General features: G+C 45.6%; 11 protein-coding genes across 13 annotated transcripts in view; 6 read left to right on the top strand and 5 right to left on the bottom strand.

The window, feature by feature from the left end:
- Positions 1-3,872, bottom strand: part of LOC101762964 (cationic amino acid transporter 3, mitochondrial) — an 18,148-nt gene extending 14,276 nt beyond the window's left edge. For 2 of the 3 annotated variants that reach the window (XM_004982988.3, XM_014805859.2), the window contains exons 1-8: positions 3,543-3,871; positions 2,835-3,036; positions 2,626-2,710; positions 2,416-2,556; positions 2,011-2,129; positions 1,829-1,925; positions 1,544-1,716; positions 1,358-1,424 (exon numbers count right to left, since the gene is read on the bottom strand). In XM_004982988.3, the coding sequence (XP_004983045.1) occupies positions 1,358-1,424; positions 1,544-1,716; positions 1,829-1,925; positions 2,011-2,129; positions 2,416-2,556; positions 2,626-2,710; positions 2,835-3,036; positions 3,543-3,690 (1,032 nt within the window). In that variant the 5' untranslated portion in view covers positions 3,691-3,871. Of the gene's footprint in view, positions 1-1,357; positions 1,425-1,543; positions 1,717-1,828; positions 1,926-2,010; positions 2,130-2,415; positions 2,557-2,625; positions 2,711-2,834; positions 3,037-3,542 lie in introns of all 3 variants that reach the window. The other variant, XR_002675632.1, reaches the window with a different exon arrangement.
- A 975-nt stretch (positions 3,873-4,847) lies between these two features.
- On the bottom strand, positions 4,848-11,351 carry LOC101762561 (protein RRP6-like 2). Its single transcript, XM_014805721.2, is given in 15 exon segments — positions 4,848-5,642; positions 6,242-6,355; positions 6,427-6,702; positions 6,799-6,962; positions 7,042-7,129; positions 7,479-7,524; positions 7,608-7,690; positions 8,112-8,211; positions 8,345-8,395; positions 8,494-8,573; positions 8,716-8,799; positions 8,882-9,040; positions 9,812-9,967; positions 10,546-10,652; positions 10,655-11,351. Coding segments are annotated over 15 exon segments (2,697 nt in total). The 5' UTR covers positions 11,250-11,351; the 3' UTR covers positions 4,848-5,048.
- A 5,124-nt stretch (positions 11,352-16,475) lies between these two features.
- LOC101762155 (universal stress protein YxiE) lies at positions 16,476-17,787 on the top strand. Its single transcript, XM_022822986.1, has 4 exons — positions 16,476-16,744; positions 16,894-17,003; positions 17,113-17,231; positions 17,319-17,787. The coding sequence occupies exons 1-4, from the start codon at positions 16,561-16,563 to the stop codon at positions 17,431-17,433; spliced, it is 528 nt and encodes a 175-aa protein (XP_022678721.1). The 5' UTR covers positions 16,476-16,560; the 3' UTR covers positions 17,434-17,787.
- A 5,320-nt stretch (positions 17,788-23,107) lies between these two features.
- LOC101761472 (soluble starch synthase 2-1, chloroplastic/amyloplastic) lies at positions 23,108-31,869 on the top strand. The gene is made up of 9 exons (XM_004982986.2): positions 23,108-23,514; positions 23,829-24,053; positions 24,841-25,348; positions 26,493-26,557; positions 27,470-27,547; positions 27,638-27,748; positions 27,877-27,921; positions 28,266-28,439; positions 30,352-31,869. Exons 1-9 carry the CDS (start codon positions 23,344-23,346, stop codon positions 31,306-31,308), a joined length of 2,334 nt encoding a protein of 777 aa, XP_004983043.1. The 5' UTR covers positions 23,108-23,343; the 3' UTR covers positions 31,309-31,869.
- Positions 31,870-36,988: 5,119 nt separating this feature from the next.
- On the top strand, positions 36,989-38,140 carry LOC101761086 (inactive protein RESTRICTED TEV MOVEMENT 2). Its single transcript, XM_004982984.2, has 2 exons — positions 36,989-37,197; positions 37,292-38,140. Exons 1-2 carry the CDS (start codon positions 37,098-37,100, stop codon positions 37,915-37,917), a joined length of 726 nt encoding a protein of 241 aa, XP_004983041.1. The 5' UTR covers positions 36,989-37,097; the 3' UTR covers positions 37,918-38,140.
- A 1,788-nt stretch (positions 38,141-39,928) lies between these two features.
- LOC101760682 (23.2 kDa heat shock protein) lies at positions 39,929-41,038 on the top strand. The gene is made up of 2 exons (XM_004982983.2): positions 39,929-40,122; positions 40,252-41,038. Exons 1-2 carry the CDS (start codon positions 40,023-40,025, stop codon positions 40,737-40,739), a joined length of 588 nt encoding a protein of 195 aa, XP_004983040.1. The 5' UTR covers positions 39,929-40,022; the 3' UTR covers positions 40,740-41,038.
- Positions 41,039-44,293: 3,255 nt separating this feature from the next.
- On the top strand, positions 44,294-45,460 carry LOC101763393 (SKP1-like protein 13). The gene is made up of 2 exons (XM_004986506.2): positions 44,294-44,873; positions 45,027-45,460. Exons 1-2 carry the CDS (start codon positions 44,343-44,345, stop codon positions 45,201-45,203), a joined length of 708 nt encoding a protein of 235 aa, XP_004986563.1. The 5' UTR covers positions 44,294-44,342; the 3' UTR covers positions 45,204-45,460.
- A 466-nt stretch (positions 45,461-45,926) lies between these two features.
- LOC101760277 lies at positions 45,927-48,594 on the bottom strand. Its single transcript, XM_004982982.2, has 3 exons — positions 48,142-48,594; positions 46,965-47,432; positions 45,927-46,856 (listed from the first exon to the last, which is right to left on the bottom strand). The coding sequence occupies exons 1-3, from the start codon at positions 48,439-48,441 to the stop codon at positions 46,092-46,094; spliced, it is 1,533 nt and encodes a 510-aa protein (XP_004983039.1). The 5' UTR covers positions 48,442-48,594; the 3' UTR covers positions 45,927-46,091.
- An 8,668-nt stretch (positions 48,595-57,262) lies between these two features.
- Positions 57,263-60,665, top strand: LOC101759863 (F-box protein At4g35930). The gene is made up of 5 exons (XM_004982981.3): positions 57,263-57,534; positions 58,883-59,301; positions 59,385-59,459; positions 59,937-60,046; positions 60,131-60,665. The coding sequence occupies exons 2-5, from the start codon at positions 58,960-58,962 to the stop codon at positions 60,396-60,398; spliced, it is 795 nt and encodes a 264-aa protein (XP_004983038.1). The 5' UTR covers positions 57,263-57,534; positions 58,883-58,959; the 3' UTR covers positions 60,399-60,665.
- A 369-nt stretch (positions 60,666-61,034) lies between these two features.
- On the bottom strand, positions 61,035-62,781 carry LOC101759457 (GDSL esterase/lipase EXL3). The gene is made up of 4 exons (XM_004982980.3): positions 62,327-62,781; positions 62,124-62,254; positions 61,533-62,025; positions 61,035-61,422 (listed from the first exon to the last, which is right to left on the bottom strand). Exons 1-4 carry the CDS (start codon positions 62,610-62,612, stop codon positions 61,238-61,240), a joined length of 1,095 nt encoding a protein of 364 aa, XP_004983037.1. The 5' UTR covers positions 62,613-62,781; the 3' UTR covers positions 61,035-61,237.
- Positions 62,782-65,691: 2,910 nt separating this feature from the next.
- LOC101759053 (flavonoid 3'-monooxygenase CYP75B3) lies at positions 65,692-67,672 on the bottom strand. The gene is made up of 2 exons (XM_004982979.2): positions 66,703-67,672; positions 65,692-66,598 (listed from the first exon to the last, which is right to left on the bottom strand). The coding sequence occupies exons 1-2, from the start codon at positions 67,600-67,602 to the stop codon at positions 65,951-65,953; spliced, it is 1,548 nt and encodes a 515-aa protein (XP_004983036.1). The 5' UTR covers positions 67,603-67,672; the 3' UTR covers positions 65,692-65,950.
- Positions 67,673-67,748: the final 76 nt, after the last annotated feature.

Raw genomic sequence — 67,748 nt, 5'->3', positions numbered from 1 at the left:
TGCCCAAAGTTGCTGCAACTCACTAGCATACTCCTGAACAGTCCTCCCCTCCTGCTTCAACTGCTCCGCCTTCCATTGAGTCTCCACCATCATCACACTGCATACCCCTATATACGTGTCGCGCAGTCTCTTCCACATCTCTGCAGCAGTAGAGGTCAACTCCACCATCCGACAAACTGATGGAGACATTGAATTCATCAGCCACAGCATCACCGTAGCATTGGTCATGTCCCACACCCTCCACTCCATGCTAGACTTGTCAGCAGGTTCAACACACGTTTCCTCCAGATAGTGCTCGACCCCCTTCATCCTCAGCAATAGCCTTGCTCTCCTGGACCAACAAGGATAGCTTTTGCTACCCTCCAACCTCAAATCATTTGGTATTGGCTCCAAATTCAATTCAAATGACCCCATTCCACTCTGAGGACCCATAGTCCCCACAGCCTCCAGTAGTTCCTGCAACAAACTTTTCCAATCGCCTGTGGTGATCAGCGAGGACTCTCCGGCCACAATTTGCTCCTGCTCAGTTGCCTTCAATTCAGCTTTCTCCTCAGACTTGTTTGTCACCTCCATTTCCTTCACCAGAACTTATCCGTGTCTAGATACAAAATCTGGCAAATCTGGCAGCACAGAACTGCCACTGAACCTTTTCTTCCAAGTTACAAACACCGCGATCAATCGAATCAGGCCTCCTCCACTAGCAGCAACTCAACAGCACCTTCTCTTCCCCTTTTCCCTAACCTAAACCTCAGCAACAAATCAACAGTCCGCTCTTCCCCCACTTCAAATCAGGAGCTTGCTCCTTCTCCACATCCTTATCCACTGAAAACCAGCGGCAAGCAGCCCGCTGCCCGCCCTCTGTGCGACTGTGCCACTATCTCCCTCACGCAGTCCGCGCAGCAGCTCCCTGCGCGATCTTGGTGCGCTCAGCCGGGCCCACGCGACAGAGGCGGCGGCACGCCCTCGAGGGTGCGCGCTTAGCAGGGTGGCGACTGACGACGGCTTGGACTGATTGGACGGCGACGACTGTGGGACGGAACGGCGGCAGGCGGTGACTAGACTAGTTTTTGGGTGGTGTAATGGTACCAGGCTGTCTGCTACTCAGCTCTGATGCTTCTTCATTCTTCGTGAGAAGGCAGCTATCATCTTGCCCTTTCTTTGTGATTTTCCAGAGGGGCCTTTTGAACCTCATATATTTACGTTTAACTCCAACATGTTTCGAAACAGTGGTTTTTTTTTTCTTTTTTGGAATTTCTACTCAAGTCACTGAGTCATATATCATCCTATATAGAAGTAGGATATTACTGAAACGAAAAGGTAACTCAACAATACTCAAGTTCTCAATTATCAGACATACCTGAGGAAGAATGCCGCCTATCAGGGATGCGATGAGGGCAAGAACAGCCCCACTGGCAACAACGTACCTACATTTCAATGAAGTAAAAATGCTCAATAGCTGACATATACTTGAGAAATGGTGCAAATAATCTCCATCACAGCTGGATCATTCAGCATTTCAGCTGGAAGAGAACCTGGAACTTACTCTGCCCACTGCATCCCGTATTGTGCAAAAGCAGAAGAAATTGGGGTGTCAGGATCGATGGCGTGATACGGCACCAGACCGACCACAACAGCAGAAACCATCATGTAGAGGAAGCAGCACAGGGACAGGGTCAGGCCCATCCCCAGTGGAAGATCGCGCTGAGGATTCTTCACCTGGAAATCACTTTGATAAACCAAATTAAAGGTGATCGTATCGCTGCACAAAAACTTTAGTGACATTTAGGGGAACATAATAAAATTCTGTACATGAGGAATGTAAGCTGACCTCCTCGGCCGTGCTAGCAACTGTATCGAAGCCAATGAACGCGAAGAAGAGGGTTGCTGATCCGGAAAGGACTCCACCAACACCGTTAGGGAAGTAACTGTGTACCAGCCAAGCAAGTTTCAAAATCCAATTGGGAGTCAACGCATCAATTCGGTTATATGAAGCAAGAAATTTAACTTTACCCATCTGGCCCTTTATAACCGGCCCAGCCATTCCTGAATCCCAACCATCCACCAACGCAGATGACAAAGAGCATGACTATGATATTTGCAGTGGTGATGATGCCTTCCACAAATGAGCTCTGGTCAGGACATAACTCATACTTTAAGACTGAAATTGTAAGATAAATCTTGAAAGTAGCCACAATTTTTGAACTCAGAAAACCAAGCGTAAGAACATAAATAATGATGGAAGAGAAAGGCATTAATGCAAAATAAAACGGTGCAGATTCTATAATTCGCACCATGATATCTTTTTAGCATACAAGAACTTTCGACATCATTGAGTCTATAATATCCTAAAGCAAATTAAAGGGAAATAAGAGAGAGTAGAGTTTCTGAAACAAGTTGCAGCCTCAGTGCTAGTACCTCTTTAATGCCCAGACAGAGTAATGCAGTAACTATCAAGACAAGAATAGCAGCACAAGGGTCAACTGGGGTGTGAAGCCCTTTGATGTGCACTTGTGCTAGAAAGAATGGCAGCTTGTCGTGGCCACCAAAAAATAGAGCCTAAAAAAAATGAGACCTGGTTATGAAGAGTTCACTTATGTAAAGAGAGAGCTTAATAGACAACATTACCAAGTTTGGCGATATGCCACGTGCCACCGATGATCCCCCGATCGTGTACTCAAGGATCAAGGCCCACCCAACCAACCAAGCAACGCTGGCCATAATTTTCCACAATTGGGAAGACGAAGAACAAAACAAAGGAGAGCAGCTAGGTAAGGCAAACATGTACAGAGAGAGGAAAATAATAGGGACCGGATGCGAAAGCATTTGTAATGTACCTCTCTCCAATGCAGATGTAGGAGTAGTGGTAGGCACTCCCTGCCGAAGGGAAACGGCAGGAGAGCTCAGCATAGCACAAAGCTGAAAGGGCCGCAGTGACGCCGGCTATCAGAAAGGACACGGTCAGGCCTGGCCCTGTGTGCTCACGAGCCACAGTTCCAACGAGGACGTAGATGCCAGCGCCAATCGTCGAACCAACACCTAATCACAAGCGAGACAGCGAAATTGGCATATGGTGCAATGCCTGGAACTGAAAGTAGATTCACTGGAGGACTCTGAACCCCAAAAACCTAAGTCAGAGTTGGGTTGGACACTAGGAACATGCTGGCGTTCTTGCTAGTTCTGCTATAGCCCAAGTTTTGTATTACATATCAGGTTCTTCCATGTCATGGTGAAAATTGCAGAGTCTCATGTTGTTCAGAAATGAATGGCATGATCTGTAACAGCAACCACCGTTTGATGCCAATGCCATTATGCAACACTTTGTCAGTTACCCCAATTGTAGCTTTGCAAGAAAGGCAGCAGCAGTCAGCTAATTACTGAGGTGGCAAATTAAACTTAAAACATTCAGATTGTGATCCTCTTAAGTCAATGCAAGGAAACTGAATAGCATTCCACTGATGGCTAAAATGTAACGAAATAAGGTTGGATTAGCTAATCTACTACTAATTAGCCATGGGAAGGCCAGGTGAGAATGGGGCAGGTACCGATGGCGGTGAGGTGGGGAATGGTGAGCGTCTTGGCGAGGCGCTGTCCGCCGCCCCCGTCGGCGGCCTCGGCGCGGCCGGTGGAGCTCGCGGCCGCCGGCTTCCGCCGCACCAGGCACTGCAAGTCCGGCCAGGAGGGGCCTCCCATGCCTTGATCATCCAAGGGCCGAAGCGAACGGGTTCGGGGTTCGGTGGGGAGAAAAGGAGATCAACTCGAGAGATTGTCAGGTTGAAGTCCTAGCGAGATCGCGCTCGCGTGAAGAGCAACACCTGCTCCCCATGGGGAAGTACGGCATTGACTTTCTCCTCTCTCGACCGGCTCGGCTGCTACTTTTCGCTTACGGCTAGTTTTCTTTTCCAACGAGAGAAAACGTACTATACAACAGAGCAGAGCCCCACACACACGCACAGTTCATGCAATTTTTTTGAAAAAAACTTTCAAAAAGATACACACGCGTCAGATAGTACATGTCTTTGGACTTGTACCAATCTCGTTGGAGCAAACATAAAGCAAATGGTCTTTGGAGACAAGCTGCGTGTACGCTCTTTGAATTTCCAGGGTTTGCACCCCCTATTGTTGCAAGCCTCGATTATAGAGTGAAGACAGTATGCCCGGCACAAATGAAAGCACAGGGGATTTGTCCTGGTGGAAAATAAATCAAACCTGTTTACAAATTTAGGCATGTTTGCAAAGGAGTTTAGGATCCAAATACTTGTAATTTGTTGTCCACCTGAAATATTCCATAGCTAAACCACGACCAGAATTCTACGGATAACGGAAAACAATGCAATTCCTACTAAAATAATACTCCCTCCGTTTATTTTATAAAGCATGGTATGACACTGCATGGTCTCCCAAATTACACTTGACTATTAATTTATCTTATATTATATTATTTATGGTTATAAACTTATCATCATTGAAGAGTACATTTGATTACAAATCCAACAATTTTAAGTTTACATCATAAAAATAAAAAAAATTGATTAAATTATTGATTAAAGGTAGCAAAGTTTGAATCTTAATATGCACGTATGCCTTGCCTTGTAAATATAAACGGTATGCCTTGTAAATATAAACGGAGGGAGTAGGGAATTCACATGTCCCAAACATAAAAATTCCACATTACCTAAAACTGGTCTCGAAGTCATCCATCAAGTTCGGGTTAGCAACAAGGACACTACTCCCTCCGTCCTTGTAGGTTATTTTAACTTTTCTAGGTATATAATTTTTTTGACTTTTCTAGGTATATAATTTTTGCTATGAATCTAGATATAGTGTATATCTAGATGCATAATAATATCTATGAACAACGAAAAGCCAAAATGACATACAATTTGAAATGGAGGGAGTACAATGCAAGAGCAGCCTCTTCTCGTGAATGGAAGTTCAAGAATTGTCTCTACCCACACAATATTCCCACATACAATGTGTGTTCCCTTTGTCCTAACTCTTTTACCTATAATCTTGGAACATCACATTTGATCAGTTATACATCTTGACTATTAGTGATAAGTAAAATTTCTATTGCCAGAAGGTGGGAAAGCCTGCCGTCTTCGTGGATGCTGGAAATTCCCCTCCTCTCCAGCACCTGGTTTGTTTGAAGTTCGCCGCTTATCTCCAGAATCCGTATTTATGGGCCTGGCAACTGCATTGTCTTTTTTTGTCTCAGCTTTAGGCTCGCCACACACAAGATTCTCTCTGGCTTCGGCATAATCAAAAGGCACCACTGGGAATCTAAATTCGGGTTCTTGAGGTATCTTTTGATTCTGATGAACGTTTCTCTCTTCATTGAGTGACCGGAACCGTTGCTCAGTATCAGAGGGGGCATCTGAAGGGGACTTGGACATTTCCATGACTTTGGGTTCCTGATGCTCATCATCAAGTAGACTTTCTGGTGGTTGCGGATCATCTGTTTCAGTGTCCAACTGTATCACGTCTTCCATTTGGCAGGCTGGATCACTGTGTTGGACGCTTTCTGGTTCAGAATGCACTTGTTCTTTCAATGGAAGGCTACCTGATGGAGGTTTCACACTGCCAGAGAAGTTATGGAAAGGAAGTACCACAGAAGACGTTATCTTGTCCACCTTACTCTTACCCTGCAATTGTCACGCATACAACAGAGTCACGATAGTTCTGTGGCCACTAAGCATTCATATCGAAAGCTAGCAGGAAAAGCTAACCTCTACTAGAACACATCAAGACATAAATTTCATAAAGCCAGTGTATCACTGATTGTGCAGATGCATGCTCATCAAAGGATTGGAAATACTAAGTATGTCAAAACTCTAGCAATGCACTTCAAATACTCCCTTTGTTTCATAATAGTTGCCATTCTAACTTTGCCTTGAGCCAAACTTTTGTATCTTTGACCATTAAATTTCTAAAAAGTTGTATAATTTAACATTATAAGATTTATGTTTATAGATTCACCATGAGAAATACTTTCATAATATATAATTAATAATTTACATGTTAAACTATATGAATTTATAGGAATTGGTTGTCAAAGATAGAAATGTTTGACTTAGGACAAAGCTACAACAACTATTGTGAAACGGATGGAGTGTTTAAGTAGTATTTCAATGGCAGGCAGCAAACCAGTTCATGGAAAATGCATCTTCCTATATACAAGACTGCAAAATATCGTAACTACTCAATTCTACAGTCCGGATAGAGAAGATGCAACAGGAACTACCTGATCACTTGAAAGCCCTGGGAAAAGATTCGGCCTTCTTCCAGCAGCTGGTTTTCCAAACAGAGCACCAAAGGCTGTAGTCCTCTTCGATACTTGAACAGTGGCCTTTGCTACCTGGACAACGAAGATGTTTAAATACAAGGCCAGACTATACGGCAGGCACATATGTAAATGATTTTCCTTACTTGCTGCTGGCCATTGCTCAATATTTCCTTATCTGCCAGTCCAGTAAACCCTGACGAAGTCCCCAAGTTCTTTTCTGGTGTGAAGTCCTCTAAATGCATATTACCGAATGAAGCTTCACTTGTAACAGTTCCCATACAGGGAGAAGCAGTACCAACATTTGTAATCACTGTGGAAACTACAGCAGATTCATCACTCGGATCTTCATTGTTATCAACATCAACAGCAGGGATCATTTCAGTGTCTTCACTGCTGTTCTTCACATTTGCCATTGTTAACTGCAGAAAACCATATGTTCACTTCAAATGATGTCCAGAAGACTGAATCTCATAGTGAATTGGAAGATAAGTTGAAATAAAATCAGGATAACAAACCTCTTCCAGCTTTCCCTTCTTTAGTTGTTCCGCTACACTCTCAAAAGCACCAGAAGCTGATATGGCATCCCTTATAGTGTTAATGACAGTGCTGAGATGGCGGTCAAAGTTTTTTGATTTAACAATTCTTTTTAACTTCCCACTTGTCACAGGCATTTCCTTTGCTTTAAAATCAAAAATTGAAGAAAGAAAGTTAGCCAACGCATGCAAAGCCATACACCTAAGTTGAGATTAGCAATAAACCTATCTCAAGTAGACTCTTATTCGGTAATATATAGCCAGTGCTCTCATCCTCAGCACGGGCAATGCCATCTCTCCATCGATATAGACTCTGCACGGAAAAATGAAAAGAAATTACATAAGGAGCAATAGAATTATTTGTTAACTTCTATTGCAAGTGTTTAAACTGGCAGTCTTGAGCCTGGTAATCAAAGACATATAGAAGAAAATATGGAATTGCTTTAATAAAAACTCCGATTATGACCTTTCAGTTAGCATATCTAAGATCTATAAAAACTAGGCATAGCCTCAAATAGTGGGGTATCAATAAGAAATAATTCACCAGGACAACTAAGGATTCATTTCTAACAAACTACATATGTTGGTATCTTTTAACTGCAAAAAAAATGATCAAGGGTCGAAACACCAGTATAGTCCTCAAAGAGGAATTATGTACTTACAGAAAGAACTGACAGCTGTCTTGCATCCAGCTCATTTTCTTTCAATCTGTAATTGAGCAAACTGAGATTAGGAAAGCTTGAATAGATTTTTGTTGAACAAAGCTGCATTAAAGCAAGCATAATACAAACCCATGTAAATGTAGATACGATGAATCAGTCAGCTGCTCCTTCTCATATAGTTGCAAGCAAATTTCATTGCTGCGCTTGCAAACCTGCAGTGATGAAAGAAACAGCAGTTTAGTTCCTCCAGCTAGTATGCTGTAATCAATAGGAGTGGAACCAGAGAATATGCATATGCTCTAGTGTTCCAAATCAGATAAAAAGTTAAAAACACACATTCAAGTACCTGGATGGCAACAATTCAGGTAAATAAGACATGAACCTTAACTCAATAGACCCTCAATGAAGGGCCTACTACACTTGTCTCAGATATTAATAAACAGTGAAATTTACATAAGAATAAGAATAAAATAGAAATGTTCACCCTACTAATATCAGCAATTGATTGTGAAGCTGCATGCTCTACGTTAATCTAGGGTAGAATACCAGCGTAAGAGAACACTAAACAGTGCAGTCAAGTTAAATCAAACATTACACAAAGAAGAAGGGAAATGCATTAAAGAAAAGATTTACCTCTAAAAGCATATCACTGTCAGCTGATGACTCCTTCACTAGTCTCAATCTCATCAGGTCATATATATATAACAGATAGTGTGTATCTTCTCTAGCATATCTACACACAGCAACCGCTATCAGACACACTTGGTGGAAACTATTCTCCGCAGTGGGGTCAAAAAATAATAAAAAGAAATATTGAAATAAATCATGATGATCAAAGGAGCTCAAGGAGTATAAAGGCACAGTACTTGATCATTTCATCAGGAAGGGGTCTCAACCTCCAATCTGCAGCCTGGTACCTGTTGCAAGAAAATGTATGTCTTAGTCACGCTTTACAGCTCCCATGACATGGAACCGGTAAAGTGGAAGCATTAAGGAGGTTCACAAAATCACGCACTCTTTATTTGCGGTCACTCCACAGAAATGGTGCAAAAGATGCTCCAGGCTGTTGCGGTCCATCTGTAAGACCTTTGAAGCCTGTTTTAAGTTGGGAGGGAGAGATCAAGCTTCAGTTAACAGAACATCAAAATGATGAGTATGTACGACGAAAAATGCAAAGTATAATAAACAGAAGCGAGATGTATGAATCGTGCAGATAATCATGCTATGTGCACCATACCTGGCCTGTGTCAAAAAGGTTGCACACATATATGCTGAAGTCTCGTTGAAGCCATATTATATCACGACCTGCGCCATGCATTACCTATTTGTCACAAGAGCAATGAGAAACTACAATTTCAGACATATCGTAAAATATAAACATACAGAAAGAGAGCATACCGTACCTTTCTCTTGGTTGGATCTCTGAAAAATTCTCTCAAGTAATCACCAAGATATCTACGAAGCTTAAGAGTGTCAACAATAAAGTCCTCTGTTCTTGTTGAAATCTGCATCAAGCATGTCAGACCCTGAAATGTCCTATAATGGTTGTGTTCCAGATCAACCTGAAATGGTAGGATAAAAGACCAAAATGTTTCAGTTAATAAATAATGCACAATAACCCAAAGAAACAGTTTTACAACAATGCAATGCAACACCGAGAAATATCGGGTGCAGATAATTTGCAACCATTATGTTTAACATATAGGGTAGAAATCGCTTCTAGGAAACATGATACAGCAATAAATGGAAAATTTCATCCAAAGCATCTTGGGCGATAAGAAGGTAGAACTCATACGACTAAGGAATCCAGCATAGGAAGATAACAGAAAGTTAACCACTTTGTGCACATTAAAATAAAAGTAAGGCTTGTATTGGCAGCAAATATGACATAGCTGTAATAGGATCTACCATGTTCATCACAAAGACCTGATGATTAAGGAAAATAGTTTGAATTTGATGGCTGATATGGAAATATTGAACATAACATAACTTGCATGCTGAATCCATCCATATAGTTCATATGTGTGAAATCTCAATTTACAATGTTTGCAGTGAGTTGGAATGAGCCTTAATTCTCAATGTACACAATAGCACCAGTACGGAAATTAATGCTCAATAGCCAGAACTTATAAGTATGTTGACACACAATACTAATCTTGAAATTCCTAATCTCAGTTGATACTTGATACAACCAAAGTAAAGAGGCTGCTGAATACTCGTAGTAAACAGTATGAACTGAAGCATACTGACAGTTATGTCTAAGTAAACTGCTTATCATGCAGTTATCGCAGTCACATGTATTTGTGGCATCGACAAGAAACAAGCACACTTACAGCAAACTCAGTTGCATTCTTCAGCTTTGTGGCTAGCACCTCCAAGGTTTTCAGGTCTTCAACAAATGTAAAAGGGGTATCATCTAAAGCAGGTGGCTTTACAGGCTCACTATCAGGAACGTTTCTGTTGATTAGTTGTTCAATTGGGAGTTTTTCCTGCAAATACAGAATACACATGCAAATCAATTGTTTTTTACATTTGACAATAGAAAATGAAGAACACAGACAGCAGCATATTTCCATAATGCTGACGTTATATTTTTACACAATGCTAAAGAGGCTTTCTGCCCTTCTTATTTTCTGCATGTACGGTGGTTTTGTTCGCTTCATCCACTGCACCGATTTTGCATCACATCAAGTCTACAGGAGTGAATTGAGTGATTTCCCCCAGTAATATCTTTTAGTTCATTAAGCCCCCACGAAACCAAAGGTAATAAATTCAGAATAATGTTGTTTTGCTTCTAAACTATATGCATGTTGTGCCATTTCGCATAATCCATCATCAGCTGCATATAACACCTGTTGATCCTACATACCATGTACGCGCTACCAAACCAAAAAAAAAACAACTGGTTCTCTACATCTTTTGTGTCTTCAAATTAATCATATCAATCACAATTTACAGGCAGTAAGGCTGTGGTTTATTTTTATGACCTCAGTGGTGAGATTGGACATCAAGAAAGTGGACTTGCTGCAATTTGAGATTCACAAAAATTATGTGGAGAAACACTAACCAATGGGTGCACGGGTCGGGTGCCATCCTCGCTCCGCTCAAGCAAAGCATGCTCAAAAGGCTTGGTCGAGTTGTCCACCACAATGCGGTACACCCCCTGCGGCCGCGGATGGTGCGGATGTGGAAGGGCACCTTCGCCTTCATCCCCGGCGCAGCCGCCTTGTCCTTGGCCATCTTCACTGAGCTGGAGGCCCCGAAGGCCTCCGCTCTTTCAACGCCTTCCTCCCCATCGCCCACCTTCTTCTTCTTCTTCCCATACACCACCTGGAACCCGTCCCCGTCCCCGGCCTCCGAGGCCGCCCTCCGCCCTGACGCCTCCTCCTTCTCCCTCAGCGCCTTGAACTCGTCCACGGAGGCGCCGAACCGCTCGAGCAGGTCGTCGTTGAGGGCGACGAGCCAGTCGTGCGCGTCGTCGAGGTCGCCGCCCCCCGGGAACGGCTGCTGCCGCGCCGGGAGGAGCGGGGCCGCGCCCAGCACGCCGAGGGAGGCGTCGGCCTTGGCTGCCGCGGCGCCGACGGGGGATTTGAAGGCCGGGAAGTTGTTGTAGAAGTGGAAGTCGCGGGACGAGGGGAGCGCGCGGGAGCGGGCCGAGAGGCGGGCGGCCGCGGCGGCGAGAGGGGCCGACGAGGAATCTATGGCCGCGGCCGACTTGTTCTGCGCCCACGGCGGGGGCTGCGGCGGCGGCGAGGCCTCCTCCGCGTCCATGGCGAAATTGGGTGGGGAATGAGGCGGTTTAGGGTTTATGAGGGGGGGTTGGGTTTCCGCCGCCACCGCCGGCTTGTACCGCGTGCGAATTGTGAGTGAATTGAGCGATTTGTTTTTTCTCGGCTTCGCTCGGTGTTACCCTTGGGTGTTTTCCTTTCGTTGAACGGCCATGAAGTTTGCGTGTCTGCCCATGCTTTCGGATGCTTTTTACAGGGCGAAGCTCACGCAAATGTGGATCGCAAAACAGAGTGTTCAAATTCAATTGAGCGATGATTACTCAAGTAGGTGATCGTGCTATGCTCGTGGCCCTCGTGCCTACTGTACTCGTCCAGCACATGCGATGCTTTACTTTGATTTCTGCCCATGTTGGCACTTGGAGAGGTTGTGAGGATTTTTCAGGATCTTGGAAAGTGATCGTGTATATTGATCGGAGTATGATAGAGCTTTAAATTGGTGTTAAGAAGCTAGTAGATTTACATGAGTATAGCAGCATCATGTGAAAAGGATTTATGCATACTTTCAATCACTAGGTTGATTGAATGGATAACCGAACACTTGTTGGTTTTGAAGAATGTCACTGGAAAAGGAATATGCAACAAACCATTTAAACAGTAAATTTGACTATAATTTAGATCATGTCACCGTTGTAATTGGATTTTTCCACTATGATCTTGGAATGTTATGAACATTCCTTTATCGGGCTGGTGAAGATAAATTGGGAATTCCCAATGAATGTCAGCGATCACAACATTCACACTGCCATAAAACATCTAAATTCAAAAAAAAATGTTTTTGGGCCTGCCCGAGTGATATAGCTTCTGTTTGGGGTTATTAGGATCGTTAAAATGATTGCGCCAGCATATTGTTTGATTTGGAGTTGTAGTTCCAGCTTTCTCCATCGCGTACCCAATTCAGCTACACGGCATTAGATTGAGATAAAAATGGTAAAAAAAAATCTGGAGAAAAAAGAGTAGGAATAACGTGTGTGCCGGTAAAAGGTACGGGAAGATTCATATTTCAGAGAAAAAAGAAATTGCTAGATCTGTATGAAAATTTCAAGTTGGTCCAACCGAATGGACTCTCGCTTTGCCAGGAAATCTCTACAGCTAAAAAAATACTAGGATCATGTCTGTGCGTTGCTACGGCAACAAAATATTTATATTATTACATAAAACGTACGCATGACAGTTCTTCGTATAATTATGGGAAAATATAAAATCAAATCACAAGCTGGTGGAGATTAAGTACTCTATAGTAGCCAAAATCTATTTGCATCTACATCACGGGCTTGCCTTTTTAATCTAGCTCACACTTTCACCGGTGCTTCTCAACTTGTCAGCATGAATCATCTAGGATAAGGACTATCACTAATAATTTTGTTTACAGAATTGTAAATCAAATTAGGATTAGAATTCTAACTAGTACAGAGCATCACTGAGTAGGCTACCAGCTAGTAAATCATGGAGCATGATTGAGTAACCTTCCATTAAATTAAATAACTAATCGAATTCTTATCCAAAAATAATAATCAAATTCTTGATTTGCACAAGCCTGATGTGTGTTTGACTAATTGAATTCATACTCAACTAAGAGGTGCCTTTACAATAATGACATCTACATTCTGGCTTATACCATTTGATTTTATGGTCCTCCATTCCATTATCAGATCGCTTAGTCTATTGGAGCCAGTCATCAATGAGATTCAGGCATCACCAGTCACCACCACACCCTGCTGGCCACTACATGAATGAATCTTATCAGCATCGGTTAAACAAAATCACAAAAGGTCACTCCTTTCCACAATGTGCCCCTCAATGAATGTGTACAGCATATGCACAATTGAGTATGGAAGCTGGTGAGCTACTTACAACTCTTCCATACTTTCTGTTAATTAAGCTACGTGTAGCCTATATACATGGCGACATGGACAAGCATGATTACAAGTAAGCTATGCAACTGCTCCTGGATATAGTTCACTTACCAGTGTAAGTGAGCTTTATCTGCATCGGCAGCAGCAGCTCCCCCTAGGATTCCCATTGGTGCATCAAGCATCCCAGTTAAACTCGAACGGCAAGTCAGAACTGAAAAACAAGCAATGACATGATTTCCAGAGCAAGGTTAGGGGCAATGACAAACCGAATTCAGAGTTGGCAAACAGCCCGCACAGTAGACAGTACGGCACTAACCTTCATGATCTCAGCATGGATGAAGCAGACAAGTTCAACAAGTAGCTAATCACCCTTGAGCTCCCACCCCAGCCTGAACAGTAACATTGTTGCTCATGCAATTCAAGATTAACTGACCAAACTGAACATTTCAATTGCAACAGCTTCTCATCTTTAAGTGGTATACGTGAGCCCAGCGATTCCAAGCAGTAGCGACGAGCTCACTGTGAGCTCGAACCAGCAATTGTTCCCGACAGCACAATTGCAACCTCGTCAACTCACCCACAAGCCAAACTGAACAACAAGACATAAGATCAATGCAGGAAGCAGTACACTCTCATCAGTCTCCGTGGACCTCCATGCTAAACCTCCAGCCACATCAAATACTCTGCCAAAGGAAGATCTGAATTAGAACTTGGCATTGCATTAACAATGACTTCCAGTGTAGGCATTCAATCTGATATATAGGCACTATAGTCAACAAAATGTAGAAGCTAAAAAACTGAAGACTGTGCAGAAGGAGCTAGCACGAATGTCCGAGGGTTAGGCTTCAGAAATAGCTATTGGACATAACTTAATTTAAATTCTAAAACAGAGCCGCTGAATGGTCTTTACCTTGATAAATTATACGAACTACTCCTGAAGAAGGGCTCAAGAGGCTAGAGGAGTACACCAGGAATCACTATGCCACTGAGGTGCACTACCATCATGAGCAAGGTGATTAGAACACAACAGAATACTTCTTGCTAGCGTAAAACTGTACGTAAAATACTTGCTGCTAGCGTAAAGATCTAAAATAGAATTTGTTGGACTAGGATGATCAGATTGTACCTAGATTTATTTACTTAAAAAAACTATATTCTTGAATTAACTATGTTTTCGTGTGCTAGGTTCATGTAATGATCTTGAATCCAGGTGAAGTTTGATCTGCAATTGGGTTACGTGTAATTGCGTTTTCCATGAAATCTGTGTCATGGTTTCCGGATTAAAACTACCTGTAGAGGGAGGGGATAATTGTAAGGAAGAGAATCTCTATCTTAGGACAATCTATGAAGCATGGATCTCATTGGGCCATTAAGTATGGTCTGTAGCATTTTTTTTCTTTTCAAAATTGCATGCCTGGTGACTATAACTTCTAAGTTGTATTCCTTTTGTTTCTTCTCAGTGATTCAGAGGATGAATAAGATGGCCAGGTTGAAGCATAACACTTAATGGAGAATCAAGAAAAGAGATAGAAGACTAGAATGTATGTACCTTTGTAAATGGCTCTTGCATTTCTTGAAGTATGCAATTTCCATGTTTTTACAAATACTAGAGAAAAATTCTATATGTTTTAATGAGATATAAAGCATTTGTAGTAATATTCCAATGTCTGTATCCAAAATAGGAGCAGGTTCTCTCAGCAATGAGCTAATCGCTTACTGCATTGTTTAGCAATGCTAATTTCTCTGTTAAATTATTCTGCCTTCATTTATTCTATATTCCAAAGTGAAAAGTGTACTTCTTTATATAATCTGAAGATAAGCCGTACTTGGCTGCACAACTCATCGTTATTAGATTGATTGAAGGATTCGCACCGACAACATTTCTAAATTTTTGAGTTCAATGTTGAATGCTCTGTATTCTTCTATTACTGTACTGTATCCCTCATAGTCAGGTGATGTGTGTTACAAGGACAAGTGCCATTTGTTTTTTTCAAGTACACTATGTGCTAGATGCTTGGATACAAATCGGGTTCTTTTGCAGATGTGTATAGTAGAATGGTTGTTTGTATCTGTATCTCTGTTATGCTTGTGAACGTTTGTTTTATTCAACTTTACATGCTTGTGAACGTTTGTTTTATTCAACAATGTATCACCGAGATACCAAGACCCTGTATCTATTATGTGACCTTGCACTTATTTGTATGAACTAAGAGCAGATATATTATCTATATTATTTTCTATTACAAGTGTGTGTTGACACAAGTAAGCAATCACTTTCCTTCCGTCATGGCTGTTGGTTATAGACTGTTGTTCACGATCATTTCATTACTTCAACAATCTCACACCATGTTGGCTATAAACCTAATAAAATTGATTCTTATATATCTAAATAAAATCATATTTCCCATGCTCTATGTATGTACTCCCTCCGTATAAAAGTCGTTTTGAACAAGGTTTAGGTCAAACATTGGGAATATAAATCATGAATAAATTTTAAGTTGTTGAGTTTGGAAATGTGAAAGTCATATAAATAGATTTATCTTGAAAAATACTTTCATAAAAATATACATATATCAATTTTTGATAAATATTTTTATAAAAATAAGGAGACAAAATAATCTTCGGAGATCGGGTTGCTGTCCAAAACGACTTCTTAGTATGTATTTGCGCTGGAAATCTTTTATGCCCACGCACGGGCACGAGTTCAGGGTAAAAGTGCGTAACAGGGCATAGGTCAGTCAGTAGTGCGTAACAGAGCAGGCGAGCAAAATGCAGAGCTGGTCAGTTGGACATGACATGAGAGAGTGCATGCTCGCCTGCTCTGCTGCTCAGGCGCCGCGCGCCGCAGGCAAAACCGCGTGCCGGTTCGGCGCCTGGGCCCCACGCTCGGGGTTCGCGTTTTCGGAAACCGCGGGGGAGCGCGGCCGTTCGCCACTTCGGCCCCTGGCATCACTGCATGGCAGCCACGCGCGCACACGGCTCTGGGCCCTCTCCGTTCTCATCCAAACACACTTTGCCCTTGTTTACTTCCCACAAAACTTCCAACTTTGACACTATGCAAAAAGAAGATTCCCCATCACATTAAACTTGCGGTACATGTATGGAGTACTAAATGTAGATGAAATTAAAAACTAATTGCACAGTTTTGTTGTACTTTGCGAGACGAATCTTTTGAGCCTAATTAGTCAATGTTTGGATAATAATTCACAAATACAAATGAAACGCTACAGTGTTGCTACAGTAATTTGGCACCTCCCAAATTCGCCAAGTAAACGAGGGCTTTGCTACCGCCACGCTGCCACGCAATATATCACGACGGCGACGCCGCTCGGCAGGCTTCAGAACCGCGTCACGAGCCCGCCGAACTTGGGGGGGGTCTGTGTGTTGAGAGAGAGAGAGAGAGAGAGAGAGAGAGAGCAGAGCAGAGCAGGAGCAGGAGCGATGAAGGTGCTGGTGGCGGTGGACGACAGCGACTTCAGCCGCCACGCGCTGGCCTGGGTGCTCGACCACCTCTTCCCGTTCCCGGCCGCCGCCGCCGATCAGCCGGCGGAGGAGCCCCGCCCCGCGCTGGTGCTCGTCCACGCCCTGGAGCCGCTCCGGCACATCATGTACCCCATCGGGCCAGGTGATCGATCATTTTCATTCCCCACCGCGCGCCACCCCGCTGCTCTCTAGCTAGTATCGTCACTTGGTGCCCTCAGTCACCGGCGCGTGTCTCTGTTCTGTGTTGTTCAACGCGTATATGTAAGCTTGCCACTGCCACCGCGCGCGCAGGGTCGGCGGTGTACGGCGCGCCGTCGATGATGCAGTCGGTGTGGGCGGCGCAGGCGGAGAACGCGCGCAGCCTGCTCGACAGGGCCAAGCGGACCTGCCACCAACGAGGGGTAACTTTTTTTCTTTGTTTACCATCAGTTCCTACCTCCTACCGTGTACTAGTTCAGAGCAAGTGCAGAGCACTGGCCATGACTACATTCTGTGCGTCATCGTCTGCAGGTGAGCGCGGAGGTGGTGGTGGTGGAAGGGGAGCCCAGGGAGGCGCTGTGCCGCGCCGCGGCCGACATGGGCGCCGGGCTGCTCGTCGTCGGTAGCCGCGGTCTCGGGGCCATCAAGAGGCACGTGACGTGGCGCTCGTTTCGCAACACGTGGAATCTGGATGATGCACGGCTGCTTATGTAACACCTGGCTGTCTCTGGACGCAGGGCGTTCCTGGGGAGCGTGAGCGACTACTGCGCGCACCACGCGAGCTGCCCGATCATGGTGGTCAAGCCGCCTCGCGACGACGACGACCACGCCCACCGGACGGAGGCGAGCTGATCGCCGGCCAGAGGAAAGAACACGGGCAGGAGAAAGAATCACTCACGCAAGCAGTATTACTTCTCGATCCGTTACGGTTGTTCAGTTATTCCCTTGGCCGTTGTGTCGGCACCTCACCTGTTCCTGGTGGATCCGTCGTCCGTGTAGCGATCCTTCTGATGTCGATGTATTCAGGAATTCGCCACGCTGAGCACCTTACTGTATATGTTGCGGATATCTTCGATCGACGATGTAAAAACCATGCGCTTGGGTCATTGGGTGAGAAATAATTTGTGTAAATAATTATCACTGCTTTTTTTTCGCCTGTGTAAACATCAAGGAAGGCAACACTGACAGAGGAGGTCATTTTGCACTGATCATGTGTACTAGCACGTACTCCAAGGAAAGCAAATTGCCTTTTCTTTTTTTCTTTTTTTTTGAGGGGGGGGGGGGGGGGGGGGGGGGGTGTCCCGGGAAGAGAACTGTCTTGTGTCTTCCTCAAAGCATCTCAAGTTTTTTCCCCTCACCAGGTCACAGTGTCACATGAACAATCTCGGGCTCCCGGCTGTTGAATTCGTTTTCATTCCGAGAGTAGGAAGAGACCGGAGCACCGACGGATTAGTGGTACCAACGGTACTTGGTGAGTCGGATACAAACGGCCACGTCTGTGTTTTTCTTCTTAAATGATTCCAGTAGGCAGCATTTTAGAAAAAAAAGTACAAAGAACTATAGGATTTCTACAAAATTGAATCAGAGCACCGCCGCAAGAGTCCTGTTGCCATTGCACCTAGTGTTGAAGTGAATCCCCACCTAAGATAGGAGTATCATTAATTGTTTTTCAAAAAAAGTAAAAGTTAGAAGTATCAAACAATGCTCACCCTTCCTGTTTGCATCCACCCAACTAAAATTTAGCTAGCTAAACAAACTTTCTCTTAGCTAGCTACAGTTTGGCTAAACTTTCTTTTAGCTAGCTACAGTTTAGCTAAATGATAGTTGAAATAGCTAAATGATAGTTGTAAACAAACTTTCTTTTAGCTAGCTAAATAAACTTTTTTTTAGCTAGCTACAGTTTAGCTAAATGATAGTTGAAAAGATATTTGTCTATTCTACCCCTCTTGCTTTAGAAACTTTTCCCGAGGAAGGTGGAGGGGCTACTTAATCTTTAGCAATTTAACTAAGTTTAGCTGGGTTCAATCAGCTAAAGGAATCTTTAGCCAGCTAAACTTTAGTTGGATCTGATGGATCTAAAGCAGCTAAATTTAGCAAGTTAAAATTTAGCTAGTGGATCTCTTTGAAACTAATGTAACATGGAAGTTCACCTGAATATACTTCCAAATTCCTAGATGCATGTACGTGTACCAGGTTTTTTAAAACTTTTTTCTTTGTTAAAATGTAATCAGCATCAGGGTCTGTTTGGTAGAGTTTTATGGTTTTTTCTTTGTTGAAATGTAATCAGCATCAGCGTCTGTTTGGTAGAGTTTTATGGCTGAGAAGTGATTCTGTGGCTGAAAGTGATTTTCTTTAATTTTCTAGCATAAACTTTTAAAATCAGGATGGAGAATCACTTCACATAATCAGGAGAAGCTACTTTTTTCAGCTCCCAACCTCTTAGTTCATTTCATAGAATCACTTCACAGAATCAGCAGAGAATCAATTCTCTCTGAAAAACTGTTTGGCAGAGCTCCTGCTGGAATTATTAGAGAATCAGCTCTGGGAGCTCTGCCAAATACACTCTCAAACTGCATTGCACAAGAGAACTAAACATGACAGACGAAGTACTAAAGTTGTTTTCATCATTCATATGATTGCTTTATTTCCTATGTTTTGAATTTCCAGACACATTTTCTATCTCTCTGGATATATATCCGTAAATTTGTCACGTGGATATGTAACTTGCTCACTAGGATTATAAACTTCTCAAGTGTGCTGTTTGAACTCTAAATCACCCCGAGCAACACAAAGTTGGTTATGTGGCACATAAATACAACACCTAACATGCATTACGCATGATATCAACAACAAACTTGAACACATATTAGGACCCTTTAGTAGTGCTTCTCAAAGAACTTCTCTACCGATTTTTGGTGAAGTCCTACCAAAGGGGTTACTTCAAAATGGCTCCACCATCGAAGCTAAGAAGAAGCCACAAAACGGCTTACACTAAAGAGAAGGAGGAAAAAAAGTGGCTTCGTCAGCTTCTCCTTCCTCTTCAAGTATTAATTGACCATAAAATTACCCAAATTGCCATTGAGCTAAACTTTTTTCAAACGGCTTCAGCTCCACTAGAGAAGCCACTCCACCAAGGAGCCGGAACCATTTTAGCAGGAGCTAGAGCTCTATCAAACGGAACCTTAGAGCATGAGGACATCTCAAGCTCCCTGCTAGACTGCCGCTTACGTAATTATTCATATGCCAGGATGTTTGGACCTTAAATGGCACACCTGACAAGTCTCGGAATTTATATGCGCAATTTTAAAAATTTAGAGGTTTGGATAACATCACATGACAAGTTTCAAGTTTAAATTCGGTGAACCTTATTTCTTTCGTTCCTCCTTATTTTTGTTTCTATATTTCTAGCAACTTTTGAGATATTATTTATTGGTACGATGGTAGTCCCCCTTGGTGTAAAAAGGAGCTAACCTTGTATAGTCCAATAATGTGACACATCAGAGTTCAATTTCACTTGGACTTTGAGGTTCAATTTCATCAGCACGCTGATGTATCTTTTCATCGCGACTCCATGACTGAAAATCACTTTGTAGACTAATATTGTCACAAACAGGTATAGTTACTATCACTCAAAGACGTGGAGGGTATAACTATGCGGTTTTGGGTATAGCCCCCGCGAGCGACACGGGTGGTGCCATCACCGCCGCCGCCAACCCCCACGTCTCTGCCCCTCGAGTCCACCTCGCTGCTGCCAGAGGGGGTCGCCAGAAGCCCGTGCGGCCAACAAGGACGGTGGCGGTGGGGCAATCTGCCTAGTGCAAGCCCAATTTGCCGGAGCGGGATGGCGCACCGAAACGACAGTAGCCCAGATTCGGCCCCGCCGTGGGCGGATCTGGCTTCCCCGCCCCCGAATCCGCCACTCCCGCCACACTCCGGCAAGCGACGGGCGGAGCAGGGTGGCAACACGATGGCGGCGGCGTACCAGGTTTTGGACGACGGGCGCATGGTGAGGAGCTGGGCGTGGACCTGCAGGATCTGCTGGCGGTTGTGAGGGAGCTCTACGGCGAGCTCTGCGGGGAGCGGGCGAGGAGGCGGCAGGCGCTCGGGGCACGCGGTGTTGGGTGAAGGAGGAGGCCGCCGCCAAGGTGAAGAGGGAGGTGGTGAAGGCGCATGAGAAGGAGCCTGCGTCGGAGGAGAAGGACGTGGTCCGTGGCTGGCGTGGGAAGGAGGAGGAGGAGGAGGGAGGAGGAAGAGGAGATGGAGGAGGAGTAGGAGGAGGAGGGAAGCGGAGACGCTCAAAGCCTGGAGGAGTGCGCACGCTCGCAGCAGCAGCGGCAACAAGAGCGGCGTCCGGCAGAGCGGGAAGGTGCGGTGGCCGTGCGTGGCCCAACGGTGAAAGGGCCGCCGGGGAGAAGGAAGAAGCAGCGCGCTAAAGAAGGAAGGGGAGGAGGATGAGGAAGACGGCGTGACCGCAATGGTGGCCGGCGAGAGTGGAGGAGCGCCAGCGCTGGTGGAGAGGAGGTCGGCACGCTGCGGTGCCGCCAAGGCTTGAGGCGAAACGTGGTGTTTGGCGGCGGCGTGGTGCCGCGGCTGGGGGTGGCTTGCGCGGGGCCTCGCTGGCGGTGCCATGGTGGTGCGGCTAGCGGCGGCCTACACAGGGGGAGTCGGCTGCGCCATGGAGGTGTGGCTGGCGACTTCGGGTCACCTGATCGCGACGACAAGGGTAGCTTGCCGGCTACGCGGACGACGACGCCCGACTGGATCCTGGCGGCGACCTGTGGAGTGTGGAGGTGGAGGCATGACGACGGGGCGTGTGGAGGTATGGTGGCGGCGCCACCCTGGCTAAGTGGCTCGGGGTGTGGTCCGCAAGTGCCAAGCTGAGAGCATGCATCGACGGATTGGAATGCTTCGGGCGAAAGCCCTCGCTGGCCTTCGTGCCAGTGCAGATGACGGCGGCGTCCTCGAGCGTCTTTTCCCTATTGGGGGCGTCATCTTGGAGATACAATCCTCCTACATGGGGTTTCTCCGGGGAAAACCCTGTCTAGATCCTGGACAAGCGACGGCGGCGCCACTGGCATCATGCCCTCCTTGGATGCGTCGTCTCCGGAGACCCAACTCGACTTGGCATCGCGGATCCATTGGGCAGCAACAACCGGTGGCGGCAATCTCGCCGTGTGGCAAGCTAGAAGGGGGCTGCTGAGCTCACTAGCAATCACAGTCATGGTGGCGGCCAGGGGTTGTTATACGGTTGTCGGTTGGTTGCTTGCAGCGGACCACGGCGGTAGTGCGACGTGGGACTGCGTCCGAAGATGGCGCTTGCGGCAACGACATCGTGGGATGACTAGTTTTGCAGCGGACCTCGATGGGTTTTTCAGCTAGGCTGGGCCATCTAGTATGGTACATCATCGGAAGACGGCGCAAGCGACAGACTTGCTCGTTGAAGTGGCGGCGAAGGCTATGTGCGCAGGTGAAGCAATGAGGAGAGGCCGACCTACGGCGGCGGCTCAACTGTTTGATGGAGATATGGGGAAGCGGGGCAGCATCGCTCCCCACACTGACTGCGATAAAAGAATGGATCCGTGACGTGGAGTAACAGGGCGGGCGTGGCAAGGCCCCCGCGTGTGGTGAGAGCGAGATGGAGCCCAACGGTGGATGTGACGAGACCCCATGCGTTGCGAGGCAGCCTGCGAGAGGTCCGGATTCGGTGGTATCACTCTGTCAGGTAGAGTGTGGTGTCTACAGCGGCACTTCGGCGGAGGGTCCCGCATGACAGTTGCCTCCTCGGTGGGGTGCAGTCTGCTTCCTTCAGATTCCCTGTCGATGCAAGGCTACCCATGGGGATTTCGGCGACTACATGAGGGTGAGTGTTGGTGGGTGCCGTGAATATTATAAGACTCCAGTTTTACTGCTGTGGCAAGTGGAGTGGTTACCTGTGTTGACGTCCCAATCCAACTGGGCAGCCCTTTCTTTATTTTTTTCTTTTTTTTTTCCTGCCTAAAGCCTTCCAAGACCGTCTTGTATTACCTTCTCTATTAATTAATAGAAACCCGGCAATCCTACCGAACCTTCAATTTCAAAAAAAAACTCAAAGACGTGGAGAGAAAATTATAAAAGAGATGACATCATCTTCTCTTGATGAAAAGACCGTCTCAAGAGTGTGTCGAACAAAAGCTATCTTGTGATTCATTTACTACTGTACTACCCCTATAATAGATAATATGTCATACTCATACATCACTAGACATTATATATCTTTTGTACATGCCCTACGAAATGAAAACAAAATAGCTCCGAATATTTTTTGTTAACTCCATAAAAATAAAAAAACAAAAAATAACTTTGCTTGTGTTCTGAGAAAATTTTTGCTTGGCGAGGATTCGAAGAAAGGTGGGGGCGGAAAAGTCCCCAAAAGGATGGACGCAAGCCACACGTTCGCTGTGGCCTCCACCTCAGCCTGACGGCCCCCTCTCGTGGCCGCACAGCTTGCACAGCGAAACCGAAGAAAAAGACTCCCAGAAAAGGCAAAAAAACGCAACAGGAACTTGCAACGGCACGAGGCCACGAGCAGACGAGCTCGCTCGAACCGAGGTCTCCTCCGGCCCCGCTCCCCTCGTCACCTTCTCCTCCGCGTCCCCCTCCCACCTCACGCGGGGACTACCGAATCAGCAGCAGCAGCGCACCAGGCAGGTGACGAGCAGCACCGCAGCTCCACTGCTGGAGCGGAGCCAGCCCCCTCCTCCCCCGACCTCACAGCGAGCTCCAATGGCGACTTCCACCTTCCTCGTCGCCCCCGCGCTGCTGCGCCCCCGCGGCGCCTCTCCTCCCGCCGCCTGCGGCTGCTGCCGCCGCTGCTCCGCTCCGCGCGGGGGACACGTCCCGCGCCCGTCGGCTCGCGCCTCGAGCAGCTGCCGCAGCCCGCCGTGCGCGCAACCGGTGAGCCTCCCTGTCCTGCACCTCCCCTCCTACCCCTTCGCCACCAAGAATGCGGGGCCGCTTAGTGATCTGGTCGCTAGAATCAGCGGGCGAATCCCACTCCTACGGTGCCCGTGCCCGTGCCCCTGCGTCGCGGGCTTCGCGGCCCGGGTCAAGCGGGCCTGTGTCAAACTGTTTCGCTGTGTTGGGGCTTGGGGGGACCTGGCGCGCTCACGAATCCGCGCTGATTTCTGGGTCAGTTGATCGCTGCGTATGTCTCGTGTTCCGCTGCCTGCTGCCGTTTTGGTGATTGCTTGTGCCTTCTCTGTTTCTAGGTGAGCTTGTGCCTCAATGTTGGTGCTGGGTGGCCCATGGTGCTCAGGGGATCAACCGGCAGGAGGTTTCAGAAGGGTTTAAGTGCCGCAGCGACGGATGCTGACGCTGCTAGTCAAGTTGATGACGATGATGAAGATATGGTCCGTGTCACCAATGAGGCGCTTCGCGCCACCATCCGCAAAAGCAAAGAAGTCTTGGCAAGGCACAAGGTTATACTCGAGCAGGTATGATTTACGTGCTGTCTTGATGGAATCAGATCGTTTCTCAACATATACACTTTTAGATGGCACGTTCTCTGGTCAATGGTGCTGCTACAATCAATGCAACTAGAGAATTGTTATCTGTATTGCAGCTAGTCGAATGCTGCAACATATCACATGACTTGTCGTTTGCCTTATGTAGATGAAGTTTAGGTACATGTATGCATTAACACAGATTTCGTTGAGATGCGATTTACAGAAGAATGTTAGACATCCGAGTCAGATTCCTGCTGTCCTTGTAGCAGCTGTTAGACCTTGCACTTTTGAATCAGGAACAGCGCTTTTGATTTTTTTTAATTGACAAATTACACCGCGCAACTTGTGGGTTTGTGCATAGTCGGGGCATTTTGAGGAAGAACATGATGGTATAGGGAATGGTTCTGCTACCTTCTATATAAGCAAATAAGTACTGCTGATTTGTAGAGTCCACCAAAGAAAGTGTCCTTTGATATATTCTTACCGGAATCGAATAAGTTTTGTCACACTGCAAACAATTTGAAAGTGTCATCACACTGCAGTTTTTCTGCCATTTTGGCCCGTAATCATTACCTGCTTCTTTTCAGGACTAGTGGTATGTTTTGTGATATGTTTGCTGGAACAATTTGCAATTCACTTTTAACTATCCATTTTTTACTAGCTAATTACTGGCATTAAACCTTAACTATCTGGAATGATGTAGAGTATGCTTATGCTGTATTGTTTATTGAACTATATGATGGTTTGAATGATGATATGTGGGCAACTTATTCAGATATCGGAAAAGAAGAAGCTCATCTCAGTTCTCGCAGAAAGTTCCATTCATAATGAACAAGAGCCGCATAATGATCAGAGTGATAGTTCCTTTTCACGCTTGAATGCAGTATCAGAGGGTGAAGAGATTAACTATGGTCGTCAGATGTACCTTGATACACATGCACAGCAATCTGAATTTTATACAACTTATGGAGAGTCCATCTATGATCAGAGTGAATACTATGAAAGTTTAGAAGACGAAGATACTGATTTTAGTGAATCATTTGGCGAGGCCAACTATGGGAATCATTATCAGTATGACCGTTTTCCTAGAGCTGCTCCCAGTGTATACCAACCAGAAGCTGCTAATGGTATGGATCATCATTATGTGGCACAAATAAGTCAAGTAAGAGAAAAGGACCTGTCAGTTAACGAGGGAGCAAATGGCAATTCTTCTGCTTCGGGTGGCGTTGATGTTATGAATGTCATATTGGTAGCCGCAGAATGTGCTCCTTGGTCCAAAACAGGCAAGAACGAAATGATATAACTACGTTTCTTATGTTCTTGTAAAGGTGTGGTTTAAACTTAGCATGGACATTATTTATCCAGTCTGTATGCTGTTTCTGTCAGCCTACCAAATGCTGGAAAGAATAGGTGTCTGTGGTGGTTGGATTGGTGTTGGTGTGTGTGATTAGGTGGTTGAAGGGTTCTGATTGCTCACATGTGTGATTTAATACATCTCATGACACGGGACGGTAGTGGTAGCTAAGAAAAGGGTGCACATGCGCACAAGCTGAAAATTTATAACATGGCAAGGACCTTAGCTGCTAAATAGCTTCGCAAAGGCTGGTGATTTAGGAAGTAGCAATATAAGGAATATCCCATTGCACATGCATCAAAATGACGCAAATGCCCTTCCTTCTCTAACTTGGGTTGCTCTAGCAGGGTAGTGAAAACCGCCATTTCGCCCAAGAGTGTCATTCTCCAAATTTTCATATGTTTGAGATGTCATTAGGTAGTTTAGTGTGAAATGGTTGTTATCTCACTAAATATGACCGAATCAGGACCCAACTTTTGAAACCCAACTCTCTAGCTGATCGGGTTTCATTTCCACAATGTAGTGGCTGCTCTAGAGTCTCCATGCAACTGTGCTGTTTACATGTTTGCCTTTTCGTGATCTATCTTGCGTTTAATGTGTCAAGGTGATTGAATTTGCATGTTCCACTTAAAACATTTGGTGATCTATTCAGTTTTAGAAAGGTATAATTGCTTAATGTATGTTCTCCCTTGTGGTGTCAATTACAATCAAACAGGCTGATCTTTTTATATTGTCTGGTTAATGTGCTCGGAGCTAAAGGTTTAGCTGTTGCTGTACCTATTTACTTTAATGCCGCCATCTCATCCCTGATGCTTTAATGTAAATATATACAAGTAAAGAACCATCTTTTTTTTGGCAAAAAAGGTTGTGGGTTTTTAGTGACCCCCTTGTGCCCATATAAATTTGCTACTGATTTTAATGATGTATAGCTAGTCAACCATGATCCCCCAAATTACAGAAATCCTAATTTAATCATTGTTTTTACTGTGCACATTATATCTACCCCAGATACACTGATCATTTGAGTCACTTGCTCACAGAGGGCACAGTAACATTGTACTAATTTCCTGCAGGTGGGCTTGGGGATGTTGCTGGAGCTTTGCCCAAGGCTTTGGCTAGGAGAGGTCATCGTGTTATGGTGTGCTTTCTATTTGCTATCTTATCTCAATGTTTTTGGATAGAGATTTAACTAAGCTCTTAATAGTTGGAAGTGCTAAGTTTAACATGAGAAATAAACAGATGGATGTAAATTTCACAAAATCACCTATGCATCCACTTGGTGGCTGTAAAATCCTTAGGTTACATACTTTGAATGAATAGAATTGACAATAGAGTTTTGGGGTACCATGACATTTTGTGGCCACTAAATAAACCTGAGTGAATGGACAAATGATGAGTATCTGGTGGTGGTAGTTATTTGCTCTTATCGCCTCCTTACTTAGTGGGTCTCCTCAAAAGATTAAGATGCACTAGCGATATGTTCAGCAGAACTCATATGCTGTTGGCCTGAAATATATCAGCTAAATGCACAGCACAGCTAAATTCTAAGCAATGCACTGTGTATTCTGACTTGCAGTATATTTGTGGTCTGTTGCCTGCACTGTGCAATCTAGTTAGTTACATGAGCCTCTACTAATTCTATTAACTTTTCGCTGCATTGCCATGTAAAAAGATCCCTTCATTATGGCCAACAGTAGAAAGAAATGCTTTTGAAAAAACACTGCAATGCCAACAGGAATCATAGTGCATTGTCTAAAAAAGAGTTATCTAGTGTAAAATCTTGGTTAGGGCCCAGTCTGGGAATAACTCATGTAGTAAATTCCAAAGCAAACCTGTGCCCTTATATGAGGGAACATCAAGCACTTTGCGTTTGAAAAATAAGTGTGTTATAGCTGAAATTCAGAAATGCATGATATACATTTCCTAGATAGCATGGGATGATAGGTCTGTTTCCGAGTCTTTTGTGTGCAATATAATTTAAAGTTTCAATAGCCACATTTGGGGAAGTACTTGAATGCTAAATATATTGTTGCTTCTTATGGTTTTATAGGTTGTAGTTCCAAAATATGGTGACTATATGGAACTACAAGAGATAGGAGAGCCAAGGAGGTATCAAGTTGCAGGGCAGGTATTTTCCTCTGCTATCATGTTGTATTAATAACTTACATATGGTCATATTGATTATGGCACCTCCTAAAAAAATGCTTTGTTTGGACAGGATATGGAGGTCAAGTATTATCATGCATACATAGATGGTGTGGATTTTGTTTTCATCGACAATCCTATCTTCCAACATGTTGAGAGTGAAATTTATGGTGGAAACCGAACAGTAAGTATACTGCCACTTCATTTGCTGATACCAAAAGTTGAGATGAGATTTATATTATCTAGCAGTCAGTTTCTTGCCCTTTTGGTTTGTTTATAATTAGCACTAAGCTGATTAACATTTATCTTCAGGACATCTTGAAACGAATGGTTTTGTTGTGCAAAACAGCTGTAGAGGTAATCTCTCTTTGCTATTACATTTGTAGTTCCAAATTTACATCTAAGATGTCTAGTTACACAGCATACAGTTTGCTGCAACTAAAAAAAGGAATTGTATAGTTGGGATTTAGGATTTTACATGCCAACTTCTTTCTTATTTAGTTTATCTTTCACTAGTCCTTCAGGTGCATCCAGATTTTTATGTCAAAAAAAGATACCTTCCTTTATGACTTTACCATGTGACCTGTCTGAGTGCCCTTTTTAATACAATTTTTCCATTTAAAATATGGGTGGCCTTTATTTAAGCTTTTTATTTCTCTATGATTGTCTTCTGCAATATACTTATAGCAAACATCTTTTAGGTTCAATGGTACGTCCCATGTGGTGGCTTTTGCTATGGTGATGGAAATCTTGTGTTCATTGCAAATGATTGGCATACTGCACTACTGCCTGTTTATTTGAAGGCGTACTACCGCGACAATGGTTTCATGACATATGCCCGTTCTGTTCTTGTGATACACAACATAGCACATCAGGTAAGATTGTTTTTCGTTACTATTACCACTTGTGTCCTATCCATACTACATGGATTTTACCTGTAGCGGTTATTAGGAAATATTGCTATTACTAATATTTACTTTAATGCCTTTTTACCTTTTTTGTCCCCATTATTGGTGAATCTTGTTGGGTTTCTTTATAGCCTTCCCCAACTTGCTTAGGACTAAAGGCTTTGTTGTTGTTGTAGTTAGTTGAAAATTATATACTCCATTCTATGGTGTAGGGATGTCAGTTAGGTCCAGTAGGAAAAGGTAGCAGTGACCCATGCAGCCATGGCAGTACCTGCTAGGAAATTTCGGCCCATGTGCCTGCATGCTATTTGTCATCTGTGACGGGCTTAGCTGGTCACATGTGGGTGCAATGTAACTTTATCTATGCCTCTTAACTATGCACACGCCAAATGTTGTCTTAAAAGAGTGCCCAGACAGAAGGAAGATATTTAACAATTTTACATTTGCACAGATGACAACTATGATGCAAAGCACCCACTTTAGTTAGTTACATGAGCAGAACTAGTAAATATATCAAGAGAAATGAAGTCCAGAATCATATTAAAAAGAATCCAAGCTATGAACAGGTTACAAAGAGAAGGCCAAAAAAGTCTTACAAAGGAAAATTATTCTGAAGCGACAAACAACATAGGTCATGTAAAAATGCCCCTATCTGCTGCAACTCCTTGCGATGATGCCTCAACACATTTGAGGCTGGCTTCTCTGATTAGAAAGTTGGTCTCGAAAATCATCTTTGATCTGGACCTTCACTGATCGAGAGGCCTTAAAGTGTAGAAGCTTCTTTGATGTTGGTCTGGGACCCAGGGGGTGGGGGGCATTGATTGGTTGGAAGGCAGCAGGTAAGAGGCAACCAGTGAAGGTGTCATGGTGGTGAATGGCTGGTGCCAGGAGAGTGGGGGATACTCCTTGCCTGGATGTGTGTGTACTGTGTAGTGAGGTGGAGAGAGGAAAGGTGCCTGAATTATGAATTTTGTGGCCTTGAGTAGCGTTCATAAGTATTGGGCTGGATCCACGTGTCAGGGTAATACATGGGTGAATGAGTGATGGTCATGGGTGAGGGTGGAACATTCCCATGTTTAACTGTCAGGTGGGACTTTGAGGTTATGAATGCACCTGTGGGCATAAAAACAAGAACATACTCGTCTCCACTATCTACCCACGAGCAATTGGATAAATGGGCAAAACTTGATATGCTTATATTCTATTCTATACAATGAATCTAGTAAGGTTCACAATTACATGGTGTACCTTTATCCTCAAGGGCACGTGCCATGCGTGTTTGAGGTAAGGTAACATACTTCTTGCACTTCATATGAAATATTCAAGTGGACTTTATTTCTACATAGGTAAACCACATGACAATTAGAGCCTTCTGATGTATCATAACTCATGCAATATCATGGCAGACATTAACATGTAAAAAAATGGACCATATGATTAGCATGGTCTCAGATAGGAATTCTAGGAAGGTAGTGCCATGCATATTTGCAGTTTTGCACCAAGTAATGGGATATACTAGAATGCTTGAACAAAGTACGGTCACAACTCCAGCAAAACAAGCTAACAAAACTTGTAGTTGTAGAGAGCCAGAAAAAAATAGTACTTTTGACAGGAAAGCGAAAGTATTGAGTGGTTCATGCTGTCACTATTCAGATATTTTATAGACAACTTCCCTCTATATTACCGTAATCCATATTTGGATTCTGGCTCAACATTGTACATAGTAGTTGCTATACTATATAGTCCTTTTAGGTTAGCGATGATGTTGTTGTTCTATAAATATTTTATCCATTCGGATAACTTCGACTGTAATAAACATGAAGATAAATTCTCCCATTATGCTATATGTTCATGAGTTAATTTCAATTTCTCTTTCCAGGGTCGTGGTCCAATAGATGACTTCAGTTACCTGGATTTGCCAGGTCATTATATGGATCAATTCAAACTCTATGACCCATTCGGAGGTGATCATCTAAACATTTTTGCAGCTGGGATTAAAGCTGCTGACCGTTTTCTTACTGTTAGCCATGGTTATGCATGGGAGCTCAAAACACCTGATGGCGGTTGGGGCCTTCATAGCATCATTAGTGAAAATGATTGGAAATTCCAGGGTATTGTCAATGGTATTGATACAACCGATTGGAATCCCAGGCATGATGTCCACCTACAATCTGATGGGTACACCAACTATTCTCTAGAAACAGTTCAGACAGGTAAAGCACAATGTAAGGAAGCATTGCAGAAAGAGCTTGGCCTCCCAGTTCGAGGTGATGTTCCTGTCATTGCTTTCATAGGACGGTTAGACCATCAAAAAGGTGTAGACCTGATAGCAGAAGCAATGCCATGGATTGCTGGCCAAGATGTACAGTTAATCATGTTGGGTACTGGAAGACAAGACCTTGAAGACACATTGAGGAGACTTGAGAGTCAGCACTATGACAGGGTTAGGGGTTGGGTCGGTTTTTCTGTCCAGTTGGCACATCGTATGACTGCAGGGGCTGATGTACTATTGATGCCATCAAGGTTTGAGCCGTGTGGGCTGAACCAGCTATATGCCATGATGTATGGTACTGTCCCAGTGGTTCATGCGGTTGGAGGTCTTCGAGACACAGTCCAGCATTATAATCCCTATGAGGAGGTTGGAGTGGGTTGGACTTTCGAGAAGGCAGAGGCAAATAGAATGATCGACGCTCTAGGGCACTGCCTGAACACATACAGAAATTACAGGAACAGTTGGGAAGGCATCCAAAGGAGAGGAATGATGCAAGATCTAAGCTGGGACAATGCTGCTAAACTCTATGAGGAAGTTCTTGTTGCTGCAAAGTATCAGTGGTGACTGCTGAGCTGCCCAAGAAGGTGTTGACAGTTGCCTTTCGCAGACCAGGACATTTTTCCTGTCGCACCAACTGAATTCTTTTGGTGCATCACGTTGCTGTCTGCATGCTTCATCCTGAATTTTTCATGATGGCGCGAGTCGTGCAACGGAAATTGTTGCTGCGAGATCCTAGATAGCATAGCATCCAATGCAAATTCTGGGTCTACTTCCTGGATTAACACGGTGAAAGAGGCTTTTCCTGGACGGAAGTAAACGACGAAGAGAACAGATTAAGTGGTAGGCATCATGCTTTTTTTTTTAAGTGGCTTCAGTTCATCTGTCTACTAGGTGAGCTCGGTAAGGTGCTTTCGTACAGGGAGCAGCAGATAGCAGAGAAAATATTGCTTTGTTTCTCAAATAGATTGTTGTATTCTAATTAGGGCGTTTATATGTTCAGTTCTTCGATTTTTCGTGCATATTTTGTAGATGGTTTAGTGCTCTCCAAATTGTCTGGATGGTGAGATGAAAAAGGTTTGCAGGTTACATAATTAATAAAGTTAAAGAGGATCGGAAGTTTATGAACTTGCTATGAAAGTTGTGGGCCTACCCCACGAATTCCTTTGGCAACGTACCCTCCTCCACGCCACCAGCTTTATGTCACTCTCCCGCGGGATGTCGTGACACCACGCGGCCTGCTGCAGCCCGCGTGACGTAACTGAGTTACCACGATCCACGCGTATTTTTATTTTACTTATACTTTTTTTAAAATAGTATAACTTTCCACTTAAGTATCCATTTTAAATTTCCACTTAAGTATCCATTTTAAATTTCGTCACCACCATTTACAAATTCTAAAGTTATAGCAACTTATGTAAATATATAAGAGCTAATTCGGTATTAAGTATGTAGCAACTTATGTGTAGACCTACCAGAAAATAAATATATAAATTGCTATATGTATACATGATACTGTTACTTATATGAAATGTTTGCCACGTGTCCTTACATTAATTGATAAATTTTCCCTATATAAGTTGTTACATTGTTTCTGCATTAAGTCGTAAGAACAAAGAAGTTGTCCACGCGTTCTCTATACAAATTGGTATTAATGAATTTATATAAATTCTACATGTAAGTTAAATATATACTAGATCTACCAATTACAACATTGTACAATAAAACTTGCTACGTAAAATTCTACAAGACAAACAAGGTGACATGTCAGCTTCAAAAATACTATATAAAGTGCTACATTTTACATATAAGTTGCATTATACCTATAACATAAGTTGGCAGCTGCATGAAAATGATTTCAGAGCACATCTAATATGTGTGTTGTTTTGTAGATCTCGTGCAAGGAACACAACCGTGCAAACAGATTTGAAAATGAACGCTTGATAGAGTAATGCCTGTTAAAAAAATGCAACAACTTTGCCTAGCTGATCTCAGTAATAATGTCATACGAAAGCGACATCTCCTCCTACGTTTGCCTCCTGCTCCCGCACGGCACCACCAGGAAATGAAGTTGTTCCAACAGTGCGCTACGTTAATTTAAATCAGTAGGGTGTCATGATTATGTGGCGCATGCAGTAGGGGTCGTGTGCTTGGCCAACGAGGTCGTGGCTTAATTGTGCTTGCCAACAACCCAAAGGTCCAATGCTCTATGCTACCTGAAACTCTGAAGACAACGGAAGAAGTGCAGCTAAAGAACAAAGATCATAACCTATCCAAGATAGCAATAAGACCAACCGGCAGTCTGGCACAATACCTGAACCTAGTGGAAAAACACAACAGCCTAACAACCAAACCACAAAGTCTAGCTTAACCTTCCATACTAAAGAAATGACTGAAAGCTGAAACTTAACGGAGAATTTGCATGTCACTCATCTCAACAACATAACCACTATACATCTCAACATGATCTCAAAACTTTAGTACATGACTCCTCCTTGTGGATGTAAATTGCAAACAAAATTCATTGCAGAAACTATATTTGATTGTCTATACATCTCAGTCAAACATAATTTTTCACAACATTCTTTATAATCACTAATAAGAGGTAACATTCTCAGACAAGAAAAATTGGGTCCACTCTAAGAAGCAATTGCAATATATAGATCTTCACCCGTCACAAGTGTACCTACAACCATGGGCTAACAATCATCTAAAGGCTCTTCATCTATTGCAGTACTTATAGCCTTGGATATAATATTGAAAAGAAAGTTCCTACTCTTGCTTCCAGCCTTCAGAATAATGAGTGCCTATGAGCGACCGGACCAGCTCAACTTTTGATGTTATTAGTATGATCGCTTCAATGGTGCTTCTCTCCTTAATTCTCCCCGGACCAACAACTTTAACTAGATTGTAGGCAAAATGATCCTTTAATATTATATTTTTATATGGCTGTACTTTGATCGAAGCAGATTCTTCATCAGTAGAGCAACTGGTTCTGTCGCAATTGTTGAGATCTTCAATATGTGCATACAAGCTAACCTGTCGAAATCCAAAATCAGTTTTGTGTTAGCGTGCAGCCTAGAGAGCTTGGTAAGGAGCTTCAATGCTTGACATTGTACACTTCGGCTGCCAACGCACACTTTGATCACAAGAATTCCGAACACTCTAAACCTTTCCCCGAGCATGTAGAGGTTGCTTTGATTGTTAGTGGCAGTTGAAAGTGCCACAATTTCTAGCTGCGGATCAGGATACATACAACTCTTACAAAGGATTCCTGGAGGGAACATGTTAAAATATGCAATGCATATTTGGAACATTCTAGAAAGTTATGGAGATAACAAGAGACTAACTTTGCCATGCATGAAGATAAGATCCTGGTAAAGTAGGAAGAGTGTAGAAGTTAGATATTTAGGTAGCCATGCTTCATATGGAATACTCTAGAAGTTAGATATTTTGCATGGTAGGACTTATTTAGAAAATGGATAAGGACGAAAAAAATCTAGAATTGTAAAAGAGTGCATAAGATGGACACATGGAAACACCATATGAGCCATGGAGTCCTCTACATATAAGGGGTGACTTCCCTCCCCGTACTGTGGCAAGAAAGCCAAGGAAGTCAAGTAGAGGCCACTTGAAGATGGCAGACATGCCCTAGGATGGTATGAGTAGAAAGTGGTAGGATAGCCACACAAAAAGTAAAATGAGTCTTGTATCAAGTTGAGTTGTGAATAAAGGTTTGAGTTCCCCTATAGAGAGTTGGTCTTCCGTGTTGGTGTCAGTGTGAAGGTCTCCTCGGAATAGTATGGGTAAGGGTCCACAGAAGAAGTGGTATTATAGTACTTTGGTGCCACATCTAGGAAGTCGGTGTTAAAGTTGGTGTGCCGATTTTTCAACAGACATATAGCCTTACTGTTAGCTTTGAGAAGATCATCTAGATCACATTTCTGATGTTGAACTTGTAATCTGCACATCATTTCATCTAATTTCTTTTTTAATATTTCATCACAACATGAACCGTTCTTGAAAAATCATTTTCATGCAGCACCGAGATAGCTCCAATGCACTCCGGAAGGCATTTATCAAGAGATGCATAAGCCTATAATAGCAAATGTTACTTCGTTCCATTAGTAGAGATCTTTTGGTACATTTGGAGCAATCCATAACTCAAATTTTTTTTAGTATATACCTCAAAATATGTCTAAGTGGATTGTTGTTCCTTCTCAAGCAACCAATTTTCAATAAAATCATCATCTAATATAGCTTTAGTTTTCAGCAATAGTGTCCTGATGTTCTGGACCATTTCACAATTGTATGCTCAAGACACATCAACAAGAGAGCATCTAAGTAGAAAATCGATGTTTTTGTTCCAGTTAGTCAAATTTTCCATCTAGAGAAAACACAGTATGTCATGTAATTATTGCAAATTTTTTGATTTTTGTCAAACATGTATTGCATTAACCGGCTACGTTTAGCATATTTCAATCACTTTTTGACCAATAGTAAGAACCTATCTACCCTGTTTTGTAGCTACTGTCAAGAAATAATCGGATCTTATTTCAATTTCAGTTGAATAAATAAACAAAGATCATAAAGATAGAATAATACACTCATTGAACTCAACTTAGTATGCAATAAAAACTAAAACTAGAGGAGATGAAATTATGGATAAAAACTTGAATGACTTAAAGTTGTGGCATTCTCTGATCGATGCTTGGCATTGATGTAGGAGGAGGAAGCACCTTGAAGAACTAAAACAAACAAATCTTTATACTGGTTAACAAACTCACCTTGAGGTGCAGGAAGGGGAGCATTGATGTTGTCGCGCTGTAATATAAGAGCAGACTAATTTCTCTGGGGGCTCATGGCGCAAAGACCTGAGCAAACCTCAGGCTGGGTCGGGCTCAAGCTGGGCCATCAAAAAGCCCGGTTTCTTTTGGACCTAAAATCTCCACCCAAGCTCGCCCATTAACCCTATCAGGCCAACAAAATTGGGCCTAATTCAGGTCGGGCTCAGACCGGGCTGCCCATCATTTTCTAGTGTAAATTTAATTCATTTTATTATCCGCTCATTTTTTTTGGGCTGTGAAAATTAGCGCCACACCCGATCCTAAATGAGTGTCGTGCCATGCCAGGCTCCTCTACCTTCCCATTCTAGATCCGCCACTATGCACGGAAGCCGGTTAAGCTCCATAGCTTCCGGCCTCTTAGGCCCATCTCCTCCTCCTTTTCTCCTCAGCACAAACCCTTTCTTCCTCGACGTGCCTCCACCCCGTCCCCGTGCCTGCCTCTGCCGCCCCGGCTGGCGGCTGGTGCGTTGCCATGCCGTCCACCCACCATCCATTGCCGACCTTCCTAATCCGGTGAACTTCCTCACCCTTGTTGCTGGCCACCGCCAACCGAATGTTCGACCCCGGCTCGCCGGTGGTGCTCCCATGCCGACTCCGCCACTGGCCGAACCACTACCGCCGCCGGGTTGCCGCCACCGTTAATCTCCTCCTCCTCCTCCTCTATGGCCGCTGGCCATTAGAAGCCCCGGAACCTAGAAAACCTAACCCTAACCCCGCCGACCTCGACCACCGCCCCGGCGAGCGGCGACCTCGCCGCCGGCCGCTCCCCCACCTCCCACCTATTTGAAGGCTTCGGCGGCTAGGGCGAGCCAGACAAAGTAGTCGGCGATGGCACGAGCGAGCAAAAGCGAGAGGGAGAGAAAGGAGAAGCAGTAGCAAATCGTATGGGCAGCATCACATGCAGCACCGGAAGTCATATAAGAAACTGGCTTCCGGAAGCACATAGGAAAGCCGAATTTCCTCTTCCGTAAGGAAGATGAAGACGAAACTCACACGCACCGTGGCCTAAACAGGCCTTGTAGGTGCCAATACGGGCTTCAAACTTTGGGCTGCCGTAGGCCCATAGCTCTGCTTCTCTATAGTCTAAGCACTACTCAGTGCTCCGGGAGGGAGAGGGAGAAATGACAGCGTGCGACCACCGTGCTTCAGCGTCCGTGGACGGTGGACGGGCAGTCTCAGTCTTGCAGATGCAGGGAGGCATACGTGATCCTGGGGAAGACGTGGTCCGGTGCGAGGGACAAGGTATCGGGCTATCGGCCCTCATTCTCCCACCGGAATTACCCAAACCCCACCTGCGAAATTACCTCCCCGTCAAGCGATCCCTCCTCTCGGTCGGCACTGCTCCTGATCGATCATCCTCCAGGAATGCCTAGTGTATATATACCCGGTCACCAATCTTCCTTGTTTTCAATTCAATCAACTGCACCTTGCATACCATCAGCTCTACTCTACTGATCATTTCGTTGATCCGTTCGTTCGTCGTCGATCGGTACACTCTGCTGATCCTCCATGGATTCCAACGGCCGCGTGTTCGAGGACTTCGTGCCTCCGCACAGCATGGTCAGCGAGCCGGCGACCCACACGCTCTCCATCGACCTCTCCGCCGCAGGCAAGCACGCCGGTGTCCATAGACACACATGCTTTGCATATCCTCGCATCTCGTTCTCCCATACACCATCTTGAGCTGAGCGTGACATTGACAGGGTACAACAAGGAGCAAGTCCGGGTGCAGATGGTCCGCAACCACCGGCGCCTGATCGTGCGCGGGGAGCGCCCCGTCGCCGGCAACCGCTGGAGCCGCTTCCGCCTCGAGCTCCGCGTCCCCGACGACTGCGACGTCAAGGCCATCCACGCCAAGTTCGTGGACGGCGTCGTCCTAGTCACCATGCCCGGCGTCGCGCCCGAACCCGTCCGGGTCGAGGCCGGCGCCGCCGCCGGACAACAGGACCCGTCCCCGCCGGCGGCGGTGAAGCCCGCAGCCGCTGCCAGCGCCCAAGACCAGAAAGACGCCGCCGGCCGCGCTGCGCAACATCAGCAAGACGGTGATGGGCGTGCCGCACGAGGGGGAGGAGCGGACGACGAGGGGGAGAAGAAAGAGGAAGCGGTGCAGAAGCAAGAAATGAGGCAGCGCGTGACGAGCTCCGCGAAAGATGACGGCGGCCGTGACGACGCCGCGAGTGGGGAAGGGGAGGTGTTGACGCCCGCTTCGCCGTCGCGCCAAGACTACGGCTTCCTCCATGGCCGGAGGAAGATGGCGACCACCGTGCTCGGCGTGGTGCTCGTCCTGATCAGCCTCGGCATCTATGTCAAGTACAGCCTTTGGCCATGAACGGCGAGGAATTGAGTGCGTGCAATATTCCATGGTATTTCCTCCTCGCCAGCAGGCTAGTGATATGAGTGCGAAGCCTGATGAACATGCCGGTCGCATGCATGACAGACTCTTATGTATTGATGTGTGTGATGTGTCAAATGCTGAGCGAACAAAAAGGATTTATTTCGTGTTTCCAAGATGAGCTTGCTGAAAAAGGTTGATTATTAAATTTGAGATTTGATAGGCACGTCTCTTATCTCTAAAAACATAATTAGCCAAAAATGTGAGTATGGACATCCATATTTCATTATAAAAAATCTAACAAACTGAAAATAGTGTGGTTTGTCTCGGAGCGAAAATTTGTGCCCAAGAACATCCTATGGCCCTACTTTTCGGGCTAGGCTCGTGCTTCTGGTTCTTTTTAGTAGCAAAATAAGAAAATAAATTGTTTGGGTGGACTTGGGTTGACCTAATTTTTTGAAATTTTTTTTCTACCGAAGTCAATAGGTGAAGCTTCAACCTATTTTTTATATAATTTTTATTCCAGATCTGTTCGATTCGCTCCACAGGCAGTCGAATCCAGACCCGCTGGATGCTGCTCAGGTGCTCTAACCACTAGGTCAGAAGCCCTTTAATTTCATATTTTTTGGATTTAGTTTTCACTAAAAAGCACAGTTCGACAACAAATCTCAGCGGGCTCGGCGAACCTAAAATGCTCAGGTCGGAATCAATGAACTTAATTGTGATATCACTTCCAAAGTGAGTTATTTGAGTAAGAGTGGTATTAGAGTTCTTAGGACAAAAGTGTATTTTTAATCTCTCAGGTATTGCAAAAGTGTAACATTCATCCCTCATATTCCATTTGGTGCAAATTAAAACCTTAACTAATTAAATCGAGGCATTTTTCATGGCCACCTTAGTTTAACAATAGTTTTGTAGCATCTAATAGTGGTTTATGCCATATAATTATTTGACTAATCATTAATAGATGTGTAATATGCTGATTTGAAGATATAAATAAAACCTACAAAAAATTTAACAAATCCTCTAAATTGGCTACCACATAAAAATTTTATCGAAAAAATTAACAGAATCGAAGCACGTTGAACTATTATAGCGATTGACTCAACATTAGACATAGCTAAGTAGTGATTAGTATGATGATTACATAGCCTAAATCAATTTTATGTGACACTAAACCATCACTAAAATAAGGTGGGGGTGATAATGCACCGGTTTAGTAATTAAGGGGTTGATTTGCACCAAATAAAATATGAGGGATGAATGTTACACTTTTGCAATAATACTTGAGGGGTGAGAAATACATTTTTTTGGAGTTCTTATGGGTTTGACTATTTATTCATTTAAATGACATGTTTGTCTTTTGTATCTTTGGATTATCTTGAATTTCTTTAGGTTTATTAAAATGAATTTCGATGCAAACCTGAATAAACAGTATCGACATGTATTACCTGAATAAACATGAGTTGCAACCCAAAGTCCTGAGGTAATTATCGACGAATTCACAAATTTGTGAGGCAACTAACTAATGTTGGACAAATCTGTATTATGGTTTTGTATCTAAAATTTTCAGCATGTTATCCACTGCAAATCGATAGTAATTATGTAGTACTTTCTGAACAAATAAATACGTAAGAAATTGTTGGGCTTCATTGGATTTCAGGATTCCTGTTCAGGCACCTTTTTTTATCATCATCTTCCAAGAATCTCTTGTCCCCTACCCCAGACTTTCCTTTCCAGGTGATAAAAAAACTGGAATTTATATCAAGAGAAATATGAATATGCATCAACGCATTAGCGTCCAGGTGAAGCAAAATCCGAGTGCACTACACAGAAGCAATGCATGTGAGACCCCTGTTACCCAACAGCAGGCCCCATCGATGGGCATGCTGCCCGGGTCAGGTATCCTTTGCTTTCCTTCATCTTCTTCCCCGATCGATAGGCCGGTGATATAGGCGGAGGCATGCCTTACATCTCACGCCCCAATTGTTTTACTACCCCAATGCAAACCCCGCGTCTATATAACCTTTGCCGCTGTGCGCAGCTTGTCTCTCATCCAAGCGACGAGCCAGCACAGAGAAATCGAGCAAGAGGAGGAGGAAATGGAAGCGGTGCGTCGGCCTCGCGTCCTCGCCGAGATCGATCCGCACAGCGAGTGGGTTCACGGGGGCGAGTTCGACACGCTCGTCGTCGACGTCACAGGTACACGGCGACCGGCAACCGTTGTCAATTGGCTAGTGTTTTTTTCCCTTTTACTCGCACGGATGTCAGCTGATGATGGACGGTGGCATGGCATCCATGTTGCCGTCGTCGTCGTCGTCGTGGATGCAGGGTTCGGCAAGGAGCACCTGAAGGTGCAGGTGGAGCCGGCGGGGAGCCTCAAGGTCAGCGGCGAGCGCGCCGTCGACGGGGGCGGCCGGCAGTGGTGCCACTTCACCAAGCGGTTCGACCTCCCCGCCGGCTGCGATGCGGCGGAGATCAAGGTCCAGCTCGACAAGGGCATGCTCTACGTCCAGGTGCCGCGCCCCCCCGCCGGAGGAGGCGCCGGGAGCAGCAGCGGGAAGCACCCGGCGGCGGAGATGTACGAGGACGCGCTGCAAGGAGAATGCGAGATCGGGGACGGCGACGGCGGCGGCGGCTGGAACATCGGGCGCGTGGCGGCGCGGCGGGAGGAGCAGCACCCGGTGCTGCGGCTCGCCAGGGGCCTGAGCAGGAACCGGCAGGTGGTGCTGAACGTCCTGCTCGCCGTCGTCCTCCTCTGGCTCGTGGCGTTCGGCGCCAAGAACAAGCCCGGCGGCGGCCAAGCCAAGAACGACTGAGGGGCGGAGCAACCACCGGCGCGCGGATCATCAAGATATGTGTTTATATTGTACAGTGACAGCATGGAAGCAATAAGCACCTCTGCAAATAAAGCAAGATCGGGGATGTGGTTCGGTGCATGCCATCAGTATTCAGTGCAGTCAGAGATCACTAAGATGCCACAGGAGCCAAAGGCAGTATGAGATACTGATGTAGTGATGTGTGTACATACATTCAGAACGTTAATTACTGTTTACGCAAAGGAATCCATGGTTTACTTTAGGGGGTAATCATAACACATACACATCTAAAGCATATCTTACCGCTCCTTGTTATATACAACATTCTTTGTTGATATACCATACAATTAAACTAATAACTAAGTCCTGCCCCCACGTCGCTTCTGCAAGGCGACCGGGGGCTCCCTCGCGCCGCCGCCTCCAGCCCCTCACCCTCTTCCTCCTCTCCTCGCGGCTGGTGAGGAAGGTGACGGCAAGGCATCTCGACCAGAGCACGCCTCACGCGTCGAGCTGGGACGGTGCGAAGAGGCCGCAGATCCAACACTGATGAGATCGGATCCGGCGATCCTCGAACCAGATCTACGACAGAAGGATGTGTTGGTGGCCGCTCGTGGGCGTGGCCAACGATGGGCGGCTTGCCGCTGCTGCCGCCGTCTTCTCCACACGCTGAAAGGGGCACGAAGCAATGTGCTGAAGGTGTGGCAACCAGGGCCTGCCGGGAGAGCTGGTACGTTGCAGGAGCTGAAGCACAGCTCCCCTCGTGGCGCTGGTCATCAGGTGCTCAGATCTGCTTCGTGTGGATCTGGCACCGACGTCCTTGCTTGCAGTGGGGTTGGTTGCTCTCTCCACGTACGGTGTCGTGGCGGCTCATCCTGATTCTTCGCTTGGTTGGTGCGGTGGTCGTGCGAATGGATCTGCTCAACCTTACCGGGGGAGGATGGCTGGTTGGTTGTCGATGTCGCAGCGTGGACTCTGGTAATTACATTCACGAACGTCATGCTTGCAATAGGTTCTTAGGACCTCGTCGTGTGACGTGTGTGGTATGGGACGTAATTTGTCAACATCAGGTTTAAGGTGCTTCGGCCTCCAATGATCGGTGATGGTGTGGTATGGGACGCATTTCGTCGACCTTTTGGGCTGTGTTGTGGTGGGTGTTGGTGTTTAGATCCGGCAACCTACCGAGGGGGGTACCCGAGGTAGTGTTTTTATGCGTGGGGATCATCGAAGATTAAAAACTCGAAGGTGAACTCGAATACACGATTTAGACAGGTTCGAACCACTTATGTCGCATAATACCCTACGTCCTGTGTATTGGTTGGATTGTATTGATTGATGATGTTTGGAGGGGGTCCCTGCTTCACCTTATATTGCCGGGGGCAGGATTACAGGTCGGTTGTTTTACAAGAGTACTAGTCGAATTCAACTAGAGAGTCCTACTCTAATTACTACGAGTAGTTTCCTAATCCTCAACTAGTTCTTGTCCTCCACATAGACCATGCCGTCCTGCACCATAGTCTCCATGTCTGACACGTCTCGGTGTACAGCCCTATATTGTAGGACTGTCCAAACCTGCCGGTGGGCCCGTAGATGTATGGCCGATAGTGGGCTAGGGTGCGATGGTGAAAGTCATGCTGGCCTTAGCCGGTTTCGGTGGCGACGACACCTTTGGGTGCCGTTTTCCTTCTTGAGGGTGCCATCACTTTGTTTCAAACCCACCCCATCACTAAGTCTCCAGGTGAAAACTTTGTCCTAGCAGGCAGCGGCGGCAGCGACCATCGTTGTTTTCTCGGTGGAGGCCTCCACCGTCGTTTTGGAGATTTTGAGTGGTGGTGTACTTCGTGCAGGTACTGTGGTTGCCCAACTCGAAGTCTTCAACAACTAATGATATCTTGCTTATCCCCACTGCCTATGTTAGTAGAAGTGTGGATGCTTTTGCTGCGGTCCTGATTTTATGGTCAGAGCGTCAATCAGCAGATGGAGTTGCTTCTCTTCCCTATTGGTAGATTGGCTCATGCTTTGGTTTTGATTTCACCTGCTGAGGAGAAGTCGGTTAATGAAACAAGATGTATATGGAGATTACTAAGTAGCTGTTATAGATTTTGAGTTTTTCTTTTTCTTATATTTTATTATTTTCCTTTGGTACATTATATCTTCTAATACTTTTGAAATATGTGCCCCTTTGTAATGTTGGTGGTCTATCTGAAGTCGAAATATTATCTTCCATTATTAAAAAAACCATACAATTAAAGGAAGTGGAAACATGCAAGATCACAGGCTTTAGTTTCTGGTACTTGCCACTGCAAGATGCCAAGATACAGTTATGTTAATGATCTTTGTGTTTTGGAAGGTAATGCCCTCTGTTTTTATGTGTGTTAACACATGCCTGGAAAGGAATACCCATCTAACAAATTTAGAACGAAGAAGATAGGGAAATGGTCACTGATTGACGCCTTAAGATTACCTCCTGGCACCTGGAATGTTTGCCTTCTGAAAATCCATACAAAGTTACAAACGGACCGAACACCTGCACCGACGACTATCATCTGCAAGACTGCAAGCATTCAACTGCAGCCTTCTTAGCTCTCAAGGGGTGTTTGGTTCCACGGATTAAAGTTTAGTCCCAGTCATATCAAATATTTAAATACTAATTAGGAATATTAAATATAGACTAATTACAAAACTAATTGCACAAATGGAGGCTAATTCGAGAGACGAATCTATTAAACCTAATTAATTCATGATTAGCACATATTTACTGTAGCATCACATTGTCAAATCGTAGACTAATTAGGCTTAATAGGTTCGTCTCGCGAATTAGCCTCCATATGTGCAATTGGTTTTATAATTGGCTCATGTTTAGTCCTTCTATTTAGTATCTAAGCATTCGATGTGACAGGAACTAAACTTTAATCTGTGGAAACACCCCCTTAGAATCAAATATCAATATCATGAGGAGGTACTGAAACTACGGATCCCGTTTGGTAGGGAGGGCTTCTCAAAAGGCTTCTCTACCGGTTTTTGGTGAAGCCCTACCAAATGGGCAACTTCAAAACAGTTCCACCACTGAAGCCGGGAGAAGCCACAAAAAGGCTTACACTAAGGAGGAGAAAAAAAATTGGCTTCACCAGCTTCTCCTCCCCCTCCAAGTATTAATTGATCATAAAATTACTCATATTGCCATTGAAAAGCTATTTTACCACCATTTTCTAAAACACCTAGCTCCACTAGAGAAACCACTCCACCAAAAAAATCGGAACCGGAGTTGTTTTGGCAGGATCTGGAGTCCTACCAAACGGGACCTACATTGCACCACGCAGTTGTGTTACAATGCAGACGTTTCCACACGCGCCTGTGTGTGTTGTACTGGAGCTGAAACCGTCTCGGACAGGAGGCCCAGCCTAACCACATTGCGCAAACCGTACCAGACCGGGAGCCGAGTCGGGACCGAATCAAACGCGCTCGAACCACGCCGCATCAGAGGGGGGACAAAACCCAAGCCGCCCATAAACCCCAACCGGTTCCTCTTGCTTCCTTCCACAAATTCGCCAGAACACGAAACCCCCAAAACCCCACGCCGAGAAACAGAAACCCCCGCCGCAATCCATGGCTCCCCCGGCCACCGCCGCCGACAAGCGAGACGGCAAGCGCCCCGCGCCCCCGGAAGAAGACCCCACCGTCGACTCCGCCGCCGCCACCGCTGACGGGGAGACGACGGAACAGCAGGCGGCGGGAGGGGCGGAAGGCTCCGGCGGCGGCGGCGGCGACCTAGTCCTGGTGACGGACTGCGGCACGGAGGTGCGCCTCTCCCGCTCCGCGGCGCGGATGTCTACGGCGATCCTCCACATGATGGAGGACGGCTGCGCGGAGGGGCGCGTCCCCGTCAAGGGCGTCGACGCCGGCGTCCTCCGCCTGGTGGTGGCGTACTGCGAGCGCCACGCGCCGCACTACGACCCCGTGGCCTCCGCGGCGAGGCTGCGCGACCCGTTCCCGCCGTTCCCCATCGAATTCCCGCGAGGCACACACGCCATCAGGCCCGTCACCGACCCCGGCCCCGACCCGCACGGCCTCGAGGCGTGGGACAAGAAGTTCATCGCCGACCTCCCCGACAACTCCGCCCTCTTCGCCGTCATCCTCGTGAGTAACCGCACCGACTGATGCCTTTCTGTTCCTTGCTCTTCGCCAAACGGAGAGTGTTTCTTGATCAAGAAACGAAATTGATACGCGTTCCTTCCGAATTTGTCTGAATCTTGTGCAATTTATTTACAAATGTGCGGGTTTGCGCTGCAGGCTGCCAACTACCTGGGCATCGAGGACCTGCTCGACTTGGGCTGCACGGCTGTGGCCGACAAGATGAGGGGCAAGACGCCCGAGGAGATCCGGGACGCCCTGGACATCGAGAACGACTACACGCCGGAGCAGGAGGCCGAGGTCAGGAGGGAGAACGCCTGGGCATTCGAGGATTGAATTGTGTGTCCTGTTCCTTACCTTGATTCGAATGTTCTTGGTGGTTATCTGAAGAAATTATCACTCAAGTCTGATGTCAAGTAGGCAGATCGTAGGTAGATGAGTTTGTGAAAGGCTGATGGTGAATCGAGCTTCTGGAACTGCAAATTTTGGTGTGAATTGTGGATCGGTGGATAGTTTCTTTTAACTGGTTCTTATGAGCAGAAATCGGTATGCTTCTTGCACATTGTCCTCAGTTGAAGGTATTACTTTCTAATTGGCAGAAGTTACCGTGCTAGTAATTGCAAAACTTGTTCAGTTAAGTTTTTAATTTTGCGTTAGCTTGCTGGCTGCTTCTTGCACGTTGTTGTCAGTTGAATGTTAGATATGATGACGATGCAGACCTTCCTCATGTTCAGCGGCCACTTTAGTTGCAGAATCATGACTTGGGGCTTACTTTACATGAAAAAAAAAAGTGTGTATATCATGATATGAACCTGTGACAATGACTGGTCGAGTTGGTGGACGGCGTTCAGCCGTTGTTAGGGTCCTATCCTGGCCACCTGCCGCCTTGATTCTTCTACATTTGTTTCTATTGCTTGGAACGATAATAGGAACTTCAATGTTGAGGATCACACGATGCATAGGAAATTAGTGAAAGCTGTAGAAAGTATTATGATTTCTTTGACATGTAGTAGAACAAGTAAAATCATCATTGGACAAAAATCACACAAAAGAAATTGGTAACAGCACAAGATTGGTAAATTTCAATATAATTCAAGGCTATAAGTCAAAATGGTTATTAGCTGCAACTATATTGCAGCAGTTAACAAGTGATTAACAAGACGAAGAAGGCAGAGCAGAAGACAGCTCTCACACCCAGAAATAAATATACTGCGAGGATGAAGATCACATGAACCATGAAGACCGCAGAAACAACGCAGGTGTCATCTTTTCCCCCATTTTGGCATACACAAGTCCTGGCTGCAGCCTTGCGCCCTTGCCAAGGTTGAAGTTGAGGTACCCTTCCAGGTCCAGGTGCTGCAGATGGTACGTCTTCCCTTCAGCCGTGCCACCCACCCTCACACCCCACCCAAGTTCATTCTCCGGGATGTCAGACAAGGAGAAGCCCCAGCGCACCGGTCCATGCTTGGGACTCTCCACCTGAAACCAGCCTTCTGTCTTGAGAGTTTCATAGAGCTCACAGTCCAACATCAGCGCGATTGACCGCCCTAAATGCGCTGCGGGAGAGGCACCGTGCACTGCCACTGTTGATTCAACGGTGTGTGAAGTGGCAGTGCCACCAGCATGGCGTTGGAACTTCACACTCAGTTCCGTCTGTTCTTCTGTAGCTGTTGCGGTGGGGTTTTCTTGTTTCATGCTGCCTAGTGGAATAGCAAGGATTCCGAGATTGTTGAACCGGGGCGACAACGAACGGACCTGCCAAAGCCCTGAGAAACTGAGCTTCACATCGTCGGCTGGTTTCCAGGACACTTGCCCAAATGTTGTCATGCGGTTAGTCCCTCCACCCCCGCTGTCTAGTCCTCCTGAACCGAAGATTAGCTCGGCAAAGGATGCGGTGAATTTGGATCCTTTGATTCTCAAACCGGCAGCGCAGTGGTGATGTTCTAAAAATGAAGGCGGACCATCAAAAGAGGCCTGGGTCCGCAGATTCTGAAAACAATTTCGTGGTTTTGTCAGTTAAGTTACATGGTCAATGTTTGTCCAATGGAAGTAACAACTGAACCACATTCTTCCAGCAGAATGTAAGAGGCACATTACCTGAATGCTTGAACTATGCAAAAAGTTGTTGCATTGGGCTCCAAATGGAACTAGGATCATTGACAGCCATTTGTTGATCCGGGCGTTGTATTGCAGTCTAGTGAGCTCTACAGGCCTCCCTGTAGCCTCCCCAAGATGAACACCGCCTGCTCCGAGCCTGGTTGAGAGCTCTGCAGCAATGGTGTCTTTGCCCCTGGTCTTGGATTCAAAGATGAACCTTGAGCTGAGGCCTGTCCTTTTCCCAGCCGTGTCAAGGGTTGCTTTTGCTTGTTCAAATTCATTACCATCGACAAGAAACAGTGCCCCAACCGCATCAAGTGCTATTTTCACTTGGATAGGGAGATGCAGGAACTCGAACCCCTTGCCACTTTTATATTGGGATAGGAAGTGATCTAACTGATCGTGTCTCTCCTTGAACTTCATGACATCAGAAAATGTTTCACGTTGCAAGCGCTTCATGATATCAGCCTGCAGTCATGAATATTTGTGAGCCAATTCTGAATTAATTGTACAGATCACAGAGGATGGTGTGATCAGTCGGAGTAACTGGTGGTGTTTGTTGAGTGCTAGTTATGAAAGATTTATCCTTAAAAAAGCAATGACTTATTCACGGTTCCAATTCACTCAACAGATGTATTTCAAACGTGATATATGGTTCATCTGATCTAATTTCAAAGATACATAGTAGGTTCTTAAAGAAAACTCTAAAATTTTACTACTTTCTTCAACCATCAAGAAAAAACTGCAAACAAACCAATGCAAAGCTGAGATAACTTCAGAATTTGATAGTGTTAGCATGGACAGTGAACACTTGATGGTTATGTACAGCCAAACATGCAACTTGCAGTTTGTCAGTTCTAAAATTCTATAAACTCGCCTACTGAATTTTATGAATTGCAATAGTGAACAAAGGAGATATTTTGCTTCTGAAATGGGCATAGATCACACTACAAGTGTAGCAGTAACTATGAATAGGTAGGGGAATATAAACCATGTCAAATTGTCAGTGCAGATGTCACGTTTAGCTCATGGTCAGACGAACAAAATCATCACTATCAAAATGCCGGGAGGTGGCATGATGAACATTAGGGAGCAATCATCAATGCTAATCACCAATCACAGTACTCCGTTTCACGGATCATGAAATTCCCAAGAAAGATGGCGGTGGGGAACATACAGGGCGGTGGTGATGCTGCTGCTGCTGCGGCTGCTGGTGGTGAAGGTGATGCTGCTGGTGCTGCAGATGAGGGCGCCGGTGGGCGGAGCCACCCCGGAACACGGCGCGGATGAGCGCCTCGCCGGATCTGAGCAGGCCGCGGACGCCGTCGGCGACGGTGGGGCTCGGCCTGGGCAGGGGCATGGCCTCCGGCAGCAGCGGTGGAGGCGGCACAGGCTCCGGCGGCGGCAGCAGCAGAGGTGGGGGCTGTGGTGACGACGGGTTGGAAGATGAGGACGAGGACGACGAAGAAGAGGCCATGGAGTGCCCGGCGGCCCTCCGCTCGCGAGGCCTCAGTGACAACTGACAAGTGGAGTGGCGCTGGAAGACAAGCAAGAACACAAAGCCCTCGCTAATTCTGGGAAGGCGAACAAGAAGATTGACTGCTCGAGGAAGCTGGCCGGCGCAGCCGCGCAGGTGCTTCCCGCCTTTTTCTTCGTTTCCTTCACGGGGCCTTATTCTCGCCTGCCTTTCCCTTTTGGTGTCTTTGGCCTTTCGCTTTTGCTTTCTGTTTTTGGTTTTCTGTCTCATACTGTAACGTGCCCTGTCGGCATTTGGGCTCGAGGCAGTAGTAGACGAGAGGGGGCCATGGAGAGAATGCAGGTTTTTTCTTCAGGAACTGTGGGAACTCACGATCAGGCCTTGTATTCGATACCGTGCTTTTGATTTATGCTGCCTGCTATCTGAAACTTCTACGCACACCTTTGCCTCCCTCTCCGCAGATTACTCTTTACCAAGAGAGTATACATCACGATTTCGGCGTCCTGCGTAGAGATGGATATGGATGCCTGTAAATCTGAATTATCCGTATTCGTATCCGTCTGAAATATTAATATGGATATTTGTATTCGTATTCGATTTTAATATGAATGTTAAATGGATATATCTGAATTCAATTTCAATATTTTTCTTTATCCGATTAAAGATTCGTATTCGACGAAAATGTGAAATATCCGATACTATCCATATCCACAAAGAGTAAAATACCCCATGAAATCATCTAAAACTTATTTCTATGACTAATTACTAATGATAAATGATGTTAACTTTAATATTACTAACAAAGTAATTGTGTACACCATTTCAGTATTAAAAAGTTATCTATTTGACAAATGACTAATTATGTTAATCTAATATTACGTCTGATATATAGTGGATAATGATAATTTTTAATTAATTTTAATATGGCTAATCATATTAATTTTAAATACATTATCCTATTTTTATTTAATGAATAAATTATATTATATGTATTAATGTACTTATTTTCTTATTAAATAATTTATATATTTAAGGAATTATTTATTTAAATTATATTCATTTGATATATATTTAATTATTGAAATATTTATTAATAAATATATTATTTTCAATAAGCTATCTATCGTGTGCTATCCTCATAATTTACTCCCTACTTATAGCATGATTTTTTTATCTACTATAAAACCATCAATAAAGCAAATTGATACTCGATATGATGCTATGTTCCAAATCGAGTAAGTATCCGAATGCGAATCCAAATTCGAACTATTCGTTTTGTATTTCTATTCGATATAATTCATATTCGTATCAAATTAAAATAAAAATATGGTAAATAATGCTATCCGAACTTTGATGTGTATCCCTCCGAATCCATCCAGTCCTGCACAAGCGACGAACGAGGGATTGCAGACTTGCAGTTCCAAGGTGGGTTCCTGTTCCAACTGCCCAGCAACGCTATTTGCCCAAAAAAGAAGAAAAAGAACTGCCTGGCTACGCCGCCGTGGTCACGGGCTGCGTAGCGTAGGCCTTGCGGAGCAGTAAGGGTGCGTTTGGTTGCGAGGACGAAGTGGGACGGGACGGGACGATCCCACTTCGTCCCGCGTTTGGTTGGAGGACAGGTGGGACGGGGACATTCCTACGAGGGAATATACCTTTCAGATGCGGGATGCCCCCGTCCCACCAAAACGAGCGGACGGGGGCATCCCACTTCGCCCCCGTCACGCGCCGTCTGTCCACACCGGCGGGCGCGAGCGGGCGCGGGTGGGCGCGGGCGGCGGCCGGCGGGCGGCGGGCGGCGGGCGGGCGCCGGCGAGCGGGCGCGGCCGGCGGGCGCGGCCGGCGGCCGGCCGGTGGAGGAAGAAAATACCTGTTAGTATGACAGGTGGGCCTCACGAACGGTGTTAACGGAAGAAGAAAACGGTGCTCGTCCCGTCTATAGCGATCTCTCCAACCAAACAAAAAATTAGGACGGACCCATCCCATTCAACCAAACAAGAAATGGGATCATCCCATCCCGAAAAACTGGAACGGGACCGTCCCGTTCTACATTGTCTCCCAACCAAACGCACCCTAAAAGAATCGTGGTGGATCGGGCTGCCCGACGCGCACTTTTGCCGGCAGCCCGGCGCCGCGGCCCCGCTCGGCCGGGCTGCTGGTCGGTCGGCTTTCCTCCATATTCTAATGCTTCTTCGACAGCTAAGGAAAAAGTGCGGTGCGTGCAAAATCTAGTGGTCCAGGCCCAAGTGAGCACGGCCCACTTCACTCTGGGTCAGGAGTAAAGTCAGAGTACTCCCTCCATCCGTAACAAGTGTATTTCTAGAGTTCAAAATTTATCCTAAAATAAATGCACATCTAAAAATAGGAGCACCTAATTCCAGTTATTTTTTTCTACTTTCTCTCCTTCCAAAGTGCAATGGGTATATATGTCATTTTTCACTAATATTGATCTCTTCATCCAAAATATAGAAGTGCATTTATTTTGGGACGGTAGGAGTACCTTAAAAAACCGCATAAAGTTCAGGTTTTTGAAAACTTTGAGACGTACGCTACATCACAGCATTGTTGGATAGTTACAAATCACTACGGATCATATACGTGGTATTTGAGGGAAAGGAACCCATTGCTAGCTTTTTCCTCTGTGTTCCGCTTACTATCACTATATCACTTGCAAGGGTTTACTAGGATCGTGCCCGTGCGTTGCCACGGACAGCTAAATATTTATATTGCAAAACATAGAGTATCCAACAAGATAATAATAGTGTGAAAATAAATTTAAAGGTATATTTAATCTAAAAACGTAGTTACTTTATTAAACAAAGCTAGGTACAATAATGGTTAAGCTTGCGTATTCATACATACATTCAACCACAATCAAGAGTAACATATCATGCACATAATTACAAATCCATGGCATGGAGGGCAAGCAGTTTTATCCAAAAACCTTTGAAAGAATGCACACCACATCCGATTTGGATCAGGTAGAAAGTAGTTTAACAAAAACTTGGAAAGAATGCACATCACATCCCATTTGGATCAGCCAAAAAGTAAAATTTAACCAGAAAACCTTTGAAAGAATGCACATCACATCACATTTGGATCAACCTAACACACAGTACTTTGTAGATTGTGATGTTAGTGGCAATGTATCTAAACAGAGGTGACTAAGTCAAGAATCCGTTCATATACATCAAATAAGTCATGAACACTTCCTATGAAGTTTCCTATAAGTGTTTATTCTGAGTGGTCCACTTACTTCAGCCTCCCAATCAGCATTTCCAAATGACCATGAGCAAACTTAGCATCTTAAGTGCAGCCCCACATAGCATGCCTGCCTATACAGCAGTGCCAAAAAAAATATAAGTAAATCTTGTTATGACACTCCATCAAATAGTTCTTAGAACTCCTAAATCTTCAACCAATTGATGAAGATCTAGTAGGAAAAATCAAAGGGAGAAGTATCAATGCTTTGCCTTTCGCTAAGACATAGCTTCGAGATTATAACCATGAGTATATGATGGCCACAAGTTTTCTACAATATAACTAAGAAATTATACCTGCATCTTTGATTAATGGTCATTTGCTCTTGTCCAAACATTTCATTAATCACATGTTCTGCGAATAAACATATGAATCAGCAAAACAGGATTCAATCATATTTTATTTGCAATCCTTAAAAGTACAGTAATAATGTAAAAATGACACATCAAACAGAAAGAGGGCAGGGAATATGTCAAGGACTGCAGCTCAACTAAAACATTGCAGAAATTAGCATATTCATTTTTTATACTGCGAAGAAACAAGTGTAAATAAAAGCAAAGATAATGAGCTAATAAAAGTTCAAGCTGCCTGCCCAAATCAAAGAGGAAATATGAAGTATATGGGACGGGGATAGCCAAGTTGAATATCAGGTAGGCAAAGAAGCACATACCTGTGTATGACTCATGAAAAACATGTTGTTGAGCACTTCATCATCAAGGGCCTGCCTGCCCAGACGCATTGTTTCTTAACAAGGTGCAAAAAGAAATACTTTTAGCCAAACACTTCCACGCCATGCTCAACACACATCATCTCTGTCGACTCAATGTGAATGGAGCAATGTGCTTTGGGCTAACCTTAATGTTCTTCTCGCATGGCAGCCTGATATACAGGGGCTCAGAAATTACAGAGTGTCATCAAGGTCTGCAGGCAAGAACAGAGTCAGGAAACCATTGCATTCCATTAAGCAATAGAGGAAGAACGCAATGGAAAAAAGAAAAAAGCAGTGGACTGCATTTTTTTTATAAGAATCAAGCATCATCTTACCAAAAAGCAGGAAGCTGGACCATGTGGCTGTGATATTCAAACTCCATGTTCTTCAGCTCTGTTGCGACTGCAACTGGTCTACTTGCCATTGAAATTGTCAACAGCAGGTTCAACCACAAAATGGAACAAAAATCAGCCAAAAAACCATATGAGAAAAATGGAAAATTGGCAGGCATATTCTAGATGTCAGGCATTGGATGTGACCTCCCCTGAATCCACAAGATAAGTGCATTATTGTCAGCACCATGCAGAATATAATCTTAAATGCTGAGGGAATTAATCAGTATAGCATAACCAGAAAAAAGCAACGTTCCCGTTAACGCACGAGCCAGATGCAGATCAATAAATGTAAGGGATAAATGTAAGGGCCAGTACTTACTTCACTGTCAAGGGCAGATGCAGCGGTACCCCTATTACCAGGTTCTACAACATTATTAGGAGTGTTGTAGATAGAAAATATAGCATTATTCTTAGAATGCAACCATTTTGTGTCAATAGCACGTATTCTATTTTCCATCAAACAGAACCATTTAATATTCATTGAATGCCATGATAGAGGTTAGGATGGCCCAATATTTTAAAACAAATAAACAGATAAATCAGGAATAAGGAAAATTGAGTATAATGAACTAAGATGCGACTTTTTGAATAGTCTTTGAACTTATTTTGTAAGAAAAAACTGTCTAAATGTAAGACGAATTAATGTTTCAGAACAGGTGCATGCCCGTGCATTGCTACAGGTGATAAAATATTTATATTGCAATACATGAAGTACCGACGGGTTACTGGCTCCCTTATTGTTTTCCGGTTCCATAAAGAATAAGCTGAAAGAAAAATACATAGCCTAACACCAATAAGCAGTATCATAAGGCTCGATGAGAACTATAAAACCACCGCATTCAAAGAACCGTCAGAACAACCTTGACACAGTAGTTTGATGGATAGAAGGCTGAAGTATGTACATTGATCTGAATTTGAGTCTAAGAATCATGAGAACAACCTTGACACAATAGTCTGGTGGATAAAAGGCTACACTATGTACACAGATCTGAATTTGAGTCTATTTATGGTCTGTATAGGATCAGGACAATTTGCTTGCTACAAAATCAATCTGAAGGCAAAAACATTTCTTTAGAACATGCAACATACATTTGTCTATAGGTTGTTACCAGCACGGTATATTCAGACATATAATATTCAACTTGAGTTTTAAACTGGTTGTTGGAACGTAGTCTGGCAACTTTCAGAATTACAATTAAAACACTGTAATATGTCTACAAGGTTAGCATGTATCACTCATTGCAGAGGTTTTACTTACAATGCATTTGCACTACTCCATGAATGAAGTTAGTGAAGTACTATTATTAGTGTATAGTAGAGATTTTGTTATATGATGAGGTTAGGATGGTCCAATATTTTAAAATAGATAAACAGATAAATCAGGAATAAGGAAAACTGAGCATAACGAACTAAGATGCGGCTTTTTGAATAGAGCCTTGGACAATCTCAGCCTTTTCACGGTTCTCTCGCCAGTCAGTGACCTAAAAAGCATTACATGAGGTGGCATTTTTCAGCTGTGGGTACCTGGGCACAAAGTTTTTTCCATTCCACAGCAGAAACATGGTTGACCAATCAGAAAGCAGCAGCAATCAGTGTTGTTTTGGTGCCAGGCAATTGCTTCTGGTTGAAATGTGTACAGTTTACGCTGCACAAAACTCCAAAAGCAGAGCCATGCCTATGTGCATGGTAACTTGTACCAGCTGAATGGGATTCAATAGTTTCTATTGCAACTGAAAGTACAAATCTAGATGTCGTAACCTCCATCGATTCCATAAAAATAGAATCGAATCTAGGCTAAGGAAGCTCCTATAGGGCCCTGCTTAGTTCCTCCCAAAATTCCAACTTTGACACTATGCAAAAAAAAGATTCCTCATCATATCAAACTTGCGGTACATGCATGGAGTACTGAATGTAGACGAAATCAAAAACTAATTGCACAGTTTTGTTGTACTTTGCAAGACGAATCTTTTGAGCCTAATTAGTAATATTTGGACAATAATTCACAAATACAAACAAAACGTTACAGTTGCGCTACAGTATTTTTGGTTGTCCAAAGTTGGGCAACTAAACAAGACCTAGGTTGCAAAGGAAGCGAGACCTGGAAGCTACAACAGGTCATCACACAACGTTTGAACCGAACGCTCCTCCTCACCCAACCACGACGCAATCAGAGCGAGACAACCAGCTACGGTCTACGGGTAACAAAAACCTAGCACCGAAAAATGAGCAAGGCGACGAGTCGGGTCGGAGCACGTACATGGAGTTGCCTCGAGAGATGGAGGCGGTCCAGCCAACAAATCCGGGCATCCAGCTTGCGTTAAAGAGTAAAGATGGAGTAGAGCAGAGTGAGTTGATTAAGGTAATTAAAGCTTGCTTGAGTTGAGTAAAGGTTTGGAGTATGTGAAGTGGTTCTTAATAAAAGCCCAGCAATTTAAAAGAGAGAACAATAACAATTGAGTAAAATGGGTGATGGCACGAATCGGGAAACCTACATTGCACATACACAACCCGTCGGTCCCCATACAATACGCAGACAAGCTCAGATAGTAATGTATCCGGTGGCGGAGGTAAGTGGGCGCAGGGGCCAAGGCCCCCTCAATTTTTGTTAAAAAAAATTCAAATTTTCACCAAATTTCTCTCATTACCTTTTTTTTTCCACATCAACAAAAATCATACATATTAATATATGAGACGATCTATGAGACTGTTGGTCTCGATCCTGATACAATCGTCGAGATAACATTCGTTGTCAAGCACTAGAAGGATGAGGTGAGACTGAATTAAACAAACCCCTCCCCTCCATTTACCTGGATTTACTCCAGCTTGTTATGGATCCAGTGGCTTGCCCCTCACCTACGTCTTCTTCGACTTGGGTTAGATGGAGTTTGTTAGGACGCCCACCTCCATTACCCATTTCCAAGCAAAGGTTCTTCCACAAAAATGGATCAAAGTTCTACTTTATCATCCTTAGCGAAATGTTGTTGTGAGCTCGATTCTATGATGACCATTGCAAGATTCCACTGAACTTACATCATGCTCTCTGATGCTAATCTCCTTCAATAATCCACACTGTCGGAGGTGTCCTTCAAAGATTATATGCTTAACCAAAGATTATTCATCCCCATCCTAACCTCTGCAGTTTTGGAAAGCTCACAACATACATGAGCCCTATTTATTTCCACGGGAAGGGAGCACGCGGGGACGTGGCCGTGCGGTGCTCTACCATTCTAGGAACAACATGTATTTAATGTGGAAAATGTTGTGCACTGACAGACCACAATTATGGTGATACTAGATAAAGTTAAGCATGTGGGATTGCTTGTAAGATACTACGTAGTATATACTCTACCCATTCGTTCCAAGCACGATATATGTTGATATCACCTCTTCGATTAAAGGGGCATAAAGTCACGACGGCATCATCATTGGATTAAAAGCTGGCAAAAAGAACAATTTGCACTACCAAATGCAGCCGTACGACTGCCGACACCATCTGGCTGGATAGCCCACGCACGGATGGTCTCGCAGCTGCTGGTCCGGTCCGCTCCGCCTCAACTCTCAGCACCCACAGCACCCGATGCCCTCGGCACGATGGCGGTTTGCGATGCCGATGCGCCCCCGTCCCGACGGAACCCACCCCAACGGAACGAACGACGCCCTTGTTTACTTTGCGAATTTGGGAGGTGCTAAATTACTGTAGCAGCACTGTAGCGTTTCGTTTGTATTTGTGAATTATTGTCTAAATATTGACTAATTAGGCTCAAAAGATTCGTCTCGCAAAGTACAATAAAACCGCAAGTTTGATGTGATGGGGAATCTTCTTTTTGCATAGTGCTAAAGTTGGGAGTTTCGTAGGAAGTGAACAAGGGCGACGGAACGAAAGAGAGCAGAGAATCGGATCCCGCCGAGAGACCCGAGGGGTGGTGGGGTCCGCGGTTCCCGCGCCGCAGACACCTGCACGCGCGTAACCCGCCGCGGCAGCAGCCCATCCCTCCTCCCCAGTCCCCACCCACCCGCCATGTCAGGATGGATGGCACCCACACCTGTGCTGTGAATTGTGACTGTGGGAACACGTGGGCCCACCTGGCGCCACCCGATCCCACCCTCCTCACACCCCAACAAACGCCGTCGGGGGCAGGGGCCCGGTGGTCAGAGAGAGAGAGAGCGGGAGCCAGGCGCCGACCGAGCTCGGTTACTTTGGAAGGCGTCGGTCGTCTCGCCATCGGGATTCCGCCCCGCGCACGTACGGCTGGGGTGGCCCACGTCCCGAGACGCCGCCCGCCGCGGGCTCCAGCTCCAGATCCTCCTGCTGTCCTGCACCCACCCTAGCGGTGGGCCCCGCGCCGCGTCCTCACCCCCGAGCTCGTTTTGGCGCCAAGCCCCGCCGAAAATTTTCGGTTTTCCCTCCACGGCTCCCACCTCTCACCCCCACTTCCCCCCGCCCTCGTACAAAACCCAACCCCGCGTCTCTCTCTCCACCCCTCGATTCTCGATTTCAGCTCCCAGCCAAAACAGGGGAGGAGCAATTTACTGCCGAGCCGCCGTGGGAGTGCGGTTTGCCGGCACCAGGCGCCAGCTGATTCCTCCTCCGGCAGTCCGGCCTCGCCCTCGCCGGCGGCGTGGCCCGTGGGGGAGAGCAGCCACCAGCCCAGCTCGCGCCGTCCCGATCTCCGGGCTTCCCTTCGCGCGTGATGGGAGCTGCTGGGTCGTGACCTGCCTGCCCTGTTTCAGGTAAACCATTCGATCCGTCCTCCCGCCTCTGCTTCCGCTTATCCTCCTCCTCCTCCTGCTCCTTACAAAGACGGCGTCTTTGGCTGTATTCTTTCGGGCGGGGAAACCTGTTAGCGCTACCTCTCTTGACGCGTGATTCGGTTGCTAGCGGATTGGATGCGGGGTGCGCGTGGCGCTTCATGATTCATGCCCCCCTAGATCTGCTGCTGCGCGATGAGGGCGGCGGTTTCCGCTGCTTCTGCGGTGCTGTGGAGATGCTTGAGTGTGTCGATTTGATGTATTTTTAAGTTGGAATCTAATGTTAGCCGCCTGGATCTCTCGTAGATTTGGGGTCTAATTTTCTGAGCGGCCATACCGTCCCCTACAAATTGTATCATGGTGTTTTGATACAAGCTGTTTGTAATGTCCTATACTTGCTGTAAATGCTAATAGGTCATATTAAAGAGTTCACTTCAAAATTTGTAAGTTGTACACTAGAGATTGCACATTCAGTTGGTGCTAAACAATGGTTGTACTAATCGTCAAAATTCCATCGCTATTTAATACTACTATTAGTCAGGGATGAAGCATTAATCGATGCTACGACAATTATTGTACCACCAATTGTCATTTGGCAAAATTTCAGTACTAGTGCTAGTAGTACTTAATACCACTACTAGTCAAATATTTAATCGATGCTACAACAATAATTGGCAAAAGTTCAGTACTAGCAGTACTAAGTACTACTACTGGGAGTACTAGTTAAGGATTAAATATTTATCGATAATCTTTTGTTTGTAATATTCAATCAGCCAAGCTTGGTTTTAACATTTGTCTTTGCATGCATATATCTGTGTTCTCTGTGCATGCGCTTGAGGCAGAATAAAATGGAAGGTGTTGATCCTGGTATATTCTTATGTTGTGCTTGGTGCAGGATCATACATTCATCCAGATCTATCTCCCCTCCCCCTGGAAAAAAAAACTACCTGATAAGCTTCAGTTCAAGAAAAAAACATGCATTTCATGTCCTTCAAGTAATCAGCATGCCACATCCGATGATTTGTTACCCGTTCTCTACTGTTAGCCATTTAAAGTTGATATTTGTAAATCTAGTTCAATAATGTCAAACATTGATTCCCTTTGGAGCCCACATGGTAGCATAAGACTCTGGTAGACATGGATTCTTGGTTTTTCCCCCAGAAAAGGATATTCTTGCATCCTAGTTAAATGATGGATACACATGTTAATATAGATAAATCTGTTCTGTCTGGGTGTTTTTCCGCAAAGTGATTGGTTTCTTAAAAAGCTTTGTGACACTGATAATTTTTGGTTATCCTAATTTCTTTATTTCTCTTCCCTTGTACTGAAGCTGAGAGATGAAACTGGACGAGAATCGAAGTTCTGCGACACCTGACACTTCTAATTTAACCGTGAATTGCAATCACCATGGGGTCTGGGTCAGTGACTCTGAAGCAAAAGAAACGAGTGAAAAATGCAAAGAACAAGTACTTGAAACCTGGTGCCCTGGCTCAGATTCGTTATAGTAGGAGTACCAGCAGGGACATAGGGAAAAAAAGGATTCTGTTGAATGCAAAAGATGAGCTGGAGATATCACCACAGGCTGGGATTATCATAGAAAGTACTACACCAATTTTGTCCCCCGCAAGACTCAATTTTGAGCCATTTGGTAGCAATAAGGGGCAGATATTGCCAAGGACTCCGAGGACTCCTGTTGCAGCTGAGTTTGATGGTGATTCAAGACTTGAATCGCTTCCACTTGATTTGCTGGTATGGAACTGAAACAGCCACCTTTTTGTTGGCTTTTGTGTGCCTTATGTTTGTGGCCTGATTTCTATTGTTTTGTTGCAAAGATCAAGATCATGTGTTGCTTGCACCATGACCAATTGAAGGCTGTTTTCCATGTTTCCAAAAGGATTCGAAAAGCAGTAAGTATCATCTTTCAGTTGCTGCATCTTTTATTTGTCAAGTAGTATAACATTTCCTTCCTCATTTCCTAGTTCATTACATATATTTCCAAAGCAGAGTAACTGATGTCAGCTAGGTGAGGAAACAGATAGTCTTACTTTTAGACTTACCTTATTCTCTACTGACCAACAATGATCAATGATGGTATCTGGTACTGCAAAATGCAAAAAATGTTGCTTGCTCTTCAGTTATCAAATATTGTTCTACATGACCTACTTGCATATTCCATTTTTAGTTTCAAATCTTGCCATCCTGGGATAATATACTTGTGAATCATTGCATTCTTGGCAACTCTGTCACTTTTCTTGCATGCCAACAATCTACTTGTTGAGTTAATTTGCACGCTCAACATTCTATATGTTTTATTTTGCATTCTCAGCTTGTGATCTACTCTTATTACTATTGCCAAGTTCACTTATAAGGGTAATGCAAACTAGGTTGAACTGGCCAGGCAGTACCATTTCAACTATACTACACCAGATCGAAGCAGACAGGAGTTACTCCTGAACAAGACTCCTCTTCCAACAGAGCATTGGCCTTTCTTGAGGTTAGCCACATTTTATTTGCTTTACATATAATGCTGAGTTATGTAACACTCTAACGTCTTCCAATAACAATACATGGTCAATAGAATCGATGGCAAAGATGTGCGTGTTTCCACCCCAAGGACACCACGGGCCCCAAAACATGCTGCTCGCCTATCACGCCTCAAGCTGGTTGATGTGAAGCCGATCACAGCTGTTCTTTTCCAGGAGTCTTCTACTTTTCCTTCAAAGCGTCTCCGACGTTCAGTGCCACCAGGACTGCCAAGGCCTGTATCCAAAACTGCACCCTCACCTAGAGTTTTACGATACGAGGAGGAGCTTTGCGAAGCAGTGGCACAGAATAAGCTTCTTTGAAGATCCAACAAGTGTATTGCTTTCAATCAATAGTGTATAGTTTATCCGTGTCAAGCCCCTTGGTGCGAATTTTGTGTGCCAGCTCCTATCTGGCATCTTAGATTTTTGTGGTCAGGTTTAGGTTTTAGAGTAGTGTTAGACTGCCATATACCGTTTTATGTCATTAGTACCCAGTTTGCTTTATTCGATGGTTTTGTATATAGCACATAATAAAATGGACCTTTTTTATGTATTTATTTATACCTATTATCCTTTTTGCCTGCAAAAGTGGTGTACTTTCCATTATTGATCATGAGTCAGGATTCTGGAGGCATTGCTTTTCTACGATTGCCTTTGGTCAGTTGAAATCAGGTTGGACCCTTCAAGAGCAAAGGATCCGAGGTCTGGGTGAATTCGCATGCGTGTCAAATAGTTTGTGAACTTCAGTGGCACGCACAACCTTGTCAATTACTTTTGTTTCTTTGTTCATCCTTGAATTCGGCTATGTTTGGGTGTAGTATTTGTATCGCTGATAGTTTTATTCAGTAAAGTAAAACCTACATTGTTGATTATGTTTAGATACAGTTTTCGGCATCAGAAGCTCCAAGTTTCTTGTTGCAACCGAAATAAGCAATTAGCTACTCGCATGTTATCATAATACAAACTGGGGATATTATAATGAACTGCTGATTGCTTTAGCTGTGTAGTTCAGCTACAACATCAAAATACACTCAATTCGATCAGGATACTGAAGATTCATCAGAAGCCTCTGAAGTACACATAAACTGCGCCCGCCTGCCCGCCCGCCCGCCCGCCGCCATTATAATCCCAAAATCTCCCGTGCTGTCACCACATCCATTTCAGAGCCCGTATCGGTTTATAATCTGCGCCATGAGGAGGTCGTAGCCTCTCTCGGTGAGGTGGTAGGTGTCCCAGAAGAGGAACTTGCTGGGGTCCCTGCAGGCGTGCGCCGTGTACCGGTTGCACGTCAGCGTCACCTCGAACACCCCCGTCCCGCAGCACCCCCGGTTCGTCACGTCGAATCCTGGAACACGGGGAGATAAGTTAGAAATGGCGTCATCGACTCGCATCGCGACGCAATTTTGGGTAGGATTCGTGTGTGCTTGCAGTTGCAGGGAGTGCCTGCGCGCTCACCGTAGGCGCCGGGACGCTGGATCATGTCGAGCAGCGGCGTGTAGAGGTCGATGTACTTGAGCACGGAGCCCGGGAGCTCGGCGCTGCCGTTGAGCCGCTTGATCTCCTTCTCCAGCGCTGCGTTGAGCACGACGGAGGCCTGGTTGTAGAGCGACACGCAGTCCCGCTCCAGCCCGCCGGCGTTGGTCCGCTGCGACGGCACGCACCCGATGGGCGGCGCGCCGGCGATGTTGATCCGGCGGGCCCCCTCCCCGTGCAGCTTCCGGATGAAGTCGGAGGCGCACCGCACGACGAAGTCGATGTAGGACTCGAGGTCGTAGTCCCGCCGGAACGGCGTCGTGAAGTAGGTGTTGGCCAGGTCGTCGGTGCCGGTCACCACCATGTAAAGGCTCGTCGAGACGATCTCGCCGGCGCGCCGCGCGCCGGCGACGCGCTCCAGCTTCGCCTTGTACTCCTTGAACAGGTCCAGCTGGTTGTCCATGGTGAGCACCGACTGATGATGACACGGCACGCATGCGACAACTAAAATCAGAAATGCGGAAGAATGCAGAGTTTGCAGGTTCGGAGTTCTTGGAACAGGCGATTGGCTACCACGAGCTCGGCGGTGAGGGGGTCGAAGCCGCATCCGCCGGAGGCGAAGCTGACGCCGGTGAGCAGGTCGAAGTCGCTGAGCTCCGTGCCGAGGTACGCCGGCACGTACTCCTTGATGCCCAGCCGGCTGGCTGCACCAAACGACGACGACAGGTTTTTACGACGCGTCCTGATCGACGAACAAGCTACCGTTGCGTACGTACCGAGGATGTCGCTGGGGACCCTGCCGTTGCTGAACCTGCCGGTGGCGTTGTGGCCGGGGAAGTCCTGGCCGTAGGGCGGGAAGTTGCAGCGGATCAGCGTGGTGAGGGCGTTGTTGTTGCCCGTGTCCACGATGGAGTCCCCGAACACGAACAGCGCCGGCGGCCGCGTCTGCTGGTTCGCCGTCGCCGAAGCATCAACGGAGCAAAGCCGACGCATGAGCACCGCCGTCGCGATCAAGAAAACATTGAAAAGGAGAGATCGTGACGCCGCTGGTCTGCTCGCCATGTCGGTGCTCGATCTCTGCCTGTCAGACGCATGCCGTTCTTCTTGTTGCAGGCGGTGCAAATATAATAGCAGAGGATTCGAGTAAGTTGGAGAGACTTTCTGGCCGTGGCTTGTATGATCTCCCCTGCATTTCTTGCACTACTCGATTTTGCTGATAACGATTCACAAGTTTTGGCAAACTTACACTTTGGTTTTCTTTGGAGTGAGGCTAGCTATATCTAACTGCCTTGGCTCTTGGCCCGTTTAATAACTGAGCTTGATAGCTGGAGGGATACAGTGATGGCGTAAGTACGTGGCAATGTGTGTTTACGCTAATTCTAGCTTGGTCCACTGACACTGTGGCCGTGACCGTAAATGTCGAGAGCGGTGGTTATCCGGAATAAAACGACGTCAACCAAATTTCTGCTGGTGGCTTCTAAAAAAAACTGCTGCTGAACCTGTCGGTGCCTCGGTGGAACGTTGCAAGTAATATAAGCAGCAGATGCGCGAATGTTCTTACCAAACCCATCTACCTCTTCCAGCCTGCAGGAACAGCCGAGTGGAAAACTTCCTTCGCATTTCTGTCGAATTGAAACAAAGATACAAAAGTTTCGTCTTAGGGTCCTGTTTGGCTCCCACGTGCTAAACTTTAGCATCTGTCATATCGGATATTTGGATACTAATTAAGAGTATTAAACATAGTCTAATTACAAAACTAATTACAGAGATGGAGTCTAAATCGTGAGACGAATCTATTAAGCCTAATTAGTCCATGATTTGATAATGTGATGCTACAGTAACCATTTGCTAATGATGGATTAATTAGCCTTAATAGATTCGTCTCGCGAATTAGCTCAGGAGTTCTGCAATTAATTTTATAATTAGCTTATATTTAGTCCTCCTAATTAGCATTCGAATATCCGATGTGATACGTTTAAAGCACCCCCTTAGGAAAAAGCGAGAAGACACAAGAAAGACAGAAAATAAGCATTTTGATGTATTTGCTTCTTCATCTGATCATCTCCATTAAGAAATCTACCCTAGTATCATGAACCTTGACGCCCAAATGTTCTAGTCATCGTGGGCACGTAAACAACTACAGCACTATAAACCGACAGTCAAATTGAAATGAAACCTTAATAAATATGCTAACTTATTTTTTTTGTAAATTCGTAAAATGGTACGGTGGTAGGGAGGACGGGAATGCTCTAGACTAAATACACGGGCAAATCCTAAACTTGTAATGGGATATTATCTAAGTCCCTAAACTCTCTTAGGTATATGAACTTGTCTCAAGATACTATTCGGATCTTTAAACTCTCAAAACACATTTCCAGTTCCTCCAATTTATCTCAGGGTGTCATCCGAGTCCTTAAACTCTCAAGGTGCATTTTAAAATCCCCAATCAAGCAGCAATCAATACATGCGTGATCACTAGTATAAGGTGGTTGTAAAGATAACGAGCGAGAAGGAAGTATTGCCATCAGCAGCAGGTGATAAGTTTTAAGATTTGAAAATGTATTTTGAAACTTAGGGACATGAAGATGAAGCCTGAGAACACGTTTGGGACCTAAATATGCACTTTGAGAGTTTAGGGATCCATATGACACATTGATACAAGTTTGGGGGATTAAAAAAAATACATTTTGAAAGTTTAGGACCCAGATGATACCACAAGACAATAGGAATGTTTAATAAACAATACCGGTGACATATATAATTGGGCAAACTACAGAGTTAGGAGACAAACAAATAAAAGCAAATGAATGAAGCTCTACCAATCAACCCAGTCGCCACAGCCAATCATTTCGTACAATGAAAAATGGGCCCAGTCGCCACAGCCAATCATTTCGTACGTAGTACATGTCATTAAAGCATTCGTGTGTACTGGGTAGCAGTGTATTGTTGACCGGCAGTCCCAATGAAACATTGATGATAGTTTCTATCTCTTTTAATTGTCATACCAACTAAACAATTTGTTGATGTGGCAGTAGATTTATTATGGAGAGAGAGAAACTATTTTCTGGAGAGGTAACCAATTCCTCACGCATACTGATGGGCCAAGAAATCAGCAAATCTGCATTGGGGAGACCCAAGTAGTTTCTTCTTGCTTACCGCCGGATCCTTTGCGCTTGCACCACTGCTACCCGTCACTCGATCTCCCTTACATGATGCATAGGATCTGGTACAAGAAGGGAGAATGATTGGTTGGATTTTTATTTAGACTCTAGATAAAAAAAATGCATTGTGAAGGATTATTTCTTGATATAATATCCTAAACTATGGAAAATACGATGGTTTCTTCCATTGGAAGTGCCCTTGGGAAGTTTGAATTCAATTGAACCATTAACATGCAAATAGAAATTCCACTCGAGGCCCTGTAGTCCGTATTTATACATTTGAAATGAAAAAAAGATTATTTAGTCTGCATGCCATATATGAGCTAAATTGGATACCATCATTTGCTAATAACTGAGTCGAGCCAACATGGCTAGTGATCGCTGCTAGAATGGTGAGATACCGATTAACTCTTTAGAGTCGGAGCCATTAAAATTGTGCTATCATTTATACCTGTGAATGTCAGCAAAATGGAACCTATGTATCTTATAAAACACACCTGTAGAGTTTGGGAAAATTTAGACCTCATCTACTAATTTAACCATCGTGATAAATTAGGATAAATGGTTTGGATTTTATCGAATGTCCTGGGCTCCTAGCAGCTTCTTCACCTACAGGATCCATCCTAATTCCTAAACCCCGTTTGCTTCCGTTGACTTATTTTTAGCACCCGTCACATCGAATGTTTAGATACTAATTAGGAGTATTAAACGTAAACTATTTACAAAACCCATTACATAAGTCGAAACGCAACTGTTTATCTTCATTTCCTAGATTTTTCCATGATATGTTCAAAGAGCTGAGAGCAGAAAACAACAGCAAATAAGAAATAAAAAGGCTTAATAGATTCGTCTCGTCGTTTAGCCTCCACTTATGTAATAAGTTTTGTAAATAGTCTACGTTTAATACTCCTAATTAGTATCTAAATATTTGATGTGACACGTGCTAAAAATAAGTCACCGGAACCAAACTCGTGTCGCAATAATAAAAGTACGTGCTGACCGTTCAGCCACTGAATCTGTTGTGTGATCATTTACACCTGCACACATCACATACAGCAGCATTTTGTCTCGTTGCATATGTAAATAAAGCACACGAATTACAAACTAACCGGGGCCATAACCTCCGGACCCCGGCAATGCACGCCACGCCCGTCATCCCAAACAAAGCATCATCTAGAGGTGCACACGATTCATTTATTCAACAACTATTGTTGCGGTTTTTTTCATGCGCTTCGTTCATCACTCCACTGATGCGTAGGCAGACGGCAGCAGCCTGGGCTCCGGCCTGACCATCAGCGGCACGGCGCGCTGCAGGGTGAGCCCGTACGCCTCCTCCATGTCCAGCTTGTCCGCGTCCACGCCGCCGGCGAGGTGCCAGTCCAGCCCGTGCACCAGCGCGGCGGTCATGAGCGTCACCATCCGCAGGCCCCAGCTGAGCCCCGCGCAGATCCTCCTCCCGGCGCCGAACGGGATGAGCTCGAAGTCGCTGCCCTTCACGTCCACGCCGGCGTGCGGCCCGCCCGAGAGGAACCGGTCCGGCCTGAACTCCAGGGGCTCCGGCCACGCGTCCGGGTCCCGGGCGATCGCCCACACGTTCACCAGCAGCGTGGTGCCGGCGGGGACGAGGTACCCGCCCACCTCGCAGTCCTCGGCGGCCACGCGCGGCAGCGACAGCGGCGTCGAGGGGTGGAGCCGGAAGGTCTCCTTGATGACCGCCGTCAGGTACGTGAGGCGCGGGAGGTCGGACTCGGAGACGAGGCGGCCGCGGCCGACGACGGCGTCGAGCTCCTGCTGGGCCTTGGCGAGGACGTCCGGGTGACGGATCAGCTCCGCCAGCGCCCACTCCACCGTGCTGGACGTCGTGTCCGTCCCGGCTGTGAACAGGTTCTAAAGGTACGCATGCCACGGTCCAGAAAAAGCGCATGAAAACAATAGGTTAGTAATGGGAGCTGTCCAATCAAGAGATCACGCGGGGAAGGGGTAACACTCACGAGGAGAAGCGCTTTGATGTCGGTCTCGTTGATGGTGCCGTCCTCGCCGTCGGCGAGCGGCCGGTGCTCCCGCATCCTGGTCAGCAGGACGCCGAGCAGGTCGTTGCCGTCTCCGCCGGCGGCCTCCCTCTCCCTGATGATCCGGTCCATCATGTCGTCGTAGCGGCGGTGCAGGCGCTTCATCCTGCCGACGACGCCCTGCGGGTCCAGCCACGCCAGCGCGGGAACGAAGTCCCCGACGTTGAAGACGCCGGCGAGCTGCATCAGCTCGACCACCATCTCCTTGAACTCCCTGGCGCCCTCGCCCCCGTCCACGGCGAACACCCGCCGCCCCACCGTCGCCCGGGCCAGCGTGTTGGTCGCGCACACGTTGGCCGCCTGCCCCAGCGCCACCGCCGGTCCTCGCTGCCGCGCGAGCTCCCTGACCATGAGCGCGACCTCGCCCTCCCTGACGGCGCGGAGGTCGTCGAGCGCTCTGGCGGAGAAGAGGTGGAGCGCGCAGAGCTTCCGCAGCGCGCGCCACCGGGCGCCGTAGGGCGCGAAGACGAGGTCCTGGTAGTTGTACGCGACGTGCTCGGCGCCGGAGTTGGGCGGCCGGTTGCTGAAGTTGGCGTCGTGGGCGCGGAGGAACTGCGCCGCCACCGCCGCCGACGCCGCCACCACCACCTCGGCGCTGCCGAACCGGAGCCGGAACAGCGGGCCGTGCTCCCGCGCCATCGCGGCCATGGTGTGGTGGGGCTTGGCGCCCAGCTGCGGCAGGTTGCCCAGCACTGGCCACCCCCGCGGCCCGGGCGGCAGCGGGCGCTTCCCCCCTCCCCCGCCGCGGCGGAGCAGGAGGTACCAGGCTGCTGCGGCGGCGACGGCCACGGTGCCGAGCAGCAGCGGGAGCGGCACGTCCATGGTTTGACCGGCCGGTGCGGTGCAGGGGAGGCAACGCTGGAGTGATGAGCGCGGTTAGCTAGGAGGGGGTGGTGGTTCGACCAATATATAGTAGTACACTTGGCGTGCTCCACCGAACAAGCTGATGTCATCCGAACCTACTACCC

This window comes from Setaria italica, chromosome IX (genome assembly GCF_000263155.2).
Source record: "Setaria italica strain Yugu1 chromosome IX, Setaria_italica_v2.0, whole genome shotgun sequence".
NCBI classification, from domain to species: Eukaryota; Viridiplantae; Streptophyta; class Magnoliopsida; order Poales; family Poaceae; genus Setaria; species Setaria italica.
The sequence above is the reverse complement of the archived record's forward strand: the minus strand, read 5'-3'. Positions and strand labels throughout refer to the sequence as shown.

Coding starts and splice junctions, on each gene's coding strand:
- LOC101759457 (XM_004982980.3), bottom strand. CDS start 62,612: ATGGCGAGCAGACCAGCGGCGTCACGATCTCTCCTTTTCAATGTTTTC. Junction 62,255..62,326: donor GGTCCCCAGCGACATCCTCG/GTACGTACGCAA, acceptor CGTTTGGTGCAG/CCAGCCGGCTGGGCATCAAG. Junction 62,026..62,123: donor CCCTCACCGCCGAGCTCGTG/GTAGCCAATCGC, acceptor TGTCATCATCAG/TCGGTGCTCACCATGGACAA.
- LOC101759863 (XM_004982981.3), top strand. CDS start 58,960: ATGGGGTCTGGGTCAGTGACTCTGAAGCAAAAGAAACGAGTGAAAAAT. Junction 59,302..59,384: donor CGCTTCCACTTGATTTGCTG/GTATGGAACTGA, acceptor TTTGTTGCAAAG/ATCAAGATCATGTGTTGCTT. Junction 60,047..60,130: donor GAGCATTGGCCTTTCTTGAG/GTTAGCCACATT, acceptor CATGGTCAATAG/AATCGATGGCAAAGATGTGC.
- LOC101761472 (XM_004982986.2), top strand. CDS start 23,344: ATGGCGACTTCCACCTTCCTCGTCGCCCCCGCGCTGCTGCGCCCCCGC. Junction 23,515..23,828: donor GCCCGCCGTGCGCGCAACCG/GTGAGCCTCCCT, acceptor CTCTGTTTCTAG/GTGAGCTTGTGCCTCAATGT. Junction 26,558..27,469: donor GGAGAGGTCATCGTGTTATG/GTGTGCTTTCTA, acceptor ATGGTTTTATAG/GTTGTAGTTCCAAAATATGG.
- LOC101761086 (XM_004982984.2), top strand. CDS start 37,098: ATGGATTCCAACGGCCGCGTGTTCGAGGACTTCGTGCCTCCGCACAGC. Junction 37,198..37,291: donor CATCGACCTCTCCGCCGCAG/GCAAGCACGCCG, acceptor TGACATTGACAG/GGTACAACAAGGAGCAAGTC.
- LOC101760682 (XM_004982983.2), top strand. CDS start 40,023: ATGGAAGCGGTGCGTCGGCCTCGCGTCCTCGCCGAGATCGATCCGCAC. Junction 40,123..40,251: donor GCTCGTCGTCGACGTCACAG/GTACACGGCGAC, acceptor TCGTGGATGCAG/GGTTCGGCAAGGAGCACCTG.
- LOC101759053 (XM_004982979.2), bottom strand. CDS start 67,602: ATGGACGTGCCGCTCCCGCTGCTGCTCGGCACCGTGGCCGTCGCCGCC. Junction 66,599..66,702: donor ACATCAAAGCGCTTCTCCTC/GTGAGTGTTACC, acceptor GCGTACCTTTAG/AACCTGTTCACAGCCGGGAC.
- LOC101762155 (XM_022822986.1), top strand. CDS start 16,561: ATGAAGGTGCTGGTGGCGGTGGACGACAGCGACTTCAGCCGCCACGCG. Junction 16,745..16,893: donor CATGTACCCCATCGGGCCAG/GTGATCGATCAT, acceptor CCGCGCGCGCAG/GGTCGGCGGTGTACGGCGCG. Junction 17,004..17,112: donor GGACCTGCCACCAACGAGGG/GTAACTTTTTTT, acceptor CATCGTCTGCAG/GTGAGCGCGGAGGTGGTGGT.
- LOC101763393 (XM_004986506.2), top strand. CDS start 44,343: ATGGCTCCCCCGGCCACCGCCGCCGACAAGCGAGACGGCAAGCGCCCC. Junction 44,874..45,026: donor CCCTCTTCGCCGTCATCCTC/GTGAGTAACCGC, acceptor TTTGCGCTGCAG/GCTGCCAACTACCTGGGCAT.
- LOC101760277 (XM_004982982.2), bottom strand. CDS start 48,441: ATGGCCTCTTCTTCGTCGTCCTCGTCCTCATCTTCCAACCCGTCGTCA. Junction 47,433..48,141: donor AGCAGCATCACCACCGCCCT/GTATGTTCCCCA, acceptor TCATGACTGCAG/GCTGATATCATGAAGCGCTT. Junction 46,857..46,964: donor TGCATAGTTCAAGCATTCAG/GTAATGTGCCTC, acceptor AATTGTTTTCAG/AATCTGCGGACCCAGGCCTC.